The sequence below is a fragment of the Platichthys flesus genome, chromosome 22 (genome assembly GCF_949316205.1).
Source record: "Platichthys flesus chromosome 22, fPlaFle2.1, whole genome shotgun sequence".
Taxonomy (NCBI): domain Eukaryota; kingdom Metazoa; phylum Chordata; class Actinopteri; order Pleuronectiformes; family Pleuronectidae; genus Platichthys; species Platichthys flesus.
Window position 1 is genome coordinate 9,704,393 of NC_084966.1, and position 72,089 is coordinate 9,776,481.

Consider the following 72,089-nt stretch of genomic DNA (forward strand, 5'->3'; position numbering starts at 1 on the left):
ACAAGGCTGTGAAGTCACAGTGGTGAAATGATGGTGAGTAAACAGCGGGCAAAGAGATCACAAACTGTAAACAATGTGCGGTGATGCCGAAAACTCTGCCATTCCCAATGATGGTGTGTCACTTCGGCAAAGTGATTGCAGGCTTATTTGTTGTCAGACCAGGGAAGACTGAAACAAGGTCTCGGTCAGAGGAGTGTCCTCGATGCCTGAATAAAAACTACACAAATGTGACTCCTGGGAATTTGAAATGTGCCTAACCTAAGCCGTCTTACAAGATTTGCATCTTGCATTTTGTTCACTTGCTTGCTTTTGTCAGAACCCCCTGGGTTTTGTTCAGATTTTTGCACATATCGCACGTGAACTTTGCCCTTTCCGTCTCCAGATATCAGTACTTCTATCAGTCGATTGCCCGGGCAAAGTTTGAAGCAAGCCACACGGAAAGAAGCGAGGCATTCTTGGTGCAAGCTTCAGTTGAAGTGAATAGGAGATGGTGCGAATAGGCGCGGGCCACATCGGCCGTTATGAGCACGGACGTTGGGGAATAACAAAAGTTCGAAGGGGCGAAGATCCCAGTGAGGGACTGGCAGCTTGTGTTCATGCACCCAGTACACATGCATGCAAGCAAGGACAAATACACACACACAAACACACACACACACAATGTGACTGCCAGCTCACACTTGCACACAGGCAGCCCCAGACTCCACCCGCACTGGTTCAGTGATTGGCCTACTTAGAGGCAGGGCAGGCCACTGGCAGATTTGAATACAGGGAAACAGAAGGGGAGGGATGGACAGAGGGGAGGGGGAGGAGAGGCGGGGAGATGGAGAGGTCGAGAGAGAGAGAGAGAGAGAGAGAGAGAGAGAGGGGGGCGGTGCACTAGGTCGTCCCTTCTCTCTCTCTCTCTCTCTCTCTCTCTCTCTGCCGGGTCAGGGTGGAAAGGCTTACACAGGCAGGGGAGGAAACATGCCATGAGGTGATGACACAGCCATAGAGACGTGTATCCACATCCTCGCTGACTCCCAACTTTGCTGCTCACCGCCACAGAGGAGAGAGGGAGCCAAAGATAGCCTCCGTCCGCGCCCCCCCCCCGCCACCTCTCTCTATCACTCTTCCTCTCTTTTTCACTTTGTACGTGGATGATGGGATTTTAATCATGTGGAAGGTAAGAAGGGAGGATGAGGAGGGGGGGGGGGGAGGGGGGGATGTTTTTTTTTCCTGTTTCTCCTTCTTTTGCAGTTTACCCTAAAGTCTGCGAGCGTCTCTCCGGGGGATTCCCGTCTGCCTCCACCCTCCATCTCAACTCAGGAATTATTCACAGTGGTTGAAGAGAGGAGCGTTCGAGTTGAGTGCCAGCAGTACAGGAATGATAATGATAGAGCCGTGGCTTTCGGGGGACTCGGCCAATAAGTGTTGTGGAGTCATGTGTGTGATGGTTCGAGGGGGGGGGGGGGGGGGGGGGACTTCTGCAGGAGCAGTTGCTGAATTCACATTTAGACCAGGGGGGTTTTCAGGCTTTTAACAATCTGCTCTGTGTGATGATGAATGAGTCGTCTGATTCTGGCTGGTTTGAATCCGTCATGATTTGAGCCCTGAGCAACTTTTGATCAGCAGAAACTTTGTTCTGCTTTGCTTTGGTCTCTGACTGAAGCTGAATTTAAAGGAGAGATGGATTCAGTGTTAATTATGACATCATTTACCTGAAAAAAAGCACATGCAATTGTGTGTGTGTGTGTGTTTATGTGTTAGTGGGTGGCTATGGCTGTGCTGCGTGTGAAAGTCTGTTTTGTGTGACCCAATTTTCCAAAAGCCACTGTGTTTGTGCGTTTTTTGAGGTCGCTTCAAGCCCAAGACACATGAAGACAGGAGACAGTGCCTTGAGGGATGCTTAAAATGTGTGCGTATGTGTGTGTGTGTGTGTGTCTGTGAGTGTGCAGTTGAGTGCTGGGAGCGAGCGTGAGTGGTTTTAAAGGTCTCGGATGTTTGGTCATTTTTGCACTTAGGAGGACGGACATTTGACAGCCTGAGTTAAACAGCTGGGGGGGGGGGGGGGGGACACATTTTGCCACATGCCACTTTTTTAACAACATTTTCTATGTGTTATAGTTACACATGCTATGCAGCCCTCTACATCTTCTGTCAGTGTCTGGTTTTAACAGCCTTCCAGGAGGTCAGAGGGTAAATCAAATTTCACGGCGTCTCCCGTGGGATCGGGCACGTCCAGGACGCCTCGTTGCATGCTTGTGCAAGTGTGCGTGCGTCTCGTGTGTGCTGAGGCATATGTGTGTGTGTGTGTGTGTGTGTGTGACAGCTGGCTGCCACAGGCTCAGCGCTACACTGCTGATCCCTCTCACCTGCTCCGGGTCACAGGGATGGAGGAAACCCAGGTTCAGCGTTTGATCTGCGAGACAATGGGGAAGTGGAGGGAGGGAGGGAGGGAGGTCACTGTAACTGCACATTACAGTGTGAGTTTAATGAATGAGTGTAACTTTGAATTTAATGGAAGTATCCTTTAGATTGTACTTCTCAAATGCACTTTTTTTTTTATGTAAAGTGTGTATTCATGTATCGTTTTGTGCAGTTGCACACTGGCAGTTTGCATCATCCCGCATTTGTTTTGACATGTGCAGACGAGGAAGTACAAAAAAAGGCTTTGTCTGATTGGCTGTCACGGTGTCGACCGATATAGCAACAATAGTATTGTCGCCTTTTCGTTTCCTGTCCCCCCCCCCCGCAAACACACACGTATGTTTGTCAGGGCCTTGAGCTTGAGAAAAGCATATCCCCCCCCGCCTCTAACCTGAAGATCGACTGTGGGAACCTTGCAGACACGAGGCAGCATTGTCTTTTTTTCTTTTCCTGTGCCGTTTGTGTAGTCTTGGCAGTAGGAGGTAAACAAAAAAGGTGCCCTCTTGATTTTTTAATAAAGAATCAGAGCGGTGGAAGGGCTGATGCTTTTAGATCACGAGGGGACGATTTCAGGAAAAACATTGCTGCCTGTTGCTGATAAGCACCGAACGGGGAGGTGTAACACACGAGACTCTTATCTCTCTCTAATTGGTTAATTTGATCTTCAAAAGCGTCAGCATCCGCCCACTTCAGAGGCTTCAGGGGCAAACTACTAATTGCTGTCTAAACATCCTCCCACAGGGCCGGACCAGATTTTGTTCTCCTTTCCACTAACGTACACCCCTTATTTCCACTCCACTCCGGTTCATTTGGTTCGGCCCGGTGCGTCCTTTTAATCAACCGGCGAGGAAGATGAGAGAGCGACGTTGCCATGGGAACTTCAGAAATGGTGACAATGAGCACAGTGGGCTCGGCGAGACTTGGCAGCGTGTGCAGGCCTGTTGAGAGGATAAGTGGTTCCTCAAACTTTTTTTTTTCTTTCCCTTTTTCTTTTAAAGTTGCCGGAAGCGTCGAGATTACTTTACAGATCTCGAGCGAGGTACGGCCCGAGGGTTTTTTGCATTTGAGCGGTGAACGTAACACCGGCTTCTCGCACAATTTGTTTCATTTGAGTGCGAAAGAGCGACGGTAAGGAGTTTGCTTTGTGCGTCATATTTCATGCACTAGGGCTTTCTCACTTACCACTTGCTGAAATCACATTTTGCTCTGCAGGGGCGTGCGAATAAAAACCGTCAATAAAAGTCACAGAGCTCAAGCTCCTTCCCTTTGAGAACTTGATAAAATATGACCTTTTACAGTTGCGGCGGGTCTCTGAGAGTGCTTCCCCTCGAAGGTGTCAGCCACTGCTTGGTTTGAGTTACTCTCCTGCCTGAGATTGTTAGTCTGAAGAAATGCCGCGGTCATCCGACACGCACCCAGGGCTTTTTGGTTAATCCGCTGCAGGCCGACGGATGTACAGTCGGGGTCACTTCATTTCTGGAGTCTCGCGAAAGCTCGGCAGTAGGTTTCATGCCCTCCCCTCTCGTGTAAACACAGATCACGTGAGGGCCTCACCTTGCCCCCGTAATGTCGCCGTCCCTGCTCCGAAAATGTGCACGATCCCCGTGGAAGTGTAAACACATTCCCGTGCTGTCCATGTGTTAGGCATTATGACACACAGTGTCCTCTGTGATGCCGGGGAAGCGGGGTCATACCAGGCATGTTCGGGTTAAACCGGGGTCACACAGCAAAAGAAGTAGAAACAGGTTTTTCTCGACAGGGTGCACTCGCATAACTTCAAGCCCCACTGCTCTCCTCCCACACCTCCGCTCAACCAGCTCTTTAAAGTGGAAAACATCAGATCACAGATGCCATGATAGTCAAGCGCCTTGGAGGAAAACCGCTCTTTAATGGCCAAGCTCACAATTTTACGGGAAACATTAATGCGATATTTGGAAATCACTGAGGATGGATGGTGGCGTTATCTAAATTTGTGGGGCCGTTGAAAGTGATTAGAGCGCCACATGAACGCTCCATCATCCTAATGATGTGACGCCACCGACTGGGATTAACTGGAGACATTCTGGTGAGGGATGGACCACAAGTGGGATTTCACCAGGAAGCAAAGCCAGAAAAGTGAAGTGCATCATGTTACTTTGAGTGTCTGTTGCAGGACAGTGATCTCAATCAGTCTGGGGAGTCAATCACCCCACAGCAAGCCGTAAGGGACAGTTTGGAAAAGGGGGGAGGATATTTTTTCAGGAAAGGTTTTGAGTTTCTTTCCTTCCACATCCTTACTTTGTATTTTACTCTAAGCTTTCCTTGGCAATATTTTTAATACATCAAAGAATAACTTCAAGTTTGGCCTTGACTCATTAAAAGTATATATATATAAAAATATATCTACAAGTGTATATTTCTACTTATATATTGAACCTTAAATTGACTTCCACATTCTATCTGAAGAGTGGAAAATACTATTTTGATAACCCTAAGGAGGGTTTCCCCCCTTGTTTTGCTCCTGCACCGCTAACCACCTTGACGTCACTGTGTGTTAAGTGTGTTGCACTGTGTGTCAGTGTGTGTGTGTTTGTGTGTGGTGGTGTGACATTCACCCCGTCGCAATATGTCCTCGACGACACCAGGCTTGTTGTTTTTATGCCCTATAAACTCCAGCCCCCTAAACATCACATCTAATTCAAATGCGTCAATGGGCCTGATCTGGGTCACCCAAGCAAGATCCCAGACGGAGCCCACAACACACACACACACACACACACACACACACACACACACACACACAGACAACGACAACCCGCAATCGCAAATGTCACCCTTTATCATTATCACTAATAGCCTCGGCATCCAGGACTACAACCAGCCAATCCTGTTAGGTGTGACTGACCGCTTTCTGAACATGAAAGACTGTGATTGGTCACGGCCAGTGTGGCAGGAAGCGGATTAGGGATCAACATGGCAGGGTGTCTGGAATCAGACAAAGGCAGTATGTGTGTGTGTGTGTGTGTGTGTGTGTGTGTGTGGGTGGGTGAGTGGGTGGGTGAGTGGGTGGGTGTCAGAAAGAGAGTGTGTGTGTGTGTGTGTGTGTCAACAGTTAGTGTTGTTAACTTATTAACGACCCAGAGAGTGCAGCTTTACCCTGGACAGGGTGAGGAGGAGGAAGATGGGGAGGTGGTAGGGAAGAGGAAACAAGAGGAAGAAGAGGAGGAGGAGGATAAGGGAAGGACGTGAAGAGATGAGAAATTTGGAAACCTAAAGCTCCTTGAATTGAATTTAACATCTAAAGCTCTCAGCTTCTTTGTCACTCAGCTCTAGGTTTGGGCATCAGCATCCCCACCCAAGTATCTTGTTCTGTCCTGATTGGACGCACAGCTCCTGCACCTTCACTCCAGCATATTGTGGACTATATGAGATGAATATCCTCCAGCACAAGCACTGCAAGATGTATCATGTGCTTCCTACAAGCAGTGGCCAATACAAATATTTTGCCTGGAAGTGCTGTGATGCTGTCGGGGAAACGTCAGCACTCCTCAAGCATGGCTGCAGCTACACACACTATGAGCCGGGCGGACATATTCTTTCTGTTAAAATCAATGTGAAGGGGGAAATATGTGGCGACCTTGGCACGGAGGGCGCGACCCTGAAAAGACGACGCGAGGTCGAGGGTTAATCTGTCATTGCGCACTATCCGCGAAAAGCAGATTATGTTTTTTTGTGAATGGCAAATCTCATAAGCATCTTTCAGAATTCTGCGACAGATTTGAGTAAAGACGGTTGTCGGGACGTTTTGATGTTGAGGAAACAGGGGAGTTTAAAAAAGTATCTGCACACACACACACACACACACACAGCGGTAGAGAGTGGGGTTCCATAATTCATGAAAAAATGTCAATAATTTATTTCGTTTTTTTTCATGAAAAATGTGAATAATTGAGCGCAGGTTCTTACTCTGCACGTCCCTATTGTGAAAGCCGGAGATGTGTGTGAGCAGGTTTAATCATGTGATCACTAATGATGCCTGATGTAACCGCAAATAGCTGCCAAATTAAAGCGGTAAAAATGTACAAATTTAACTTCGCGAGCTGCCGCGAGGAATTACCTGTGATGTCGGATCTGCTACAGCTGTCGTTATATTTCAGATACGGTTTTGAAGACACATTTTTTTGCACCAATGCCGTTTGTTCTCCGGCAAAACGTGTCGTCACAAAAGGGCCGACAGGCAGACAGTTGTCGTATTTACCCTCGGTTTGCAGTTGCTTTCTTTCAGCGCATGTGAGTTAAGCGAGGAATTGGAACAGCACGATCATCCAGTGAGACACACTCACACACAGAGGATGATGATTACGTGAGCGAGGTCAATCGGGATGACCTACTTCTCGGTTCTGCCCCGTGGACTGCCACAGCCGCTCACATCACCCACACAAATGTGTTTTTTCTCTTTTTTTTTTTTTTTTTTAGCAGTGGAGAGTGGTTGGGGGGGTTAAATAGCTTGTTTTTCCGGCTTTCTAGAATTATTGTTGTGTGACTTCATGTCGTGTCATGTGCTGGGAAGGGAATCTGGAAAGCCAATGCCCCCCCCCCCTTCAGAGAAGCACAACTTTTTCAGCTCAATTTGCGACGCTGAAATATTAATTTCGACGAAAAACGGAAATTAAATAAAAATTCCCCCCTAAGCAAAAATTGGAGGAGGACATTAGAATATGAGACTGAGTAGACCCACAATTATTCACAATTATCCACAGAACAGCAGCATAAAGTGCAGCTCTGTGGATTTTTGCCGCACTCACACTTTATTCCCCCATTTCATAAAAAGTATCTCATGTTATTTTTTTTCGGTGCTCTTGTTGAATGAGTTATAGAAAATGGATGGAAAGAGCTCCCTATGAAAATTTTAACAGCTTAAACTGTGAGTGGGAAAAAAAGGCAACAACCTCCATGGACCCGACGTTGATAAAAGATTTAGAAGTGGAGCGACAGACTAATGGGGGTGTGGGGGGGGGGGGGGGGGGGGGAGTCGCCCATAAAACAAACAGGAAGATAGATAAAAAGTCAGACGGGGAAAATGTCATTCGTTGGTCGTTCTCATGGACTTAGGAGCCATTGCACATCCTTCAAATCCTCAAAAGCGACGTTGGATATTGTGCTGACGCAACTCTTACAAAAAAAAAAACGTTCAGTTGAAAAGGTTATTTTGTTGACATTCACGGATCAGAGACCATCCGGGGAAGTTGTTCTCCCGAAACAAAAAGCACCAGGCATCCGAGAGCCACATCAGGGCAATGGCATTTGTAACCATCAAAATAGAGATGCAGCATTTGACCCCCTGCTTCAGTCCGAGGCAGAGAAATAAGAACTGCCAGGGATAGAAAGAGAGGTAGGGGATGCGCACACACCTGAATATATTGCTGCCGTGTGTTGGAAATGTCACAGGGACTCCATGATGCAAAGTTGAGAGGGTTACAAGCTGTCAGACGGACTTGTTGCTTTATTTTCTGCTTATAATAATGGTTGTTAACATAACTGAGGCGCAATATTTGATAACACGTATTTTAAATAACAATAAATAAAAGTCAACCGAATATATGGACCTTCAATTAGGAAAATAAACACTATCTCCTGATGCAAATCTTATCTGCTTTGTTTATTTCCGTAAAATAAATTAGTTAATATCGGAATACAAGCGGGTACCATTGCAAACGCTTATATCGGACGATTTTATTGGTCGGCAGATAAAAAGGTGGGGCTTAGACCATCATGTATTTCTTCTAAATCACTTTTTTTTATAGATTTCTGTGAAGTGTTCTTGCACTTGATGCACGTGTACTCTGTATTCTTGTCAATCCAAGTTTCATACACATGGCAGCATTTCTTTTTGTTGCTACTGGCCGCGACTTAGAATGATTGAAATTTCTTTCTGCTTCCCGAACTGCTCTATCGCTATTGTAATCAAAGCAGCCAAACCTGGAAACAATCTGGACGTGTTCCAGAGATGCTGTTGCATTCCCACAGGGATTCTGTGGATTCCCCTTTGGATCTGATAACTCCAGCAAGGATAAGAACCCAATGGGTGTGGTCCATCTCCTTCAACCTATCTCCAAAAACAAGCTGCCCCTTCAAATTAGCATCCGGGATGAACAGTTCAAACTGCCATCCCTGTTCACCACGGTTGCCTCCTATCCGATTGGCAGCCTTCCAGGGTGGACATTCCAAAGGACCATTCAGTTTTCTGGATTATTTAACATCCGTATTTCTCCACATGCTCCCTGCTGCGGGGCGGGGCCTGTGGCCGGCAGCCGGCATTACAGGCCTCTTATTCAGAAAACTCATCCTCTTCTCCTCTTCCCAACCTCTCTCTCTTCAAAAAAGGGTTACAGTAAACAATGGCTGCAGGAATCTGTTTTTATGATTTAACTTTATGGTTAAAAAAACAAGAAGCATAACCTTTTGCTCACATGCAGGAGTTGCATGGAAATGAGAGGAGGAAGAACCCAGTGCAGGATTCCTCCACTCGTCACTCAGCGTTGTGTTGCCCCCCACTGAGGAATAGCGGTACTGACGCATGCAGGAGACGAGCCTCTCGCACACGGTGGCAGCTCCGACAGCCATGATGCTCAGCGACGGTGGGAAAATAAACAACTCTGCTTGGATTTTTATCAATTCCCCCCCCCCCCCCCCCCCCCCCCCCGAGCTTCCTCCCCCAGTCTGCAGCGGTCCCTCTCTTCTAACCCCCCCTCCCCCTCAGAGACACTTCCCTCTGTCACCTACAGTGTGCTGGGAGGCATTTCACCCAGTCTCACCTGCCATTCTGGATTTGTGGGACCATGTGGATTTAGTGTCTGTGTGGGGTGTCCTCTCCTGGATGTGGTGGAGTTATTCTCTTTATTGTTTAGGGGGCTGTCAGGTTTTCCCCCCTCCCTCTCCCGTCAGGCAGGAACCTGTCACAGCTCCGTCCCCGTCAAAACTCCCCCAGCATCGTCAGCAACTTTGTCTTTCTCTTCTTTCTCAGCTCAGGTAAAATGCTGTCGGCTGCTCATGGACTGCAGAGGAAAACAAGGTTGTACATTAAAGCAGCACTGTGTGGCTTTTACGGAGCAACAGCGCACTCTGCAGCCGCATGTAATTAATTATGTTGCGCTCGGAGTGATTCATTGGTTTTTCTTGTGGAGAAGAACACAAGGCCCTGAAACTGAATGGTGGATAGTACCCATGATTCCAGGCTTCTTGGGCCCGGACTAACCCCTGCTGTAGCAAATCCACCATCCTCTGATTCAAATTCTTCATATTTTAAGATTTTTCCACGCTTAATACCGGAGACAAATGCTGGTGTTTGATGACTTTTGAGTCTTTCCTACCGAACTACATTTCAGCATTACTCCTGAACTTGATTCCTGTTATTGAAGCTGCGTCATTTACACAATAGAGCAAGAGCAGACGTTCAGGGTGAAGAGGGCCGATGAAGCTGCTATTCTCAAGGTTAAAAAGTCACATACATAGTGTTGCTTTAAAAGTTTATACTTCATGTTGGGCCACACAAATCTAAAGCTTAAGTCCTAATGCCGGAAAGAAACACTGCAAGTTATCTTTAAGTTTTTGTGTTGTGCAAAAGGATTGTTCTGCCACTACTCCAATTTTAACAATAGAATCATAATTTGACAAAACTGATCTGTGCACCTTTTTAAATGACTTTAGCTTTGATTATTGATCTTTTCGGCTTTAAACACTGTGTCGGTGGTTCCCCTGCGTCTCTATATCATCATTATCTGACATGTTGACCCATGCAAAACAAGCATTTGCCTTGAGGTTACGGCGCATGCAGTCAAATATTTGTGGATTAAAGGATCATTTATAGACATATGAAGGATTATGATGCCAACACACAGACACACACATATGGAAATCTCCTTACTCTCTGGTCTTTCCCTCTTTTGCAAAAGCTTTTGAAACGTGATGGTTTCACTGTGGAGCTGCTATCGTTGCTCGTCCTGACCAGCGGGCCAAAAGTAACATGACATCCCGTTCCCCCGACACCCCTCCCAGGCTTTACTGGAACTGTCAACAAGCTTCGGTCTTCACCGGCTAAACATCTCTGGAAATACAAGCACCTGAGGGAGGCTCTGTGGTGATGACTATGTCTCTGGGAATGCAGGGGACTCACAAGTGTGAATGTGTGTGTGTGTGTGTCTCTCTAAAGATTTGTTTACAGCCACTCTTTAACACACCCATGTGATTAATTTGAAGCCGCTGAATCACCTCCATCTCATTTCGGTATTTATCCTCTCTCTTTCTCTCTCTCCAGTTTCTCCTCATGTGTGTTTCATTTCCCTCTCTGATATTGAAATAAGAGATACTATTTAACTCGCATCATTTTTATTTAGGTCATCAAAAACTCCTCTGCGCTTGCAAATCAATGTTATCTGCCTCCAAATATCACAGGCGATACACAAGGTGCCCGGGCTGCAGGGAGCTCAGGCGGGGCACAGTTTATCTGCAGCCGTTTTCTTATTTTGAATCCAGCGATGAAAGGAAGCCATGCATAAAGACGGTTGGAGAAGGAGTGGGAGGGGTTTTCTGTTTAGCGATGCACTCCGATGCAGCCGAGGCCTCAAAGCTCAGTAAACAGTGACATCTGCTGAAAACACTGCTGCCTCGGATAGAAGCATTTCTTTTTCCTCTTTGCCATTTTCTGAAACTGAATTAATTGGAGGATTATCTGTAGTTTTGATTTCCATGTCTGGCTGATAATGTTCAAATAGCTCAAGAGAGAAAAAACTGTACTTTCTTTGTTGCTTTGCCATCAATTCGCGCAAATTCCCCAAAACTTGATTTGTGTGTTGTGTTATCTTGAACAGCTTTGTGCTCGTCTTATCTGCATTTTTCTCTTTGCTTACCCGTTTACTTCATCTTAAACTGATTGTATTTCCTTAAAGCCTTTGTTTGGGTTTCATCTAATCTTCAAAGAAAGAAATCAAAATTCACTGAGTGTGAGAGATTAAAAGTGAACTTTTGAACAAACTTTGCTCTAGGATATTTATTTGAGTATAATAACAATCTTTTTTTTTTTTTTTAGAAGCTGCTAAATATAGTATGCCGATACAAGCAGACAAAAGTCAGGGGGCTATTTGTAAAAAGCCGAACATAATTTAAACTTAATCCACCACTCCACGCAGGTGACTGCCCCGCTTTAACTCAGCGACACGCTAACAGCACACGGGGTCAGATGGAAACCAAGAGTCAGAAGCAGTTAATGGACACGTGCACCTTCCACCCGACTGAGTACAGCTGTGGCTGCAGCTGTCCACGGCACGCGAGCGCTCGGGGGATTAAACCAAAAGTCTCAGTTGTGTTCAAACGACGGCAATTTCATCCATCATGACACAGCTGCAGTGCTGCCTTATTCTGATTATGTTGTAAACACTGAATGACTAGGCAGACGGACTGATGATGATGATGATGATGATGATGTTGCCTTCATACTTTGTGGATCATGAACATTAATATCAGGGTTTGGCCCCTATGCATTGTGTGGGACAATGACGTCTACCGATTTATTATTTCATCATTTCACGGAAGATCTGCATCAATGTTGTCGTCTTCATCCTGCTGTTTTATTTTGACAAGGCCAATAAAAAGAGTTACCTCTGTGTGTCACATTCAGCTTTGTGTGCAGACAATTTAAGTACCACATGCATGTCGGGACAGTATCTAGTCACTTGTTGTTTTTAAAGGTCTTAATGTCTTGTGATAAATCGTGCTGAGCTTCAGGTAATCTGTTTGACTCGTCTTTGAAAATATCACTTTCTCCCATTTTTCAGTTTTCATGCAGACGTAGAAAATCCAGCACTTAACACTGCAAGTCCACCCAGTGGCCTGCTCCATTAAGATATAAGCCCTCCCAAGAAAGCAGTGAGAAGTAAGCCGTTTCACACCATTTAATCACAAATCCCCTCTGCTTTCTTCCCCCCCTCTCTTTCTCCTCTTTTCCTCTCTTCTATCCCTCTGTGTCGGGCCTGCAGACGGCTGAGCGGCCCTTCTGGATTTCGCTGACGCTGCGTCCGGTCCCGCCTGGCCTCCTGTGAGCAGGATGGACACTCTGGAGTCAGAGCTGACCTGTCCAATCTGCTTGGAGCTTTTTGAAGACCCACTTCTGCTCCCCTGCGCCCACAGCCTCTGCTTCGGCTGCGCCCATCGCATCCTCGTCTCCCACTGCGCCACCAACGAATCCGTTCAGAGCATCGGCGCCTTCCAGTGCCCTACCTGCAGATATGTTATTTCTCTGAGTCCTGAGCGTGGATTGGAAGGCCTCAAGAGAAACGTCACCCTGCAGAACATTATCGATCGAGTTCAGCGGGCCTCATCCTCAGCCGGGCTGCCTCTGCCGCTGCCACTGCCCGCGCCCCTCAGCGGGCCCAACTCTCCCAGCGAGGAGGGAAGCAACCGGTTGGCACTGGTCCCAGTCAGCGCCGCCATGTCCAGCCCGGGCACCCCTCCCGAGCCGGTCCAGTGTCAGTTCTGCGAGCAGGACCCCCCGCAGGACGCCGTGAAGACGTGCGTGACGTGTGAGGTGTCGTACTGCGAGGAATGCCTCCGGGCGACGCACCCCAACAAGAAGCCGTTCACGGGCCACCGGCTCATCGAGCCAATGCCGGACTCCCACCTCAGAGGGCTCCAGTGTCTGGAGCACGACGAGGAGAAGGTGAACATGTACTGTGTCACCGACGACCAGCTCATCTGCTCGCTGTGCAAGCTGGTCGGGCGGCACCGGGACCACCAGGTGGCAGCACTCAGTGACCGCTACGAAAAACTCAAGGTGAGCGCGGCAGTCCTGTTTTATTATTTCCTCATTTGGCCTTGGAATCTGTAAACACACTTCCTCCTATTAACACCGAGACGGATTCAGTGTGAGGCCAGATAAGGTGTCCGGGACTCAACCCAATCTTTATCTTACACGCGCCGAATAATGAATTTTAAACTTTAATTTTGTTCCGCTCTGCAGTGTGTGATAGTTCCCCTATTATCCCCACCCAGGTATCTCACTCAATTATCAAGCGAGATTTGTATCATCTCACGCCGACTTATTATCTCTCCTGAATAATTAAGCAATTAGCCTAATCACTCCGCCATGCCCGTGTGCCGGGAGGGTATTCGGAGGAGGCATGTGCTCACGGTGAATATGGGGAGTGTCATTAGTGACGAGGCATGGCGTCTTCAATGAGGTTGAAGGTTAACGAGAGGCAATTGCCTGCCGGGTGGAGGTGGGCTTAATTGAGCGTGGCTATGAGAATATGCTGGTAATGGCTTTAGAGGCAGTAAAGTGTGTGCGTGTGTGTGTGTGTGTGTATGTGTGTGTGTGTGTTACCCTAGAGCGTGAGGGGATGAAAATAATACCTGAAATGTCCACAGGATGCTGCTAACTATCTAATAATCAGCCCTTTTTCACAACCACTCTAACTTATATGTCTTACATTAAAGTTGAGGAAAGAAACACAGTGTGTATTTAACAAACATTCTAAAAATAACACTTTGATCTTGATAGTAAAAAAATGTAAAATATTACATTTTAAATTGCCTTTTTTTAAACATTTTTTAAAAGATATACTAATACCAATAACTTCTTCATATTTATTCCCTGTAGATATTATTCATATTCAATTCATATGTTTACACTGCAAATTTACGATCATCAATGTCAATTTTTATTGTGGGACTAATAAAGTATTATCTTATCTTATCATAAACAGTTTCAGTCAGAGGGTTAAACCCATTGACAAGTAAATTGACCGAAATGTTCCAATGTTTGAAATAATTTGAACAGTGAGAGAAATTGAATATTCAATTTATTTGATTATCAATTCATTGTTTCAACAATTTTCAGGCAAAAAATAAGGTACTTGTCTTATTTTATTCTAGCTTCTGAATAGTGTGGACTTTCTGCTATACTCCCTGTAAATGGAAAATATCTTTTGGACTGTCGGTTGCACATAAAAATATTTGTCCAGCTAATTTGTTTAGGTGCAACTCGACCGTTTGGTCAAGGAAATATGAAATGTGCTGATTGTCTCACACGTGAGTTTCACGTTACAGATATTCTCACAGAGCGTGATGTGTTGTTTACGCATGTGTTGTTTACTCGCTAAATGAAATGCCACGGCGCTATCCCGATGAGAAACAAATGCTCGTCACACGTGTTCAAGTGTGAAAGAGTTAGTGATACGTCCTCAGAGAAGGAGTGATACAATGGAAGAAACGGAATCAGACGTACGGATACGGAAAGTCCAAAAAAAAAAAAAAAGGTCCTGATTCTGTTGTTACTAGAACATAATTGCTGTGTGTTACGTGGAGCCAGCAGCTGTATCATATTCTACCACAGTAATTATTGGTTTTGTTTTACATTCAACTGAGCCAAAATGTGTGATTAAAACCCTCATTTTCCACTGTTTTCTTTCTTTCTCCAAAGAATTAGAAAAAGACATCTTCTCACACATGGGTCATTATCCCCCTGGGGGTCATCTCAAATCTAGATCTAGACACTAATGCACTGTCCCGTCAATTGCTACATGCCCTCTGCTGGTTGGTTTATTTCCTCCGGCTTTAGATTGATGGGTCTCGACGTCCTTCCTCTTCCCAGCTGCTTCGTGTCTTTAAACCGCCTCACCGTGCCTGTTTCAGCACATTTAAGCAGAGATGAATAATTGGCAAGGAAAGTTACAGGTCGGCGCATCGTCTAATTATCACGTCTCTGTTTCTAATTATCGAGCTTATCTCCTGAACCTCCCTCTCCCTCCATTCATCCGCAGAGACTATCGCAGGATAGGGCGGGTCAGCATTTATCATACAGGCTAATTATAGAGCTAACTAAGCAGGAACAGATTTACACCTTGTGTGTCATCACATATATTACATGTGTCTGCATACAAAATGTGAGACGCTCTTTCACTGCACATGCTAGATATCCTTGTATGTGCATTACTCATGCAGCACATGTGTCCCCCCCCCCCCAAGAAACCTCCTTGAGGGTAGCATGAGAGGCTGAACATGTGAAGCCCAGGTGATGCTAGCGTGTGCTTTCCACTCGTTAAACTCCAGTCTGTAGGTTTGAATTGAAATCGGGCGCCTGAGGATTTTGTGCACACGCAGCTGAACATAAAGAAGCCGGAAGGAAATATGTGATTATTCTGCAATATTGAAAAAAGTTAGAGATGCAAAGAAAATATCACCTTTCTTCCCCTCTGGCAACTTTGGTATTCTTTGAACCTTGACTGACTCACACTACAGGAAAATGTCAAAATTCACAGCAAGCTATCAGGCGTGTTGATATTGTTCTCTTCGTATGTGATAAAAAAAAAACCTGAAAAACTCAATGTCTTCAGGGTCAAAAGATGCTCGGGGGAAAAAACAGAAACCAGAATGAATGAACCATGTGCTGCTCTTTGACCTAAGTCACAATACTCTGAGGGTATTTAGAGCAGATGGGTAAACAAAGCTCATATGACTGCTTCATTAACCTTTCTACCACACACATACACACACACATGCATGTGCTCTATCCATACACTAATCTGAAGAAAGAAACTGCGGGTTCATACCCCACTAGCCCCGGTGACCCTCACAGCCCCACAGTACAGCACTACACAGGAAAGGAACATATGCAGCATGTGACTTTATGATATTTAAAAAGGAAATGTCAAGACTACATACGGCGCTCTTTAAAGATTTGGCACGGTAATCTCAGCCAGCATTTGTTTTCGGATATAAAGCTGACTTTAAATTAAACATCTATAAGATTTCACTTCACTCCACTAAATTATTACCAGTTTTCTATTCGCTCTTTTCTGTACCTTCAGTTACAGGGAAGCTTTAGCAGTTCTCTGCCCCGGGCTGAATTCTGTTTCTGAGTTAGCCGAGTTCTGTACACGTCAGTTCGCTCAATTTTAATTCATTTCAGGAAATACACATTTTCCTTTTCTTTTTTTTTAGTCAGCTTCGTGCCACACATTGATTAAACGCACGCAGTAAAAACACACGCTGCAAACAACTCTTGACAACAGTCATGTTTAATTATGATTATGCAACACAAGCCCCGTGTTCACAATGAATGTAGTTTTATAGCCGTTGGACAAAGAACAAATGTGTCCGTTTTAATTGAAATAATCCACCAGTTTAAACGATTGTACAAAATGTCACTTTTTTTTCTGAATTAAGATCTTAAATGGAGGATTTTGTGACATTTTTTGACTTGTTATTTAAACAGGGAAGGAGACAAATTGAGGTCGCGATCTGAGCTAATTACCACGGGAAAGAACCCCACTGCCATGCAATATTCATGCACAACAACACATTATCATTTTTTATTCATGGGGACAGAAAACTTTACGGGAACTTAACAGAGGAGGAGCTGCTAAAGGCACGGAAGCCTCAGTGTCAGGTCAAACTAGGCGTTGAATTTGAAATACTTAACATATTACTAAGATTTGATGGTTGACAGTCTATTGGTCATATTTTCCACATCATTTCATACATCTCACTTGTTTGGCTTTGCGCTGCTAGCATTGGAGATATCCCCACTTGGCCCAGGAGGGAGAAAAAAAACGGAAAAGAAGAAGAATATGAGATGATTAGAATAGTTTTCTTTATTTTTCAGTGGCAGTGGTGGTGAGTCTGATAAGAGCCATGGAGGTTATTGTGAGAACGCCCATCCTTTTTCAGAAATAAAGTTACCCCCCCGTCACAGGAAATTGACGGCGAGGGCGGCTGGAAATGGCTTTTTAAAGTCCTTGGCTCTGGGTCTGAGGAGAAAGAACCTTGACGATAAAAGATGGGAGCCACCGAGTGAGTGTGTGTGAGTGTGTGTGTGTGTGTGTGTCAGCTTCGGTTTCACCCACAGGGGTTTGTCATGTTTATGCAGTAGTCCATTTGCTTTATCAACTGTCCTTTGGTGTTGAAACAACATTCTTTTTGGGTTGTTAAGCACCGACGTGTGCGATAAAACATGACCAGACACCAACCGTCACCTTTGATTCACAGCCTCGCAGATAAGCACAATATTTACCTTTGATCTCCTCTGGCAGCCTCGTTCATCACTTATATTATAAAAAACACAGACTCAGACTCAGAATTGTTTTATTTGCCAAGTATATTTACAAATACAGAAAATTACCTTGGTAGGGTAAAGGTTAGATGTTCTGGACACAGGATCGATTCCAATTTCCAATATCAAAGGACTCAAGATCAAAGGTCACTGATGTTTGGGAGCCAGTCAAGTCATGTACAAAAGGTTTTTTGTCGTTAAAGATTTTCAATGTCAAAATATTGATTCTATTGTTGACAGCAAACCTAAATCCTGGACTCCAGATTTCTGGAGGCTAGCCGTGCTCCTATATACGCAAGCCACAAACCATTACGAAAAACAAACTGGAGGTTATGTCTTTAACTTTACTGTATGAACTGAGGTGAACCATCCCTTTCATGGATATATTGGTTTTTACAAGGTGATGAGGATCCCCTGAATGCACTGTCGGTCTTGGTTTCTCTGAAGCTAAACCACCGTCTATGGTCCTCTGAAAAGAAAACAACCGAGCCCGTCTCAAAAGAAAACTCTCTCTCTCTGTAAATGAAAGCCATTACTTTAGAATTTACAGTGCTCTTTGCAGCAGCGTCTACTCTCTTGCAGTCTGGACTGAGCGTTCCCTTTGCTCGAGGCCTCCGTTGTCTCTCCAACACAATCACACACCCTCCATCCTCTCGAAACCCCCCCCCCCCCCCCCCCCCCGGTGCAGTGTCCCTCCCCCGTTGTGTTATCGCTTCTCTCTCCCTCCGCTGTGCTTTGCCTTTGACTCCTTGTTTCTGCAGCAGTCCTCTGATTGTGTTTTCAGACCCACACAAACATCGTTTCCAATTTAACCGAGGGGGGGGAACAACTCTGTGTTGAGCAAAGCCACACCGGCGCCGTCCATCAAATACATACCGCCCGACGCAACGATGACTCAGCATTGAGACACAAACACAACGGCGTGGATGATTGTGGGCACACTGTAAAGCGCAGTAAACAAATAAACGATGAATCCTCTCTTTGTGTGTCTCACTGTTGCGGCTTTAATTTATATCTTGCTGCTCGGCTGTGCACCTTTGTTCTCTCGCACAGGATTCTGACCTCAGCTGTGGGACTAAGGTTTCACTCTCACAGACACACACGCACACTCACACCTGTGCACATATAGGCAACGAGGTAAGGAACGGAGTGCAATTCTGTCGGTTGAGCGACAATTCCTGTGAGCACAATCCTGCTTAGTGTCGCGGCACATCTTGAAAAGAAGCAGCTCGTCTGAAGTTCAGCTGGCTACCTATGTGTGTGTGAGTTTGTGCGTGTGTGTGTGTGTGTGTGTGTGTGTGTGAGATATCCCCTATCTTATTAGCACTACTTCGAGTTGATTTTATCCAGTCTAATATGCACATTAAGGTGGAAAATATCAACAAGGGGGGGAAAAAAAACGAACATGATTTTATATTCTGGGATATGGAGCCATGCAATTTTTATTTTTAAGCTGAAAAGACGGCGTCAGCCCATGAAACATTATGCAAAGTTGGGTTTCAAAGAGCGGATTCTTGTTGGGTGATCTAAGGAGACGCTGTGCGAGGATCTGAGTCTGCAGCAGCACAGCAGCCTCCCACTGATTAAGAGCAGACGCTGCGGAGGGAACCATCTTTCCTGTTGAAAGAAAAACACACACACAAACACACAGTCGAAAAACTGGCGTTGCCTCCTATTTTTAGAAGTGTGTTTACGTTTCAAGTGGCCTCACAACACTGCGGCTCTCTGAGGAGAGTTTTCTCTGTGGAGGTTTAATTCCCTTTTTTGGACATTTGATCAGAAAACAGCTCCCAAACTTAACTGAAACAAAGACACATGACTCATATTTCAGCCCTGCTACCCTCGCTTCTCCATTTTGTGTATGATACATTTTAGGATTTTATATCTCTAAAGACTCTTTAGCGTCAGTCACCAAATTACTCTGCTGCTCTCCCCTTAACATCCTTCAGATAAGAAGATGATGACTCATCCTGTCTTTAGGTTTAAGGCTTTACGTTGTAAACGCTGTGCATCTTATTACTTTATTCAATGACTCAACATTTTCAACTGTAGCTAATTTTATCTTCTTTATTTTATGTTGGATCACGGGGGGCTTGATTCAGCTAAACTCAGCTAACGGCCTCTCATGCAATATATGCGCAAGGCTGAATTGACCTTTGCCCTTTGAAACACTGCTCCTCATACACAGCAGAGTACACATCGGTGCAGTTTTTAAATAACTCAATTGTTATAATCTACACTCTTAACAGGAGGATTATAGTGCTTTTTTCTTTCTACTGTGGTAGCCACACTTTGAAAATAATTAAGTAATAAAAAACCACCATCAATACTGTAAGAGGGCAACTAAAACATAACATAACATTGGGGCCTGTTAATTGATATGTAATATAATAAACTGTCTTCTTACTCTTGTTGGGTTGTCACATAATATTGTGCTGTTATTTCAAATGTTCTTTTTTCCCGCATTTATTGTTTGTCTTCTTTATGTTATGTTAAATTTGATATGTAAAATACTTATCCACAGAATAAATAGTCAGTAAGGGTAGAGTAGTACAAAATACAAGAATTTGCTTATGTATCTTGTAAGGTTTGCATCCGTACAGCTCAACACCATCTGAATCCAGTGGCTGACTGCATCTGTAAAGACTCATCAAATCAAAAAGGGCTCAGCTCAGTCGGTCCAAAGCAGAGATTAACTGTACACATACACACAGTTAAAAAAAAAATCAAGCCTTGGGCTGGCATCAGGAGAGAGAGGGAGAGAGGGAGAGAGAGAGAGAGAGAGAGAGAGAGAGAGAGAGAGAGAGAGAGAGAGAGAGAGAGAGAGAGAACAAGGAGCTTTGACAGGTGATCATTCTGACAGCAGGTCAGATCCCATCCAGTGATACTCGCTGGCACCATGGGCTCAGTAGATATGGGTTAACCCCATGAATGCCCAAATCCTAACCCTAACCCCCCCCCCCCCCCCCCCATAACACACACAGAGACTGACAGCAGGTTTTTTTTTTTTTTAAATCCCTGACCCGATGTTCCCTTGTGTTTACATGTCGCAGTGTATTTATGAGCGTGTAGACATGTAAAGTTTCTGTGTTGGCATGCACGTGCAATTGCATATGTTGTATTACTCTTTGCATCTACGAATGCATGCATCGCGGTGCACACACACACACGTGACGCCGACATGCTGCTGTGATTCTTGTCCTCACCATCATCCTTTAAGAGGTTTAGTTTATTTTTATCTCTGCGGATGATAATACCATGACAGCATCATATTCCCACTCACTCCGAGCAGACCTTTATGCTGCTTTTGTGTGTCGTTGCCGTATTAAGGCCATCCATTAAGCCCCCCCCCCCCCCCCCAGTGCCACCACACACACACACAGAGGGGCACACATATCCCACCATCTCTGTCTGTGCTTTCTGTTGTTGGCTATTCACTATTCCTTCTGGGGTAACTCCTTGCCAATCTGCAGCACAACAACACAAACGTGGCGTTGTTTACCCTGCTGTGGCTAAAACGTGGTTGCAGGTTAAGCACCGTTAGCTTATTTAAAAGGATTTATCCAAATGCAACAAAAAAAAACAAGGCATGCACCTGTGTCCCAGCCAAAGTCCCGGCGTTCAGCGAGTCTGAGCTTAAAAATTCATCGGGAATGCGGTTTGGAGCGGGACAGTGGAGACGTCGTGCCTTCAGAGCGGCTTAAGCACGCTCGGTTTGGCAATAATATGATGGTCTTAGAAATAAAAGAGACAGCTTGTGCCCGGGCGGATGAAAGGGGGGGAAAAAAGAGGAGGAAAAGGGGGAGGGAAGGAGAAGGAAGACAGGGAGGAGGAGCGCTGTGGGACGGGGGCTGACGCGCTGTCACCTGTTTGCCGGTTCGTTAGCCCAGAGCACTGCTGCATGCTCTCGTAAGGGGGGGGGGGGGGGGGGGGAGCTTTTGATGCCTAATTTGCCGCTCGGCCGGGTTTGCGCATGGCTTGGTGCTCAGTGGAGTGGCTCTCCCAGTCACATCCTCTCCCAGTGTAGGCTTCTCCGGTCGGAGGCTCGGACGGGGCAAGGATGAGGAGGCAGCACAGGGATGAGGGGTATCACCCGCGCTCAGAGGTACGTGGACCCTAAACGCACCCCTTCCGAGAGCAGGGGGGGGGGATAACTTGCAAATAGTTGGGGGGGATGTTGCAGAAGAGGAGCTGGTCCTTTGATTCATCAGTGCAGTTTGACCTAAGGATAGTAAAACATTTTCCCTCTCGTTTTCCTATGCCTTTTTTTTTTAAAGTGTAGTTGTTCCACTTGTTTTACAACTTTCTTTGTGTTTCCTGATGCAGCACCTGAGGTTGTTTTACAATGTCTTTGCCTCGTGTTAGAAGATAAACCAAAGGGGAAAGATCTGATGGGTTTTTCTCTATCCACCTTTGATTTACCAGCTCTGGGATCCAGCTCTGTTTCTTTACATTCATTTCTTTTATTCACTTTGTTGTCTTGTGTCTTTTTTTTTTGTTTGTGATGCAGCAAGCGCTGGATTCCAACCTGACCAATTTGATCAAGAGGAACAACGAGCTGGAGTCACTAATGGGGAAACTGATCCAGACGTGTCAACATGTGGAGGTGAGTCCCAGTGGTCCTCTCAGGTCGCCACACACATTATTCCGGATCTTTGCATTTGATATAGTGATGTGATCGGTTCTTTGGGACGTTTGAAATGATGCTAAATAAGTTAAAAAAACACTGTTTCGCGTTTTTTTTTTATATTTGCTGTGTTTTTGAATGTGGTATTTGGTGTTTGATGAGTTAAGATTTATCAATTTCACATTCGCTAATGATTTAACCGCAGTCTCATCCGCGATATCACGTGTAGCATGACTCAGAGATTGAGATGGCCTAGCATGCTGCTATAGTTTAGCAGCTAAATGGGGCGGTATGAGAACACTGTTTAAAAACATATTGTATTTTACACCTGAGCAGTTAGCAATAATATGTAAAATGTCATTTAAGCGGTTTATTAAGTAAATATAACCTATTGAAATGTGCTCCTTGCATTCTTATGTTTTTTTATTATAATATTTAATATACAATATTATTCATGTATATTAAAAATTTGCTTTTTGACTTTTAGTTAAAGCTAATGATTTATAGATGTCACTTTACCATTTCCTTTGATAAAAAAATAACTAGACTATTATAGAACTATAAAATAACATAACATATTCTATAAATGCTTAAAATAATTATTTCCCTCAAATCCTATTTTCATGCCAAACATTTTATAATGATTAAGGGTACATTTTATATATATTATTACAGACTAACGTGAAAATGTGCAATTTGGAATCGGTTGATAATGACTATGCATTATCTCAGGATAATAAAGTTGTTTGTGTATTCTGTCGGCTATCTAAGGCAAATCTGCGCTGATCCTGCCTGTTCATGTTACTCTAGCTCACTAAGAAGCTTTAAATAAGGCAACGCCACGGGGTTAAAAGGCACTGACATCTTTGTTCAGAAATAATGGAGAACCTGCTCTCAGTCTGGCAAAACCTACACACGCTGCAGGGTAAAGAGGATTGGGATTTAGTGAGGAGATTCTTTGGGGGGCAAAGTGCATTTTGTGTTGTTTTTCTGTGAGCTACGGCGGGAGGGCAAATTCTAATGACGCAGACTTTTTCTTTCGATCATCACAAAGGAAAGAAATTGCAGAAACACTCTCCTCCAAAAAAAATCTGAGGTGAATAAATGATGCACATAAGGAGTGAAAAAGAAAAAAAGAAAAAGCATGACCTATTTTTCCGCCTAGTGCCTTATGGCTGCACGTACAGTACGGTTTCACAACACACTCCAAAGCCTTACACCGAGCAACTGTGATCACACGTTGTCTGTAGGTGAGGAAATATTGTACCAGGAGTCGATGGACGACTTTGAACTGAGCCAAAAATAAAGAAGTGACAGGGGCTAAAACGCAGAGTTAAATAAATAAGGGTCACTGAGGAGAAGCACTGCACAGGCAGCTTGGCGGGCTGTTGATGGAGCTTTCTGAATATTTCAAATCACACTGATCTATTCCAAAGCCACTCAGGAGATGGCTGCTGAGACTCCCGGATATCTTTGAGACTCTATGTGAGGTGTGTGTGTGTTAATGAAACTGAAAAAGTTGCAGAGACCACAATCACTGGCGCCACATCTAGTTCAATGCAATCTAATGATCCCGCCCTGCATGGCCTTAAAGCTAAATGCTAATGCTGCACTAATGTTGAGTTGGAGTGATGGGGAATACATGAGGCCTCTTGAGTTTGAGCTCACCGTTTTGTCGACGTGCGCGTGTCGGTGCATGTGTGTGTGATTCACCGTGTGTCCCAGTCGGGGCGCAATCTGTCACACTGATCATATGCTCCAGAAGGCTCTGCCCACAGCCACTAGATGCTCCAAATATTAACCTTAGCGTGCATGTGTGTGTACATGACAATATGTGTGAGTCTCTCTGTTGCCTTGTGGTCTCGGGGAAAACAGAGACATAACGTGTGGTGCTTCTCCCCGTTCTTCCCACTCCCAAGCAGGCCAGTGTCACCAGGTATTTTCGTTTAGGGGTAGCTTTTTTATTTTCACTTCAGGAGGGAGAGAAGGCCAACACAACAAACAAAAACAATCTCCCTACCTTCCTGCTACAAACCAAAAATGTTAACAAAAAGACAAAAGCTTACCCAACTCCTAAACCAGGAAACACAGGAGAAAAAAAGGTTAAAAGAAAATGGCTTCTCCCTCCTACAGGGCTACCACCCACAGTTTGCTACTTTCATACATTTACAACAAACTCAGACAGTGGATTGTTCTATATTACGCAACAACACAATACTTCAGCCAGACACTGGTCCCAGTTGGATGTGGGTGAATTGGTGGAGAGGAAGTCTGCAGTCAGTCAGTGCTTCAAGTAGGCTTCTCTCTACACTCTGGCCAATCCTGGAGCATTAATCAGGCGGCTCACGCCAATCAGCAGGTCCGACCTGCTATCAATCAGACACACACACACACACACACACACAAAGAAGACTGCTCACACTCTAGGAGGAGGAACAGAACAGTATAAAATATACACACCCAGGGTCACAACAATGTAAACAAAAAAAACTACTCAAAACACTAAGTATGCAATACAGATCCATTTGGATTTAACTGAAGTTGTCAGAAACACAATAAACACCACAGCAGATATTTGTATATATCTATATGTAGACGAATTGGCGAGATAATGCTCACATACATACACAGTATACACACTTTTCACAGAGAAAAAGTCAAGTTTTCCCCTTAGCTGCCGCAGCGATGAAGAAGATACCAATTAGCGGTGCCGAGGAGACAGATGCACATGCAGCCACCCTGCACAGCTCCGCTCACGTTCGGAGCTCAGCACGTCTCACATCAGCACCGAGATGTGATCCAGGTGGCAAATTGTTTCTGTTTGCGACGCCGTGCCAGCGAGAAAATCACATAAATGCCTGTTGAGGCAGGGACCTTGAGGATACCGAGGTAGTCCTCGTCAGCCTTTGCTTGGCTCGGTGGCGGAAAAGGCAAATGACTCCACATGATGTCATTATTAACACACCTGTCCGCGTGTGTGCGTGCGTGTCTTCAGTGCCCGCGGGTGATTAACTGCGCCGTGTTGTTGGTTTGGCAACACTCGCAGCAAGCTTCCCTTTTCATCGCTCCCCATGCTATCGCTTCGCCGCAGCAAGAAAACACTTCACGAGGTGCTGAAAGGGCCGCGAGGAAATGACCACAATGAGAAATTGCACATTATGTCCGAACCTACAGTCTTATAATTGGACTCGAACCACTTTTATGGCCTGCTGAGACTGTAAAGGATCCAGCAGCAAAGTGAATCAAGTAACTCAGCCCTGTGGAGCCCGATGCCATTTCTCTCCCGAAGACCCTGAGTGTAATCAACGACATCAACCGCAGTTTCCCAAACACCTTGCGGCTAAATTAAATCATTCATCATAAGCCAGACACAACTTGGGACAGCACAGCCACAGAGAGGAGAACATGTAAAGTTAGGACAAACCCTCGCCTTTGTGTATTGTAGTCTGTAAAGGCCACAGTTTGACTCATGTCCACATAGATGTAGTCGTGTTTAACTGTAAAGCTTTAATTTCCATGTCAATCTAGATGGAGACTTAAGGCCTATGTTTGCTTCTCCGTTTTGACGGGCACGGACCGATAGGACCGCCTTCTTTGCCGTGGAACGCCCTCTCCGGGCTCCACGGAGAGCTTTTCGTGCAGCTCAGATTTTTCTAACTACACGTCGGCATAGCGGAGAGCCTACAGATAGCCCTTTGCTGTGATTGGTCCGCTAACGTCCGCTAGCGACATTTCCGGACCTCAAACTTCCTGTTTCATTCCCTGTATCACAATGAACCCAAAACACAACTACGACTCTAGGATTAATGTGACAAATTGGTTAAGCCAGTGGCTGACGGTGGCTGATAAGAGCACTAACGGCATGTGTGTACGGTCACATACGGTTATAACGCCCTGTCATAACGGCGCTAGTGGGCTAGCCACCATGCTAACTGCGTTGGTAACAGCGCAAAAACCTGCTGTCATGAGTTTCATTCCACGGCTATCATGATGTTTGTCAAACACCGTCAGGTTAGAAGCAAATACTTGGTAGTAGTGAGTATCGGGAGTCCCTGCTGACTGTGTGTGGAAGCTGGGGGGAAAGCTAGCTGCTTCCGTGTAGCTTCAAGCGGTTGAATTAGCAATGCAGTTTGGAAACAAGACCGGGGAACCGCTGCAATATGAATTGTTTTTTCAACACAAACAGCTCATACAACCATAAATGAAAAAGAGTCCGTCCGATCCGTCCGTCCGTCAGCGCGTAACGGACTCGGAGAAGCATACTTTAGCCTTTAGTGTCTATGGGCGTTCAAAATGTGAAACTATTTTACATATCAGGTCTAAAAGGAATATTTCAATCGCTGCCATTTCCCAACTTTAAATTCCAACTACTTTCATTCAATTGTGGGGACTGGGAAGTGTGAGATTTTCTAGAGGCACTGCATACTACATACACCACACGCTCCAGAGACAGATATACTGCAATGCACATGGAGTGCCATGTCTGCCGCTGACAATCACACAGCCTCTTGCTTATTTAACTTGTCACTCAGCAATCAAGCCATCAGGGAGGAAAAATGGCTAAATATGCCTCATCTTGCCTCAAGTGTTTTTGCTGAAAATGACACCCTGTCCCCCTGGGTCAGCGTGATGAGGAGCCCGGTGAGCGTGTACCCCTCCATCTTCATTTCTCTAATACTGTTTGGTGAATTGGTTCTCAGGTGAACGCTTCGCGCCAGGAGGGCAAGCTCATCGAGGAGTGCGACCTCCTGATTGACATCATTCAGCAAAGGAGGCAGATTATCGGGAGCAAGATCAAGGAGGGGAAGGTGAGGCTATAGTTACACAGGTCAAATACTCTTGGGTTTTTCTTGCCTAATTCTTGGAAAACAGTTGCCCCTTTTCAAAGCTAAACATGGAGTCACTTGCCATTTTGTTCTTCCAGCACAAACTGAGTTATGTAATATGTAGAGGAATCCTTGACCATTAAAAACAATGGTTTCATCCTATCCAACCAAAAAATCCTAGAAATGCAATCAGGTCAACATCTCTATTCCTAGCAACTGCAACCAAAGTTGGTAGATCCGAATAATCCAAAGGTTTGGATTCCTACAGTTGATCGACTACTAATGGTTTCACCTTCCATCGCTTGGTAAACACTCTTCAAGCTAACACCAGAGCTCAGTCTCTGTCGGTGCCTCATCACAGCCACGTCTCGGCTGCCTCAAATGCAAACCTTTGAACACATTCCAAACAGACGGTGGAAACAGACAGACTGGCCAAGAGTAGATCCCAGAGCATATGGACAGGATGTGTTTACTTGTTCTTTAAACCCAGATGATTTTTTTTTTTAAACGTGCCTATTGAGACTTGGAACACACAAGGGTTTTCTTTGTAGGATTGTGCAAGGATGAACACATATCTTTTTTTTTAGCTAACAGATTTATACTAATTGCTTTTTTAGGGAAGCGCTAGATTATTATCAAACGCATTTAAAATGCCTTGATTTTTTTTCTCCAGAGACCAGGTTTCCCTGCTTAGTCTGCCTTATATCCTTTTTTGAAATGTGGTGATGACTGTGTGTTTCAGTGGGTTTATAGTGAGATTACAGTGTTTTGGTTCTTTACAAGCCAAACTGATGATGAAATGTCCTTTGACCTCAATCCAGGCGCTGGCCTCAATCTGTCGGGTGAAATCGCGGCTCAAGGGAGTGGGAGGGAAACTGAGTGGTGAACAAAAGGGGAAATGGAAAATAAAACTAGTGGACATGGGAGAAGCTTGATCATGTCGATGTTCACGTTTCTTGTTGATTAGAAATCATCTTTCTCCTGAAGCTCAACTGTATAAATCAGTAAGCCGGGAACTTTTCCGGCTCATTTACTGTACCTTCAGTTTCAAGCTGCAGCTTTAAGCCCTTGTAAACTTGGGCTAAGCATGACGGACGTGTCCATGCCCTTTTCCCCGCGATTTAATTTCTCAGATGTTCATAGCAATTAAGAGAACATGAGGAAATACATGACCACCAGCATCAATCAACTCCAAACCTGACCTTTTCGTGTGTAAGTGACTTGCAAATGGTAACATTCATCTCCCTGCGCACGTGAAACCTCATATTTTTGGGTCATTCTCTTTCGTCAGTTTCGATTATGTTCTCATCCTTAACGAGCTGCAGCACCTTGACCCGGATGAGGGCATTTTCACGCCCTTTTGGTTTGATGATTTTATCTGTCCTGCAGCGGTGCTGTTCTCAGGCTTCTCTTCTTCTCTTCAGACACAGCGGCTTCGGAAGCTCGCCCAGCAGATCACAAACTGCAAGCAGTGCATCGAGAGGTCCTCGGCGCTGATCACGCAGGCCGACCAGACGCTGAAGGAGACCGACCACGCTCGCTTCCTGCAGACTGCCAAGAGCATCAACGAGAGGTCAGAGGTCACATTCATGCTTTCGTAGTTGTTTAGCTTCGGTCCAATTTGAGCAGGAGGTAAAGCAAATGTACACAATTTGATGAAAGACAAGTAGGGCGTTGATTTCATTTTGTATTGAGCTTCTAATTATTTCAATCCCTGTTTAAGCTGGCTGACTAATTGATTTGGCAATTTCCAACAAGAACCCAGTGTCCATATGTGCCATCTCAGGAGAAACAGAGACTGATATAAAAGCAAATCCTTGAGTCTCTTAAACAAAAAAGGGTTTCAATCAGAATTTTGTCTTCAGAGACGCACTAATTAGGGGAAGACGCTATTCAGATTTGAAACTCAGTCTTTGGTTTATGTAAAAAGTTCTGCAAAGTTACAAAACCTAAAGGCCAATCAGAGCAGACTGGGCTTCATTCAGAGAAGGTAATTACAGAGACAAGAGCTAGAACCAAGCCGTTCAGACAGACACAGTAATAATCCAAATTCAATTTATGAATATATGCTTCATATTTATTCCTGGCAAGTTTGTTTTCAGCCGTTGCAGTAATAGAGGAACCCTGTTTGATATGCCTGTTCAATTTTGCTTGATGACGATCTAGGGTCTCCATGGCCACAGCGTCCACCCAAGTGCTGATCCCGGAGATTCACCTCACGGACACATTCGACACCGTCGCCCTGGACTTCACCAGAGAGAAGAAGCTTCTGGAGAATCTGGATTACCTCACGGGTAAAGAAAAAAAACAAATCTTCCCATTCTGTGAGACACTCAAGTTTAACGTCCAAATTAGCCCCGAGGCTACTTTTCCACGTCACATTATCAAAAAATCACTGTGTGAATCACGCTGGGGACACAAAACCAAGGCATCACGCGTGGTGGACTTGAAGCTCTGTGAAAGTGGTTGGCTCGTATTTACTCTGTGAGACGCATGAGGGCTTTGGCTCGAGGGCCTTTTCACAAAGTGAATCAGAGTGAATCACTCCACTCCGCGCAGCCACTCTTGACAGAAGGCTCGGGAGAAGGAGCGAGTGACAGACACAGAGCGAGGGAGGAAGTGGCTTTAAAATCAATTTAAGCTGCGCCTTTGTATCTTTGTTTTGTTACCTCTCTCCATTCTCATTCTACAAGAGGCTCCACGGCCTGAATACTGAAAGGGATTTATTTTGTTTATCTTTCCATAGAATAAAGAACTGCTCATGAATCAATAAACAAGCGTAACAGAGCCAACTTAGGAACTCTGCTTACGTAAGACCCCACATTAGTTCTGCTAAAAGGATTGTGATATTTATTCGTCCATGCACTTGAACTATATTTTATTATTTCCTTGCTGCATTACTGTTAATGCTCAACCTACCACTCTAGTGAAAAGAACATCTTCAATCCTGTGTGTAATGAAGCCTATACCCACAATGTTTCAGCCCAGTGAACACATGAGGTTAAGTGGGGCTACTGTTTGTTAAACTTGGAGCGTGGTATCATATTAGTATAGCACTAATGTAATATGCAAGCTGTGTACAAACACAACATATGACATTAGCGCCTGAGATGGTGTTGGATGATTGGATTTTTCTCTTTTCCCCACACGCAGCTCCCAACGCTCCGTGCATTCGAGAGGAGCTGTGCACGGCTTCCTACGACACCATCACCGTCCACTGGACGTCTGACGATGAATTCACAGTGGTGTCCTATGAGCTCCAGTATGCCATCTTCACGGGACAGTCCAACATCGCCAGTAAGTAATGAGGCAGCCAGGGAATTCAGCAATCAACGTCGCAGTATAGTGCTAAAAGCCATCTTCAGGGCCTGAGCGGCAATAAAGCTAATGGGGTCATATCATGCTGGGAATTCGTGGGCACTTTAAAATCTACAATTAAAAACTAACTGGTGGTGGGTCGCTGTGATTCAGTGACTTTTCAAAGTAAAGCAACACACGGGGCCTGTTTTTTGGGGGCATGATTCAACAATTGACCAAATAACCCTAATTAAAATGTGAACACAGGGACATGATGGTTATATTAAATATCAATATGATTTGATGGATTTACTTAAAATACTTCAATGGGACATTATCATCGTCATAACTCTGCTCTGAAATCATACAAAAACGTAGAACTGCAGATCTAGTATGCAGATTCTTCTTCCCTAGGGCCGTAACCCTAAGCACACTCGACCAATCATCAGTCTCACCTGTATATCATGACACCCCGTTTTTATAATATCAAACATGGAAGTAAGAAACCAATTTAAAATAGCATGTCCCATCCACTAACATGGAGGAAGCAGGCTCTACAACGTATGTTGCAGGCAGCCACTAGGTGGCGATTGAAACGTTTTGTTACAAAACATAAAAAAACAAATCCATATTTGCAACTATAAAGTAAATGTCAATAACTACAGGATTAAATAATGCTAATTAATCGAGCACAAGAGGCCTGATTGGTTCATCACTGTTGCGAGCCCATGAACTTAAACTTCTTTAAATAGAATCTTGGATCTGGCCCTGGCCATGGTCCCACAAGATGCATACAAACACCTCCAGTGCATTTGTAACACACAAACTTACAGACTGCTTTACAGCCCTGACATCTGCACTATGCAATCCCGCCGCCTCTCCGGTGCCCACTAGTTCCCCTTCGGCAGCTCAGCGTTTGAAGCGCTTATCTGAAAAGCTGCGATACGGCGGTGGAAGTGGAAACCTCCTGAAGTGAACCCCGCCGCGTTTATGCTACTATCAGCCTCAGATGTTGTCTTCAAACGACTGTAGCTTGTGAAGAATGAACGCAGGGATTTGACAATAGTGGAGCGGAGAATCAACGTAGAGCACTCAGCACAAGAAGATGAGACGCTCAGAGGACGTACAGATGTCTGTACATGCAAGACGTTTAAGGTTTTTCAGTGGCACCGACAAAGTGAGACTTCGTGGCAGGAGATGACAGCCGAGGATGAGTCAGCATCGCAGACACACACTTTGCGCCACGATGTCTATTCAACAGCAATAGACATACTGTATAGGCTGACACACACACACACACACACACACACACACACACGCACACACACACACACACACACACACACACACACACACACACACACACACAGACCCAGAAAACCGTTGAGCACACTCGAGTGAGCAGCAACTACAAGAAAGAAAATGGGGTCAGGACATCTGAAGACGAGCTCCCCTGCTCTCTTTCAATCAAACTGCGATTTCTCCGTCTTTCTCGTCTCTTCTTCCCCCCCCCCCCCGCTTCAAATAGATATATACCCCGCAGCAAAAAAATCCTCCTTCCTTTCTTTCTTTCTTTCTTTTTTCCTTCCTTTCTTTCTCCTTTTTTCGACTTAATCTGCCACGGGACTCCTTCACCTTTTGTCACTGCCTTTTTTCATTACTTTACAGTTCAAAGCACGCTCGGAGGGCGACAGCTATTAAACTAATGTGACACTTTATTCCCCCCCCCCCCCTTTTCTCTCCCCTCTTGCCTATACACACACTTTTCCCCCCTGTCTCCTTCTGTTCACCGACAATGCTGTGATTTTTCCTTCCCTGCTGATTTCACATCCGATAATGTCAGAGGTGTCGCTGTCGGGCGTCTTGCGTCATGTGCCAGAAAACATTCCCCCCCCAAGGCCCACTTCGGATGAATCAGGGAACCAGTCCTGTAATGTTAATGTAATAACAACAGCAACACTGCAACAGTATTAATTCCTGTGCGGAATTGTCCAGTGCAGAGCTGGGATTCCCTGAGGGAAACGTGTGTCAAGACGATAGCCAACCAACTTGCTTCCTTATCTGCTATTTTGGTTTGATACATCTGGAAGTACAAGCATGCATAAAAAGGTTCATTCTAATTAATGTGTTATTTTAAGCGTCTGAAAATGGACATCCCTAATTCTGCCCCTGACTGGCTGTGGGAGACTGTTGTTGGCATGGCCCTGTTTAAATGAATCAAATGAAATAAAATAAATGGAGAGCTACAGCATCTATTCTATTTGTACCGGAAAAGCCAAGTCATTTATTCTAGTTTATAAACTTACAGAACCATTTGACCTAGTAGAGTTTATTGATATGAAGCATTTGAAGATACTCAGAAATAAAGCAAAGATACCAATGTAGGACCAAAGGGTTGAGTCAAGAATTGAACCAGTAGTCACTTCCTCTCATCCTGAAGCCTTCATTAGGTTCTGTGATCAGTCCTGGAGTAAATTTGGCCATTATTGGGGCTGCATGGAGAAAAAAATAACATTTAGTTGTTTTTTACTTGTTCCTGATTCCAAAGAAAGGAGAGGTAGAGATGGGAATAAATAAAAGTGTCCAGGTTCATATAAAGGTCATATTGCCTTTATCACATAATAAAATCTTTTTTATCGATCATAACATCCAAAAACTGTTGAAACTGCTCAGCCCCTCGATAATCTGCCCGAAAGGCAAGAAGATGGACGATGCATCCATCAACAAAATGCCTTCTTTTTAGCTGATCTTGTCAAATCTGATTAGTTTCATTATTTACCGTTCAAGTACAGGAATGAAGTGTATCTTTCAGTGCCAGGGGATAAAACACACACAGAGGACTCACACCTTCAGAGTTGAGAGGGCGCGATGTGTGAATGGTTTCCTCGTGTGGCCTTTTCACACCTGCTCTCCCGGCTCACACCCAACCAGCCATTTGATTCACTGTCCTGTCACACAGCTCCCCCTCCCTCACTCCTCCCTATGGAAAACTTTGTTTTTCTACTTTGTACGAGTTGTTTTCTTGCACACAACCTGAGCTGATCATTTTCTTTATCTTCAATCCCTCCCTTCTGCGTGTCTCTCTGTTCGTCTCACCTTCTCCCCCCCTACCCCCAACCTCCCAGGTCTCTGCAACTCCCTGGAGAGCTGGATGATTGTTCCCAACATCAAGCAGAACCACTACACGGTGCACGGCCTGCAGAGCGGCACCAAGTACATCTTTGTTGTCAAGGCCATTAACCAGGCGGGAAGCAGAAGCAGTGAACCAGGGACTCTGAAGACCAACAGTAAGCGGCTGATGATGACACTTCATGCAGGATCAAGCTTTACAAGGAAAATCCATAAATAAACATTCACGCAGCCCCAGTTGTGTTTCTTATGTCGCCTGCTCCACTGGAAATAGATCAATCAGTGTATATGAAATTTAATTAACCGAAAATAAATTGTCTGCTCCGTAAGGAACGTTGCCCGTTATAGATCTCGATGCACTGCCACTACAAAAATCAATATTTCATTTCCCTCCCTCTCCTCTCCCAGGCCAGCCTTTCAAGCTGGACCCCAAGTCTGCTCACAAGAAGCTGAAGGTGTCCCACGATAACCTGACGGTGGAGCGGGACGAGACCACGTCCAAGAAGGGCCACAACCAGGACCGCTTCTCCAGCCAGAGCAGCTATGGCGTGGTGGGGAACACCTATATTGACAGCGGGCGCCACTATTGGGAGGCTCTCATCGGAGGAAGCACATGGTGAGCATCATAACTTAGTGTTTAAATAAAGTTTTAAAACCGTGTCCATTGCAGCATCTCGAGGGATAACGGTACAACCCACTCCTCCCCAGGTACGCGGTGGGCATAGCCTACAAATCCGCCCCCAAGCACGAGTGGATCGGCAAGAACTCCTCCTCCTGGGTGCTCTGCCGCTGCAACAACTCCTGGGTGGTGCGCCACAACAGCAAGGAGCTGGCCATCGAGCCCTCGCCCCACCTGCGGCGCGTCGGCGTCCTGCTGGACTACGACGCCGGCTACGTCACCTTCTACGACGCCGTGGGCTCCCAGCACCTGCACACGTTCCACGTCACCTTCGTCCAGCCCGTGTGCCCCGTGTTCAACGTGTGGAACAAGTGTTTGACCATCCTCACCGGGCTACCCATTCCCGACCACCTGGAGGGAGTGGATCCCGACAACTGAAGGCTGTAGATGGACGATTGGAAGTAAATCAGCATTAATTGGCCTCATTATCCTAAAGCTGCACTGGGCAAGATTTAGAGGATTACTCCCGCTCCCATTGAGAACAGAAGTGTCCATTCCGCTTCGATTGACTACGATCTGCTGCATTTTAGCAAATTAAATCCCACTAGTGTGCGGCTTGGCACCCTCGAGGGCGGTGGCAAAAGTACATGAGTCAGATAATGACGTCAGTCTCAATCAGAAATAATCCCGACACTTGCCACTGGTTGTGCAAAGTTAACTAGTGCAGCGTTACAGTGCAAAGACAAGAAGAAGAAGACACAACTCTCGGGGCGTTATTTCACCTTACCCCTCAAAAGTGGTTTTCAATTGTTTACTATGATTTCTAACTGAGAATAAGAGGCTGGTTCATGTTGTATTGACTCAAAAAAGACTTGATGGCAATAAGCTGGAGTCAGTCCACAGGAAACAGGACATATGGACCTTGGTAGTACTCTATGGCACTTTTGGGCTGCTATGGGCGTATTTGTACCATGCATGGCAACGAGGGAAAAAAAGCCACAAATCGATTTCTATTATTGCTTTTTTTTGTTATTTTACACCCTTTTCTCAGAGATAGCACTTTGAAAAATCCCTTAAAGTATTCACACCAGGAACATGCACAGTGTAACGCAATCACATTCCTTCTTTATTCTATCATGGCTGCTAAAAAGAGCAGAATAGTGTATATTTTGTAAAACGCATAGACTTTTCCCCCTTAACTCCCCCTTCCCATTCAAATAAAAAGGAACCAAAGCAGCCGTTGCTGCCTGTGCAGGTGTCTTTGCAGAGAATTCTACTTCTAATAAATGCTGAATTATTTTTAGAGATGTTACAGAGAGGAAATAGTATTATGCTAATATTGAAACGGATGATTCCTTTAAATGTAGACCTTGTTTTTGCACATTGTTCATACTTTATTCATGGTTTCATTCATATTGGGTGCAATTTACATGCGTTCATATTGGGAAAAAATGTTGTGTTCTGTTTGATTTATTGTGGAAATGTCTATTTTGTTTTCAAGCATCATGATTTTATGTGATGCATAGTATGTGAGTTTAAAGTTGTAAAGGCCCAGGTTATTACCGGAGATCAGGGGTAAAATGTACAATTTCACCTTTGACAACACTCCAGAACCAGGACTTTGCTTTTAATAAAGAGTGTCTTCCCATTTCATCTTAACTAATAATACCGCTTACCTGTCATAGTCACACTGAGGTATTACATCATCAAATCCACATGCAGCACATTGTTTAAAAGGTATTAAAAGTTCAGATACTCTATAAAACACAACTTGTTCACTTCATCAAAACAACACTTGGAGCTCTCTTTTGACGTAATGCAGAATGATAACAGGAGGAAGATGCACTCACTCTTAATTTTGAATCATTGGCTGGATCTTTCATGTCCTGTCCTGAATTTCCTGCCATTCCAAAATGGACGACATGAGGTTCAGCCACTGATGATCTTTAGGCCAAGATCCTTCAAATGAAAACGCCCAAAGGGAAATTCTCAATTTTAAGTTATATAAGTATGTTTTGTTCTATATATTATAATGTAGTATTATAGAAAAATTAAGCTCCTCAGTGTAAATACAATTATATGGTTGTATTTCCCAATGTTGCTGAGTGATGAGTAATAATATGGAGGACAAATCTCATTCTTTAATTCTGTGTTTCCTTGGCAATAAATTCAAACGTTACGTTTCCTTGTATCTGGTATGAATATATAGTGCTTAATTTAATGTTTCCATTATGACCATGGTGTTATATGTTCCGTCTCTGTGGACATCTCTGTGGAAAACAGGATATAAGTGCTTGCATCACTGTCGTCTGACATACTGTAAGTCTGAGAAGGTAAAAAATAAACGTTCCTTTTCACAGTCTGTCTTTATTTTCTCCTCGTAAAGCAATGTAGCGATGTGACACTATCAAGAGCTGTTTTCATACAGAAGGATGCAGTGAAATACCATTTTGAAGAAAGTTTAGAATATGGCATTTCAATCTGCGTGAATTCACGGCTGCCCTTTCGGGTACTCTTGCAAATAGTAGGTATGAGTCTAGATGTTCTTCTTCTCATGCACTCACAGTTAGCCCCTGTCATAGCAAACATTTCAATATTAGAAAGTAGTTCACAAGTTTTCTTCTATGTGAATGTTGTGAAAAACCTACAGATAAATATCCTCCAACTCACTTGAATCATTAATAATGGAATTACAATTTTTAACTTGAATAATTGTACAGTCTTACTAAATCTGAAATGTTTTTATATTTTATGTTGAAACTTTAAAACAGATTAATTTATTGACATAATTAGGTAAAGATTAGCCTATAACTTGCTTATTTATTATATTAGAGATATAAATTAAAAAAAAAAAATAATGTTCATGTAAAGCCTGATGAGTATATTATAATATATAGACTTTGTTAGTAAAGTGTGACTTATATATAAATATTAATTTTTGCTTTTTAAATATGTAACATAAATTCAAAATGAAAATATGTATTAATTTATAACAGAGATGGTAAAAAAAACGTTGCTCGTCCTGAGGCTACCTCCAAGTACTTTCAATGTTAGATTATAATTGGATTAAAACATCCTCAATCAGCATTGTGACTGAAAGAAGGACAGACGCCATTGATGACAATACAACCCCACCCGCCACCAGGGCTGAAACTATTCTCTTGCCTGATATTTAGTGATGCCCAAACTCCTCACAAAAACACTTTGCCTTGATGTTTGGATTGGCAGATACTCGAATTAGGCAGATTTATCTCACACAGTGGATTCGAATCATCTTTGCTACACAATAAGTGAATAATTTGATCATCCTTTACACAACCAAATTATTGGAAACTTCAGCTACAATAAGAACAGACGCTGCATCAAAAGCACTGGGCAGCGTTTGAAATGTCTTCCCCTGTGATAAATCATCGAGGCAGATTCCCGTCGCCACACTCTAAGTTTAAACCCGGACTTGTGGACTTCACTTGAGTTTGCGGATGTCTTGTGGAAGAGGAAGTAGTTGAGTTTATCACGTGGACTTCCTGCAGACATCAGGGGCTCTTCCTGGTTAGTCCGTGAGCAATTGTTCGGTGACGCCAGGTTTCAGCGGGGGTGCGCGGCTGACTGTAGCATCAGCCGAAGGTGTCGTGAGCCGACAAAAATTAGTTTACCCAGCGCTCCAGTGAACAAACAATGAAAAGGGCACAAAAACAATTTACAGGTCGTTGTCTGCAAATAATGGGGATACGCTTGTTTGTCCAGTAATTCATCCGGTAATACAGAGGATGTGTTGAAGATTGGCTCGACTCCTCTCTGTCGTGGTCAAGTACTAGTTTCACTTAACTTTAACCTCAAAGTGGCGACAAAAAGGAAGTGAACTACCAAACTGCACACACTCATGTATCAGTCCCTTCAATATGCCTGAATTTTTCACCAGGGTCCGTGAAATATTTTCTGGATAATTGGTGGAAAGTAAAACTAAAATTCACTGATCTGCCAAAATATTTTATGGGTTCTTTCAGAATCAGAATCAGAATGTATTTTTCTGTTTTTTCTCAGCCCAAATCCCATCCCTCTACAAAGTTGCGTGCAAATCCTTCGGGAAGTTTTTTCCGTAATCATGCAACCAACCAACCAATAAGCAAACACAGAGAGGCTGAAGTCACACTATGTCAATTCGCCACCTGCTCTCAAGCGAAATGTCTGAACAACGAAAAGCTTGACTCACCAGTGTCAGACACTTCAAAAGAAACCTAGACTTTTACTGAAAAACAGCGCCCCCCCCCAGCCACGTGTGTTGAATGAAAATTGCTCTGTGTCTGAAAGATATTTAGTGGCTTACGAATATAGCAAAGTATTAGCTGCTGGTTGACAGTGAATAATGTCTGCATAACATAGATGCATGCACAACTAACAACTCCAGCAGAATCACAGATGCAAATATGTTTTTAAAGAATTCCCCATCTGTTCTCTGTGAAAACTGTCTTGACGATATTCAAAGTTCAGTAACTCCAAACAGAAGTCAGCTTTTTCACTTTATTAAGACCTTAACTACAATAAGTGTTTAATTGTGCGTGGGACTCCAGACGCAGCTAAGCAATCTGTGGATGACATCAATAGTCTCGTTGCAAACTAAATGTTTAAATCACCAGACACGATATGAGGACATCTCTGCCTCTGTGCATAGTAATAATATTACTAAAAACATTAGTTTTTACCAGATCCTGAAAAGATTCATTCCTTGTTAGTGTTTTGCCGTGAGATTTTTTCAGCGACCAATTCTGAAGCTACTCCTTTCGATTTTTTTAAGAAATAAAATCTACTTGGACAGAAATTCTGACCTTCCCCTCCGACTTAACACAATTTGAGCCAAGTTCAGCAGATAAATGTGCTCACTGACCCTCTTGTGTTCTCGAACAAGACTTTGTGTGACATTTCAAACAATCAATACAGTAACTTTTTCGTCTCTTGGGATTTTGGCCGCAGCTGAAATGTGGCACAGAGGTTGAGGAGCAACTATTTTATTAACCTTTATCAAATGAGGGATTCGCTGAGCACATGCTGTGACGTAGAGCCCCGTCCACACTCGAGGACTGGTGTGAAAAAGTCGGGCAGATTAAACAGCTCAGGCCATTTTTTTCGCCTCAAGGGCACCTCGAATATATTAAGAGTCAAAAACTGTTAGCCATTCAGCTCTTCCCCCCTTGGGATTTGTACCACTGACCTCCCTTCACATGACCACTTCACTCTGCTTTAGGCGAACACTGTCCCACTTTTGTGCAGATCATCGGGCCAGAGTTGGTGTCATTGTGTTGCTGCTTTTGCTCCAACCACTGCATCTGCACGGGCAGACTCGCGGCTCTGCAGTCCCAAGAGGGTTTTTTACAGCCGAGGCACAGCAGAGAGGGAGAGGGAGAAAAGGAGCGAGAGTGAGAGAGAGAGAGAGAGAGAGAGAGAGAGAGAGAGAGAGAGAGAGAGAAAGAGAGAGAGAGAGACTCACGCCGACTGAGCTCTCCTGAGGGAACTGTGCATTTACTCTATAGGCTCAGAGAATCCGCCTGTATGCTGTGTGTGTGTGTGTGGTCAGCACCCGCATGTATCTACTTGCTGGTGGAAATTTAACAATTCATGCAAACACACAATGTCCGTGCTTGGGCATGAGCAGAGAGGCAACAATAGCAACTCCCTCAGGGGGGAGATCTGGAAAAATAGGACAGAATCTGGTACAGAAGCACAGTAACAGCAGATGTGAAACTCTAAAGCTGAGCTGTTGTGTTACTGGATCTAAGTCAGCTTTGTACACGTAAAACACCAGCTACTCCTCTTCGGCCCAAGAAACAAATGGGAATCATAAGGATGTATAAGGAAGAACAGATTTCTTACCTGCAGAAAATGTATTTAGGCCAACACATAACATATTAGCGGTTGATTTTCAAACTGCATATTTGGGTTTGGCTAAGCACAAGCTGTTTTCGCTGTGCTGTCCATGCAGGGGCAATTCAATCCTGCAAATGTCCAGGAGGTGTCACTGTTAAGGTTCAAGAAAAATCAACATGCAAGCCCCTTGTCTCATGTCCAACTTGGTCCATTTAGCACATGTCAGATCCCATCGTCTCACATAGCTTTATTTATTTACAAGCAAAAGTACATGAAAGCAATGTAGGTTGTTTGTGTACAGTATGTATCTCTGCAAAGCTCCCGTGAGTGATTCCATTATCTAATAAATCCGCTGTTGTTCACAATCATTACACTATCAGAATCCATAGATATGAGAAAAATGCTTAGGAAAAGTCATGAGGCTCAACCGCAGTCATGATATTCCATGTGTTTTGCAGAGATCAGATCAATACGTAATCAGGGGTATGTTGATCATTTTCTGTATTCCTAAAGGGGGATCAGTTACCAGACCGAATTGCAGGCGTTTGTGTTTACCTCAACATTGTGTCAGCAAGAATAAAATCTTATCAGAGGATGAATCTTATTGTGAAAGAGTCAAAAACACTGTCAGGGATACAAAAACAGAGCAGCACGTCTTTGGGGTCAGTGCATCTTGTTGTTGTTGCAGGAACAGGTCAAGGACACAAGAAGGCTGTAAACAAAGTACCTGCCTCATACCTGAAGAATAAAGCAGATATGACAGCTCCCACAGAAAGAGCCAGGTGGATGTCAAAAAAGCACATCTGTACAAATTCATAAAGTGCTTTTTCTTTTCTTTTCGTTTAGACAAATGTCACCATTTGCACATATTTTTCAGGTCTCATCCTCGACTCTCTTCCTTTTGTTTGGTGATATTCTCAGAACACAGAAAATGGGTCCAGTGCAAATAGCAAGTGTGTGGCTGAGTCATCGCTATCATCATAACTGTCTCTGAAAAGTGAAGAACTTCATTACGCTCAGGTCTAACAAGGTCTCTCTCCCTTATTGTGTTATATTTTAGCAGCAACACGATGATTGCCCTTCAGAAACAAAAAAAAAAAAAAAAACAGACAGTGAGAAAGGCAAAGTGATGTGACTCACGCATTGCAGGTACTGCTCTACAGAATTCAGACCACCTGCGGAGATGCTGCTCTGTGGTTTGTGCCGTTCATCCAAGGGGGACCCTGTAATTAACATTAATCATTACATAGCAAATAGCCACTATTTGGGTTAACTCAATACCACAAAAATAATTGCACAGTGATTGTGAAATTTTGAGTAACATGTCGCTCATTCGCATCAGAGGGACAGGTAGCTACAGAACAGAGCTCTCCATGGGGCTTCAATTGTTTCCAGAACAGTGAATGAAAGATTACATCGTCTGAGAAAGGACACTGGAAGTAGGCATGCTAAATGGGCTGCAGCACTCCCTGTTGGCAAGGCATTTCTGTTCACCTCTGAGTTTTTTTTATAAATCAATGGATTCCCTTTCACAAATTGACAGGACTGATACATGATTTGGGTGTGTGTAATATGGGGCGGATCCAAAAAAAAATCCAGATGAAGCCTCTCTGCGTGTGATTTTACGCAACCCCGTCTCTGACTGCCTGACAGCCTCCCTGCCACTGAAGACAGTCAACCATCCCCCTCGACACACTGTGTCCAAACAGTTCCAACCACTCAAGCTTCTTGACAACCACCACAACGGCAGAGCTTCCTGCCAGCTAGAACTTGGCCGATGTCTGCGAAGGCTTCGCTGTTGGCGCTCGTCCTGGCTGCTTCGGGGTTTAGTATGGCCTTCTTCGATTGGTTCAAATTTGTCTGGGAGGAAAGTGCAAGGGTAGCTAGGACTAACCCAGGTTGAGTACCTCGGGGGGCCTCAAAGCTAACTGGCAGAGCAAACCTACTGATGACCTCTGGAAAAACATCCAAGAAGGCCCAGAGTGTGTGGTCTGGCTTTAAACAGCTAAAGGGGACAGCCCACTTTTTTAGCCTGCAATTAGCCTTTTTACAGTCCTTGCTAATTGCAGGCCAGCTGCTTGGGGATTTGGGGGTAGCAGGTATTCCAGTGCTGCCTGTTCATCCTGGCTTTCAGCACCACTAGGCCTTGTTACCAATTAACGCAACTCGGACAACAGTTTCCTGTCTCCCTTTCAAGCATGCGACTAACGACTTAATAGCCACAGTACCAACTCTGCGGCTGACTCCCCACTCACTTCAGCTTTGGTCTCATTCCCAAGTGCACCATCCCCTGAAAGGAGTGCAGACTGATCTATGGCCGCTAATGAGTCAGGCTTATCAGGAATCCATTCACCTCTTGCTACCTCTGGAATAATGCTCAGACGTACCCATGCTTGCCAAAAACACCTATTTTGACTCGTTTTGGTATTTGGAGCGCCTTCTTTCTTCTTTGTTGCATTTGATCTTAATCAGAGACTCAAGTATGCTCTAGCCTTGCATTCAAACGAGGCACCAAAGGCCTTTGTGATGAACAATTTCACTTATTGATCAGACAAGGCCTGTGGCCCAATTAAGGCCGTAGAAGGGAACAATCCCTTTGGTAATGAAATGTTTTTTTAAGGGGGGGGGGGGGGGGGGGGGGGGGGGCCTTATAAGAAAGTAGGAAATTAAACTCCAAGTCCTTGATCTATAAAATGTATCATTAAAAAAAAGTAAAAAGTAAGCTCAAGTTTTTTGATAATTGACCTTAGTCTCTTCAACTGTATTTAATCTCTATGTGTAATCTGTGTCGTCCTTACTTCCTGTGTCCCTTCATCTTCATTATTTTGTGGTAATCCATTTCTTCAGGAGGCTTTTCTGGGTTTCTCCTCCTAAAAGTCACCCACACGCTGCATTTGTTCCCACCTTCTCAATCCCTCACTCAATCCCTCCCCGATAGTCTGGCAACTTTATCCAGACAGCCACTCAAGAATCCAATTAGTTTGCACCTCTCAATCATAAAATCTTCAGTCAGGTTGAAACAAACTTGGACAGACATGCCTTTACTGCCTCGCCGCCTAATTAAGAGATGATAATTTATTGCACTCCAAATGGGCGAAGGCTTTTGTGGACTCAAGTAATTGGAAAAAATATATATAAGGAAGACAAGAGAGAGGAGCAACCAAGCGACGGGAAACGATAAAGGCATGAATGAAAGGGAAGAAGACTCGGACAGGGTGTTAGCTAGGTGTTTGATCCCTTTCTGCCCATTTCCCTTCTGACTCGGTCCAAAGTAAGAGTTGGACATTTTTATCTGACGGCATTCAACTCAGGTTGTCTAAGGACTCCGGTGTGTTTCATCTCAGTTTTTTTTTAATTCAAGGTAGTGTTGATTGTATGAGTAACACATCGCCTTTCATTTTTGTGCGGAAAGTACTAGAGGGTCTGACCCGGGAAGGTCGAAAAACTAACAAAGCTGTATTTCCTTGTGTGGATTTGTCCTCTTGCACATTTCTACTTGTCAGAAAGAAGAAATGAGTTTCAAATGTTTGGCGTCACATCATTCCTGTGACGTGAGAAGATTTAGTTTCGGTCCTCGGTGTACGATTAATATTTCAAGTAACACTTAACTAGCATTAAGAATAGATTAAGATACAATTGCATAACGCCCACCAAGTGGCTGGTCTGACACGCCCCCTTACAAAGCCGGTTAAAGGGATGGTGAAGGCTCATATTTACCACGCAAACTGTTTAATCTCAACAGTGTGTCAATTGGCCAATCAGGGCAGCCGGTGCTTGGGGCGCTGAAAAGAGGAGCTGATGCAAAGGACATCATAAGGAAAGTGAACATTAGAGCATGGAAACCTTATCAACTAATAACCCAAATCAAAATGATTAACCTGAATATGAGCAGATTGTCTTTGTCCTTATTAGAAATATTCAACTTTTAAGTAAGGTATCTATAGGGCTCATTTGAAAAGCAGTGAAACAAACATATCCCATGTTGCAACAAGTTAGCTTCCATTTGAATTTACCCTGAAGACGTCATTATTAAAGGGTTATATTGTCAGACTTAAAAAGTCCACCTCTGAGCCAGAGAGGACGTTTTGCTGCAGGTTGAGCAGCACTACAAGCGAAAAGAGAAACTCCACCCTGTGTGTAAAATCCCCTTTGAGTGTATGAAGCAGGAATGGAAGTGGCCAGTGGACAGACCTCGCAGGAACCGAAATTAAACTCCTCTGCGAGTGTGCATGAAGGAGAGAAGATGAGGACGAGAAGGATGATGTGAGAAGGGGGAAATCGTGGATGTGTCTGAAGGAGAGTGGAGGAGGGTAAGGTGAGAGGCAGATGCACGTTTACAAAAGTGTGCATGAGAGTGTGTGTGTGTGTGTGTGTGTGTGTGCTCATGGCAGTGTTTGTTCTTGCCTACATGCATTTAAGAGCGGATATGACAGGCCTGTCTGTTGTCTCCCCAGAATAATTGCTTATGGATTACCTAGAGCAAGTCCCACTGGAGATACTTAGGAATGACACTCCCAGGTGACTCCTTGAATCATGTTCATATCCGGTCTGAGCAAGAGTTAATTTTGTTTTGCTTGATGTGTGTGTGTGTGTGTGTGTGTGTGTGTGTGTGTGTGCGTGTGTCTTCGTACTCATCCTTGTTTGTGTGTGTGCATGTCTGCTTTTGTGTGTGTGTTTTGCAGATCCGAGGGGATACGTTGTCTCTTTCATCTTTCTGACTCATATATTCCCACGTCATCAACTATTCATCACACACAGACACACACAAACACACACCCGGAGGTTGTCACAGGTCGCGTATGGTTACATGACGTAGACTCACATTCATTTCCTGCACAGTGGCCTCCTTTGAGTGACACAGTCAAAAGTGCTGCAACCCCAAAGGTAGTCTAAGACAGACATGTGATATTTCAGAACTGTTGTGAAAGGTCCCAGTAAACCACAGGCAAACTCTTTCTTTAGGCAACTTATCCCCTTTAGGCCATTTCTGCATTCACCCATTACTTTTAGCGAAGGGCGCACAATTAATTATCTATGATGCAATCTCATTAAGGTTCAATAAAAATGCAATTTAGGGTATGGATATTAGCATATCATTCCAAGGATATGCTAATATCCTTAGAAAAAAGCTCTTAAAACATTCAAAACCAAAGTGTGCTATTATGATTGGTAATTCTGATGTTGCAAATTCATAATTAAACAGTTCACACGATCAACAATTGCTCCTTGGGATGTTATTTGATGCATATTGTAGAGGTCATCCTCCTGATCCACCCCACATGTTGGCAGTCTTGACAAAATGGTATAAAAAAAAACTTGGTATCAAAGTGGAAAGTGGAGGTCCTGCTACGCTAACATTTATTGATTTGATAGTGAAATACGTCCTGAAGAACCTTCCTCATAATTGACTAGACTTAGAAAAAAAAATGTCCCTGAACTGCAAGGTGAGATGGGGGAGTGGATGACAATGTGTAATTCTTCAGCGAGGCTGTATTAAACGCCCCACCTCATTTACTTGAATGCACCTCGAAGAGGAATCCAAGGCTTTCCCGGCCCACTAGTAACCATTACAAGTCAGAGAGAAAGGAGGAGGATACTGTAACAAATGGGGGGTGATACATGCTCTGCAGCAAATGTTATTCTTGTCACATAAAAGCCGAGGCAGAAACACCTTCATGGGGATATACAATTGTTCTAAAAAACCTTTACAAAATTGACGCATCGGTCAAAATAGACGAGGAAATCCAATGCAAGCTGCACGTATTATCTCCTTACTTTTTAAACCCTGTTATTAGAAATGAAACCATGAAATCAAAGCTGATAAGGAAGCAACGGACAGTGCTCTGGCATCATTATGGTGGATGCCTTTCGACCTGAGCAGGCTATTCTAGGTATCTGATAGACGTTTTAGTCCCATCGGTAATTTACAATTACATACCTCTGTGGATACAGAATGTGCTGAACCCTAGCGGGCCTGCAGTAGATGAGGGGTGACAGAAGTCAGAGCTCCTTGTATTTTTCACAGACACAGAATCGCACTGTGGCTGCAGCTGCAGTTTGGCCTTTGATTATGTTGCATGTGAAACTTCTTCCTTTTGAGAATTACTGCAAACCTGCATTTCCGTTTACTCCAACATCTTTCCATAAGAATATTTGAAATATAATATAATCATGTCTATTTCCCAATTTGCCAGGGACCGTATGGACACAGCATCGATTGTCACTTGTGAGAAGAAAAAAAATATGTTTGCAAATATAAAAGAAGACAAATATGGGTCAGTTGGTGGAGCGGTGTGGGTGCAGTTCACACGGTCTGCCAGCAGAGAGCGATAAAGACACTATAATGTGCCGCTGCCAGACTGCAGCCTCGGGGAAAAAGCTGTAAACTACCCTCCTACCCTCTGGAACACCATGGAGGAGCTGAAACCAAGAGTGTGTGTATGTTTCTCACCGTGTGTATGCGTGCGTGTGTCTATCTGTCATAGTACAAAGCTGCAACCCTCTCCAGCGCACTGAGAGCTGGAAGCTGCTGCCTGACATTCGCAGACAATGGCCACGCGAGACAATGCAAACAAGAAGCCCGGGATCATTTCCCTGTCCCTAAGTGAAACAGCTTCTCTCCACCCGCCCCCCTTCTCTTGCTCCAACATAAGACATCGCCTAAGGTGTGGATTTATGTAATCGTGCGGATCCCTTTTTTCCAACCATCTTTCTAGATCAAATCATCACTCATAGAAAAAATAAAAAAATCCTCTATATCTCAGCTCTGTAACATGTTTGAGCGAGGCGAGTGCTGGCGGGAGAGCAAATATCGGTCCTAGGAAAGCTCTGCCATTACTCCAGGTTGATTTGAAGCTGACGGCGTTCTCTGCGGCGCCGCGTTACTGTCCTCGGGGAGTCGCTTGAGTCAACCAGGGGGAGGGCGTAAACATTCTGGCAACACCTTGAATAGCAATGCTCCCTGGGCCTCGGCAAACAGGTTGTGACCGTGTGTACGTGGCCGCATCAGAGAGCTCAGTGGAACTCGAGATTGAACAAGATAAGACATCCTCTAGTTGATCGGTGAGTTCAAACGATTTCTCACAGCCGCTATTAGATTTGCTGTATCACTGCAGTGCACATGACACGGCAGAATTTGGACCCAGGCATTGACTAATCGTGTATGTGCATTAAAACAAACACAGAGCTTTAAGGCACGACCGCCGCCCAATACGCCCACAGTGTCTGAATGTCATCTCCACTACTTACAGAAAGCGTTTTTTAATATGGTCTTTCAACAAAATAACTCCTACACATACACTTACACATCTTTAAATAGTCACGGTTAACAGATATAAGAGTGTCCCTGCTATAATGCAATAGCAATACTATAATTGCTCAAACACAGCCGTGTTTACTGTCATGTTTACTGTAATGTTTACCACCGTTACTGCAATGCCTGCTGGTCTTGTGCCATGTTTACAGCAATAAACGGATACAAATATTTATAGATATTTCTCTAAACGGACGTGCACCAGAATGTTCTCACTGTGTTAGTTGATTGTGTATTTGAAAACTTAGATATTTTATTTTCTTGTGCCTTTAACTTAAAAAAATGATTGGATTCTCTGCTTTTACGTTTGTGTTACGGATTTAGAAAAGGTAGCCTTTTTATTTTCCTCGCGATTGAGTTCAGATCTCGGGTTCAAAGAAAATATTCGGTGTAGCTGCGTTTCGCAAACAACTCTGTCAACAACAATTGCTGTTGACGGAACTAAACTTAATATGCAATCAACATCAAATGATCCCATGGATGAATAGCAGTGCTCCGGCCTCTATTAGCAGGGTCATGACCAACAAAAAGCAACATATCTCCGTTTGCCATTTCCCAAACAACGTAAAAAAAAGCCCATTCACGGATATCTACCTTGAATGTGAACTGCAGCTCATTCCCTATTTGTACCTGTCCACGGGAAATTAAAATGCTAAACTCAGATAGAGGTTCCCTCTGTGTACAGTGAGCACGCCTGCCGAGCCTCAGAGAACTCTACTACGGGACGGGCGCTTTGGAAGTAATGCCGACTGAAGGCACATTTCAAGTCTGGTGAGTCACTGTGTTTTGAAGCAGAAGCGATGCCCTTATATGCCTTGCTCTGTGCGGCGATGGAATTACTGCCCGGACGGATTGTAGCTCGGGGCGTAAAGCCCGCAGCGCTGTGGAAGTGCATTTCAAGGTGGCGATTTGGGGATTTGAAGAGCATCTGAGGCTGAGCAGTGAAGGGAATAGTCATCTGTGTAATGATGGTAATATTATTAGTGGGGGGGTGGGGATGGGGCTAAATTGTAGCGGGACAGACTGGAAGTGAAAGTCAAGTCGGAGACTCCGTGTCGATTGTGAAGTGAAGCAGCACGCGGGAGTCAAACAGATGTAATTCCAGGGCAATCTGGGAACTTTACTTTAAAATTAGCCGGCGGTTTATTTCACAGGTGCTTCTCAAATTAGTTAAATATAATTTGCGACTTCTAATTGTTTTCATGGTTATCATCGTGATGATTTGTGATTTTCTTCCACATTTCCGACTGAGATGGCTCCTCCGTGGAGTGCACGCCTCCACCGAGGCCCAGCAGTCCACTTAAAGTCTGCACCAAGTGCCTCATGCTGGATTCCAAAACTGCTGAAGACACGTCAACTGTTCATTCCTCCACTGAATCCACACGATCTCAGGTTTCTACATCGATTTGTTACCGTACAGCCGGCTGACATGAATCCTACAACCCAACGACACCACATTTGAATCCACTGCATCCAAATCTATCTGGATCTGCTCCAAATTGGACCCACACACACACACAAGTCCTCTAAAATATGCAGTATTTTCATCAAGATGCATGAATTATTCCCTGGGAAATCAAAATCTAATATTTAATGGGCTCTTTTTTAGCCCATATGCCCGATTTCCATCCGACAACTTTTGTTGAAATCTGTCCGGTGGCTTTTGCTTAATCCTGCTGACAACCGACCAACCAACAAACATAACCTCCTCTGCGAAGTAAATACGTGTATGCAGGATTTAGGCTAAAGGAAGTGGAAAGTTCATAGAGACAAGGGTGGCTGCATACGTGTTGCTCTGTCAGCATGTATGGAGATCTGTCTCCTGCAGATGCTGGAGCTCTGGGTGAGACACTTCAAAGAGCTCTGAGAACTCGGCAGGCTGAGAGTGAAACCGGGGGGGGGAATCAGCTCCTCGACTCCGATCAGCCCGGTGGATGGAGAGGCGGCAGAGCCTGTGTATTCCACTCTGCAGTGCCAAAACGACAGAGGGATTTCAGCCACTCCTGGATACCTCACGGCCGGTGGAACCTTCCAGAGTGTTTGACCTGCTGAACACTCATAAGCAGAGAATATGACAAATCAAGGGAAAGAAAAAGAGGAGCTTTCCTGCCTACACCATGGCCTACATTTGGGTTTATTCAACTCCCCTCTTGCTTCAGTGGCTTTGATGAGAGGCAGCTAGCCTCTGCTCTCGGTTATTCTCAAAACACACACTGCTGTGAGCTTGGAAGCCTCAGAACTTAAGTTTTGGAATTCACTCCATACTGGGGTAGATCACTTACCCTGCTTTCTATATCTCCCCTGATATGTTTGGTTTTTTTCCCCCTTTAAAACTTGACTTGAAAAACAAAAAAAAAAATTGTTACCCCCTGAGGTAAGATGGAGCCTCAGGGAGGAAAAAAGGAATTAAATTTGAGATTTTTTAAATAAAGTTATAATTTTAAGATCCGATTATGATTTTGGATCCACACTGATTTTTTTCTTGTGCTCAAAATAACACATATTTTTCTCTTTGAATTACAAATTTATTGTTATGATATAATTACTTTATTCTTGAAAGTTTTGCAACTTTATATTAAAAATCTCTGAGTTTGCTTTTTTCCCCCTGTACAATCACAAGGATTGAACTGCAAGAATATCATTTTGGGGGCAGCATTATATCAAACCACTATGAATTTTAAATTGCAAATGATTTGATACCAAAGATAGGTGCTGAATTGAAAAAGCTGTGTTTGTAAAAGTTTCTCATCAGCTGCCATAGTTAGTAAAATGATTCTTGTGTCTCATCACAGGGGAACAAGCACCGCTCCATACCCTTTGATGCCACCGCGGACCTTAAAATGAACACAAGCCATGCAGATTCAGATTGGACGTCCAATTTCTCCTCGGCTCAAAGTGGAGCAGGTGGATAATCACCGACGTCCTCCAAAAAGCCAGCTTTCATTCTCTCTAATGATCAAATCTATGTGAAAGCCATTAGCCCGCTATTCTGCTGGAGCTCCATCAAAACCCCTGTCAGGGCCACCAGAATATAATGATTTCAATTACTGTGGTTAGATTTGTTGAGCAGTGTAACAACACTGGCTCTGTGTGTGTGTGTGTGTGTGTGTGGGTGGATTAAGGACAGGTTGTGTGTTCCTGTACTGTCTTATATTGACACAACTAACTGGTGCGCTAGCATGTAAGAGATATATGAAGGTTGCAGCCGTTAATATTCCAATATCGAATGGAAATCTAGCGCTGGTGCTCTTCTTGTGTTAATGAGATCTACTGTGTCTGATCACCGAGTGGGAACACGGGAGTTTCGTGGAGTTGTCGAGAAAAATCTGCACTCACAAACACTTGGGACACATATAAATAAATGCAAATCATATTCATATTCTAGTTAGGTGTGTGCCAGCATTTAAGGTACAGACTTTATTGTCCTCGTTGCAGTTCTTTGAGAAAGACTAATCACTCCTCAACATCTATCAGCTCCAACAGGATCGGCTTAGTAAACCCTCGCCCTTTGCTCAGAAGTAAACAGAGACGCCAGGAAGACCAGAAGCCGGAAGACACTCAACACCAGCATGGTAAATCTGCCAACTCGCTTTTAGCCGGTTTGCTTCACACACACACACACCTACGCACGACTATGAATGCTTGACCCCCCCCTGTGAGGGCTACGTGTGCACCTACGCTGTGGCTTCTACGTAGGAGCTTGAATCAGCCCTAAGGGTCGTGGAGCCAGACACAAACGGCAGGATACCGAGAGGTTGCCAGCGAATCGCAGAGCTGACATCTGACAAGCTTCCACACTCACATTTACACATGATTGCAAGTCCCAAAGTGCAACAGGACAAGGGTTGCAAAGGGGCGGACACTTTCCGGTAAATATACGGAAACTTTCCAGAAACTTTCCATGGAATTTTGGGAATTTTGAAAAAAGAAATATATATATATATATATGCAAATTAAACGCTGAGCAAAAAAAACATCATTCAAAACTCTATTTTAAAAGAAGTATGGAATGCAGCACACGCTGTACGTTGAATTTCAACCCTCCACTGTGCATTTCTCCATCACATGCACAGATATTTCCCAGCATCCTTCACACTACAGCAGGGCTATTGAGGCCTGCTGTAGTGTGCAGGACTAGTCAGGTAAGTGTCTATGATATTACTGGGGGAAATATATATGCATGCTGATTGAGGATTGTTCATCTGTTCATCTAGCCTCTTTCTATTCATTTATCCATCAATTGTAAAATATTTTTAAAGACGATTCCAATTGGCCAACTATTTATATCTCTGGCATTGCTTTAGTGTTTTTTTACAAGCTTTTTTCTCATCTTATTCTTCAGAACAATGCCACGTGCACTATCTCATGTGTGGAGACATTTCACCCCAGCCAATGTAGAAGGAAAGGCTGTGTACATTTGCAAATACTGTGCAAAGACCTATGTTAAGACGTTTATATTTATGTCTCTATATGACAAGGTAGATACAGTTAGTATAAATTACCCACAAAATGTCCAGTCTATTCCCGTATATTCCCGTTAATTCCCATGGAAAGTTTCCAACTTTGAATATTCCCGGAATTTTGCAACCCTAAACAGTACTAACCACTACTCCACCACAACAAATCCAATATTATGCTCATTCCAGGTGGGAATCGTCACCCGCAAACAAAAACGCCTGTATTTTTCATATTTGTGTTTATAATTTGTAATCTCAGTCATTGTGAGGGATCCGATTTTTGTTCTTCTAAGAAATAAGTGAAGAAAGAATCAAACTGAAACAGCAGCTTCTGTTGTTCCCACTTCGCAGCACTTGGCGATTGGCACAAGGGGAGTAAATTCAAACAGGATCTGTTCCAATCGAGACTTTGCAGTGTTATTTTCAATCAGACTCCCCTAATGCAGTTGCCGGGCCTTCACTCTTCTCCTGACCTCTTCCACACCTCCAGCTCTCCATCCCCCTCATCCCACTCTCAACCCCAGCTTGCCTCCAAGGGATCAATTGTGCAACAAATTCAATGAATTCTTTGGCAGCGCCTGTATTTCCTCGGAGAGCACCGGTTGCTCCCAAGCTTTGAGGGAAACGGCGGCGGGAAAAAGGAAAGCTAGGGCGAAAGGAGTGAGCGCAAAAGAGAGAGGTAGCGATAGAGAGACGGGAGGAGGGAGCAAAGGGGCACCTGTGAGGCGGCTGCATATTTAGCGCTGGGCTTTGACGAGACTTGGCAAAGAGAGGTGCTGCGCGGTGGCGTCTAAATGAAAGGCGCCAGACGGAAATGAAAGGGGGCAAAGGATAAGATCGGGAAATACAATAAGCAGCTGTCTTGTAAACACGCCTGGATGCCAGAAACAGATAATAAAAAGAACCGGCTGATGAAGCAGTACTTTTATTTTGCTTGACAGAGGGGTGTGACCAGGTCATTATCTTTTGGGAAAGATTTAGGAAGTGTTTTCGGGCATCGTGCTGACGCCAACACTATTTGTTTGAGGAGCTAAACAGCTCTTTGTTGATTTGCAGTATTTCCTCCCGTCCTCTACCACCACCTCCTCCGTCTCCTTCCATGACCTCAGAAACTTGAGTACTTGTTATTCAGTGATGAACTAAAACTTCCCTCTAAGCCATAAATACACACACAAACACACACACACAAATACAAGTACAGGCTGATTACATTTAAAATGCACATGTGTAGAATATGTAAGTAGAGATCTTTGCATATTGATTCTATTCATACATTCTGTTAAAGGCCATCCTAACAGTTAATTGGCTTTTGTTGGCCTTATACATTATGTATCTTCTCCATTAAAGAACAAAAGAATAGATGGTGTTTCAAAAAATATGCCTCCAAATATATATCAGTGGTTCAAGGGGTAATTATACACGCTTGTGTGTATGTGTGCGCTCTTCCTTTGAAATTACGACATGTGTGAACTTTTTTTTCCCCCAATGGGGGACTACCCAAAATGACAGGGGCACAGTAGCTGGTCGCCAAGTGTACCAAAGCATGTTCCAGCGCACTAATGAGTTGAGAGATCGCCGTAACGCGTTCACACAAAAGTAAAGAGTCACAGAGACCAAGTGCACGACTTCAGAAGATTGCTCTAATTGCATTTAGTTGGAGCATTGTGTGAAGGCTGCAGGGCCTATTAAATCCATATGGGTGCAAAGTGATGAAGTTGGATATTTGTTTTCTGGCTGAACTAAGCAGTCAGGAGGTGCTTGCTGTGCATAGAGCAGCAGATGAATAGAGCTGTATCTTATCTCCCTTCATGCCAAGACGTCTCGTTGCACAGGTCCTCCGTCACACCAGACAAGATCAGGCAGTTACTGATAGGCCGCAATGTGGTTGCAGTCCTGGATGGCCAGTTCTGAATTTGATTCAAACAGCATAGCATTGCCAGTGTTGTGTTGAAAAGCTGAGACAGACCAGTGTAATTGTTTTAATATTTTTTAAACATGGCTATGGGGGTGGCAGGGTCAGTTGGTACAGACTTGATTGTGGATGTAAATTAATCATAATCAAGGAGTGTAAGTGCTGCAAAGATACAGCCAAATTCAACCCTTCGTTTTCTGTATTTGTCTGATCATTGGGGATTATAATGACTTTCTATTTGTTCTTTAGATTATTTGTGTCTCAAACATTTGACTTCAAGTCCCCCTCCTGTGAAAAGTAAGTGTTTAAAATTGTTAAAATCTCCCTATTGTACCTATTATATGATGAAATACATTGTGAGTTAAATAAGCATTACCATGGCTGAGAAAAAAACATCGATTCAGCCCGCCCGGGTTTGTGATGTCACAGACCTAAGAGACCAACCCTGTCATATTGTGAGTAGAAAGGCTCCTCAGCTGTAGGTGGCGCTGTGATGGCACGGAAACGGGGTCACCCTAGCATATACAGGTATATAAGCCATCTTAAGGCCATGAGGGGATTTTGTTCATGACCAACCTATTTGGTTCATGACCAACCTATTTAATATGTCATTTTGAAGAATAAAGAGGCATTTTAGGGGCTGTAATAAGCTGCTGGAGAGGGACTTTAAATCCTAAGATTGTTTAAGTCTTCCTATTTTCTTTGCTGTTCGAGTCAAATGCTCAAGGGCCCCATGAAGAAAGCTGCATTCTGATGACTTGGATGAAAAGCGAAAGTGATATCAACTGTTACAGTTTGGTGAGCTCTGTTGCTCAAGGGGTGTAAACACAACACCTTACTAAGTGTAAGTATATACATGGAGTGTATTTTATTCTAAGATCAAAACAATCTAAATTCTAAGCGGGCGCATCGCTGTCGAGGGAACAAGGGAATGACTTTTGAAAGCACCGAGCTAAGCGAGGGAACAAATTAGAATACTGAGAACGGCAAAGAGCAGTTTAGCGCACAAATTTGTAATTTTAGTGGGAAAAAAATGGTTTATCCGTCCCTCTTGATCTTTTACAGGACATGAGTTCTTGAGGCAGACAAAAACCGAGGGAATATTTCTCAGTGTACAATTTGCTGCTTTGTCTGGCGGCATAAAAGACGAGTCTCGCCTTTCAACAGAGTGCTGCGCAGATGGTTCTTTCTGCACATGGACAGACACTTTATGGGAGTTTTGAAAGGTTAGGAGCTCTGAGCATGAACCGGCGGAGTTGATTAAAGAACATTTACAGGTATATATTTTATGCAGTAATAATAACAGCTCTGAAGTCTGTTCATCTAGCCTCTTTCTATTCATTTATCCATCAATTGTAAAATATTTTTAAAGACGATTCCAATTGTTTGGCCATCTATTTATATCTCTGACATTGCTTTAGTGTTTTTTTTACAAGCTTTTTTCTCATCTTATTCTACAGAACAATGTAACACGAAGGGACATATTTAAAAGGCCAGTTCAACCAAACCATTAGAGGTGGATTTCCAAGTGGCAATGTTGTATTTCTGTACATCAAGTACACCATTTCAAACCCATTGAATAATTAGAAGAACGAGAATGGTCTTTGGATGCTGCAAACTGATATGTTGACAAGGATGAACCAACAAGGTTTCCAGGAAAAGGAGAAAGTTTTGACTTTTCACAGACGTTGCCTGAACAAAACAATTCCCATATGGATTTAAAGTAGGATGACGCAAAAGGTTAAAAGAGTTACTAGAAAGGTGCTGAGAGAGTGAATCCCTCCATCAAGGCTAACCCCTGCCTCGCTGAGTTTAAAAAAGTGTTTTTCTAGATCTACCTGTTAAGCATGATCCACTCCAACTTGGTTGGGTAGTTTTTGTGTAACCCTATGCAAAACAAAAGTTGATAAACCTCAGGTTCAATTCAAATTACACAAATCCTATAAATACAATTAGATCCAAACGAAATCTATGAATGCCTGATGTGCTCTTTCGTAAATAACTTTTTTCTATCGCCCTTCTTTGGTTCCACTAAGTCCTCTATAGAAACGTATAGCAAGATGAAAGATAGAACTCTGCCTGATTATTACACCATCAAAGGTCCTGTCTATTGTAGCCCTTGGGTTTATGCAGGAAAGATGCTGATTACACGCATGAGCGGAGGGTTGTACAATAGCGTGTACTGTATCTTATTAATTTTTGAAAAGAACAGCATGCTATGCGCTGCAAGGAGATAGTTACCAAAACACCCTGCCTAGATCTAGAGCGCATGGATATCCCGCTCCATGGGGCGTTTCTTTGAAAACGGAAGGGTTCTTTTGTCTATAGAGAATGTGCAACTGTGCATGTTGTATATAAACTGATAAATAAATATTCTATGTGAATCTCCCCGGCAGGAAAAAACAGTTAAAGCAGCTGATCAAAAGGGAGACTACCAGCAAACGCATGGAAATGCTGCAGCGCACGCAGAGATGTTAGAGAATTCATTTACGTGACCTGTAGCAAGGAGCCCCCCCCTCACCCCACTGACCCCACCAAACACCCCACCCACCCACATCAGCAGCCAATCCACCCCCCACCTCCAAGCAGCAAGAGCTGTTACTGAATCTTCTCAATGCAAACATGCACCTCACACTTGTAGTATTTTCTCATATTCCGGTTAGATAGATAGATAGATAGATAGATAGATCGATAGATCGATAGATCGATCGATAGATCGATAGATCGATAGATCGATAGATCGATAGATCGATAGATAGATAGATAGATAGATAGATAGATAGATAGATACTTTATTAATCCCGTGGGAAATTCAGAGTTTGTGGATAGTTTGCAGTTCTATCCACTGTGTGCCTTATGACTACACACTGGGTTGTACCGTGTACTATGTGTTATATGTTGTCTACTTATATGTTCTGTGTACTGTTTTGTTTACACCGGGGATCGGAGAAAAAAAACAGCGTTTCAATCCCGTCTACGTCCTGTACATATGGCAGAATTGACAATAAAGATTAATTTATTTTCGACAAATCAGAAAAGCAGACATTGGAGCTGTGCGTCAACGGAGGGAACTATTTCTGTAAACGCTGACAGAACGCTGAAGCCACGTGGTGGTGGTGACAAATGAAGCAGCCCACGCTCAGCTGGAGAGCTCAACGCAATGCATGCACCTCATCGTACACCCCAGGCAACCGCATTCATTGCAGATTTAATGGTGTGTTTAATTAGCTTTTAATCATATTTTTATTTCAGCCTCTTCTGTGGAGTAAACCTGGATTTCTGCATGAGTTCCTTTGCTCGTCGTTTCCGATGACATCCCTCGGCCTCGCAGGTGAAGCCAACCTTTCGTTTCGATGACTCACCTGAAGACTCTGACAAAAGGGTGCGTGCGCTACATTCATCAGGTGAGAAATCAAGTCACTGAGCCGGAACCACTTGAGAAACTATAAACAAGGCCGCTCTCCACCGGCCGCACTTCCTGCCAACCATCTGCTTTGTGTGACAGGGTCCTAAACTGTGAGTAGGTGCCAGACCACTGTGCATTTTTAATTTGCTTTGTCTCCAGGATGTATAATACGGGCAAGGTGTCGAAATGAGATAAACGTCACGCTCCGGAGGTAATTACAAATTCTCTACCCAAGTCTAGGTCATTTCTCCAAAGTCTCATATAACAGTAAAAAAACGAAATAAATAAATAAAGCATCTTTTCTTCTTTCTTTTTTATAAACTGAAGCTTAGCCTGTCCTTTGTGAGAGTGGTTGTTAACTCCCCAAAGTCACTTTCCCTGTCTGTCTTAAGAACGGAGTTAGCACAATTGTTTCCGCCTCATTTCCCGGGCAACCTCTGAAACCGACTCCTGTGTCAGGCCAACCTGTGCTGACAACCCCCTGCTGGAGTGCACACACACGAGCACACAGACACACACACACACACACACACTCAGTAGCCGCGTGAAGTCTGAAATTCAGCGTGATGTCTTGGATCTTCTCCCCCCCGCCCTTCCCCTCTTCTCAAACCTTGATTGACTAGCTTCTGCTCACAGCCTGCCAAACCTCTAGGGTCATTTGCGCCCCGCGGGAGGAAGAAAAAGAGATGGCGAAAAGAGACAGATCAGAAAAAAAGAGCTCCAATAAGGGGAATGAATAGCGGAGGTGAAAGAAAAGAGGAGCCTGGTCTCATCTTTAGCTGTCAGAAGCCTCTGCTTTGTGAAGCTGAAAGCCTCGTCTCTCTTCCCTCCCTTCTCCTACAGATTTTTGATTTATTTTAGAAAGCTCCCTCTGGGATTTTGTTGTTAATTTATTTCAGCAGAGTAAAGTTGGACTTGGGCCGAAAATACCACAACAGTTCGTCAACCTTGGAGCCACGGGGCCACACAGGGAGACGCTTTATATGGAGATAACTGTGGGAGAGTTCAAGGATGGATATGTGGCATATGTTTGATGTGCAAATGGTTAAATTATCATTAAATCGCGTTTGGAGATGTCTTAGGTCAACTTGTGGGACTTTAACAAGTTTATTGAACTAAACTTTACTGGGATCTCTTGGTCTTTTTAAATATGTTCAGTCATGTTCAAGTCCAGGATTTGGCAGAACATTCAGAAGGCGTCCCTGAAGTCACTGGTATCCTTTACGCAGATCGAGGTAACTGTCGTGGTAGTGTGGGAAGTTTGTCGCCGGCAAGATTACTTACAAGACCCATCATATGCCCATTTTACCACAGTTGATATGGTTCCTTGGAGTCTTAATGAAATGTCTCTAACATGTTTTGGTCAAAATACCACAAGGATAATTTAAAACAGCCTTCCTCAGATTGACCAGTTTTGAGCGCCCTGCCCCCCTGATAGTTGGGGGCGGTCCAAGGCCATGTAGACTCCCTACATGGGCATGGTTGGAACATGCTGTATTTTTCGGTCGTAATCTCATTCGACGCCATCTAGCGTATCGTTTCTGACATAGAGGAACCACAACAGTTTTTGGGACGGTAGACATGCCAGATACCCAAATTAACGTGTAGAAGCACTACAAAAGTGACATTTTCATCACATGTCACCTTTAAGTTTAAGTTAACGTCACTTAAGCTGCTATTTTAAAGGTAAAAGTGCTTTGACATGATTTAAGGGTTAGACTTAAACTACAGAATACCGTAAAAGGATTTACGACGTTCTTTCAGAAGCTGCTCCACAAGTTGGAGGTGAGTTATTTGTGCCTTTTACTTAAAAGCTACTTCTAGTGGCCATTGTGCCACAAGGTCCCGATTGATGGAGACACAGGGAGGGATTTCCTTCTCGCAGATTATTCCTGCAGACACATGGATTATAATAAGGACACAGTTGTATTCTTCACCTCCCCAGTTTCGAACATTTGTCTCCTATACTGAGAGCATCACTCCAGCAAATCTCCTGGAACGATGCCTTGGCATGGTTTTGATCTGTCAGCACATTGCTGCAGATGTAATAGACACTGTTGAAATAAGGGTGCACCCTTCTGGCATCATGTCCAATTAATTGTGTTGAACAGCAGTCAAAATCTACAGACATTTGCTGATTAAGGAAACTGGATGAGGTACATCTGTGGAGCCAAGTTCAGATCAGAGTGAAAAAACGCATGGCTCTAGATGTATTTTACAGTGAAATGGGGAACAGTTTAAAGGAAATGTAATCACTCAGATCTCTCAATATTTATTTTGATGTCACGAGTACAAGCGAAAGAACTCTAAGAAACATATTGGTAACAGCTGAGCAGCTGGTGGATTATGCTAGGGCTCTGTGAGAAAACAAGGTTCAGGGGCACGTTCAGCCTCAAAACGTTTTGGACCATTTTGACAGTTTCGAGAATGAACGGTACTCTTGCTCAAAACGACGCGCGACAGTGCAACAGACTTAGGGTATGGAAGTGAGACTTAAAGGGGACATATTATGCCCATTTTACCACAGTTGATATGGTTCCTTGGGGTCTTAATGAAATGTCTGTAACATATTTTGGTTAAAATACCACAAGGATCATTTGAAACAGCACCTTTTTACCCTGTCTAAAACAGCCCTCCTCAGACTGACCTGTTTTGAGTGCCCCGCCCCCCTCAGCCCGGTGAGCCTGGCTGCGAGAGCCCCAGCTCCCCAGCGCAGCCCCGCAGTGGGAGCAGTGGGAGCAGTGGGAGCAGTGGGGGCTCGAACTGGCGCAGCAGCAGCATCTTTCCACACTGTTGAGTCAATGTTTTCGGCTCCCCGGCTAGTGTAGCTTACCGGGCCGTTGGAGCCCGGCTAGCGTTAGCTCGCTCGTCTAAGGCCATGTAGTGAGACTCCCTACATGGGCATGGTGTGACATTGATGTTTATTTCGGTCGTAATCCCATTCGACGCACTCTAGTGTATCGTTTCTAAAATAGAGGAACCACAACAAATCGTGGGTTGTTTTTTTTTTTCCATAGTTTTTGGGACGGTAGACATGCCAGATACCCAAATTAACGTGTAGAAGCAATACAAAAATATAATTTTCATAATATGTCCCATTAAGTTCTCTGCAGCTGTTGCTCTGTTTTTGCCTCAGTTGAATACGATTGAAGCAGCGTTTAAAGAGGGCAGAAGCAGACACTGTAACATCAAGTGTTATTTGATGTATCAAGCACGTATTTAAACCCATTGTCATGTACCTCAGAGAACTCTTCCACAAAAAAAGTTCCTTCTCCTCTGCTATTTGCTTGCACCACTTGTGTATCAGGTTTATATTTCAATAAACGTTTTGCTATGAATATATATATGGAAATGGTGGGAAGCATTAAAGGATATCTGGTGGAGAGTTTTCGGAATTGGCTTTAGTAAACAGAAAGAAAGTCTGCAGCTGAAGTGGGAGATGAGGACACGTATAACTCAGCTATTTCCCAGCGTGTTCGATTCAAATTAAGCCACCAGAGATGTTTTCTGGCTGTTCAAAGTAGTGCTCATTTCCATTTTGTTTGCACTGTCATGTCACAGCTGCTCGACCAGACTGAGATAGAAAAATATGATGCATTAGATTAGTGGTGCTTTTGGTGATGTTACAAGACAATATATCTGTCAGCAGGAGGAGAAAATGCAGAATGCAGCCGCAAGTGAATTATGTGTCATTTCATGCATTTTGCTGAACACTCCCTCTGGTAGCAGTGAACCAAAATGTGTTCAGTACAGAAAAGAAGTGTGTGTTGCTAATCCAAATGTTGATATTGTGAAAAAATAATATCTTCAAGCATTAATTGTGATGTAAGACCACTTTTTTTAAAAGGAGCATCAAGTAATCTCATGTTTACTTTTACATCAGCTCTCGGTTTCATCTCCTCTCCGCCTACTTATCATTCCATGCCGGTGTCCTGCTGACTGTTCACGCTTTGAACAGAGAAAAAACAAAAGTGAATCAAACAAACGCAGCCAGTGGAGAGAGCGGCGCACGGTGAAGCTCTGCCTCCACGAGTCCTGTGTTTCTCTCCAGGTGCTCAGCTGGTGCACGCCGATGTTGACACACAAAAGCAGATTGGGCCCTCGTCTCACTTGGCTTATTAATGCGGACAACTTCCCCGGGATTTCAAGTGTATTTATTATTCTTTATAATACGCACTCGCACTACTCCCACGCTAATATTCATAAACAGAGCCTCGCTTGGATCTCTTTTTGAACGAGCCGAGTGTACTTTTAAGTCGTCGCGCGTGTTGAAACTTTGCCCGGGCTTCACGCTCATTTGCCGTTTCTCATTTGGTTCAAACCCTGAGACCGGCCTATCGGAATAACACAGTAGCTCCATTAAACCTGCAAAAAACTAACACGGTGCGCACATTTGCTGGATTAAGTGTATTCTCTCTTGCTTCATAGGTGTTTTACAATGTACTCTCTTCCTCGCTGAATGAATTTGAATTTGGCAACCCCAGAGTCAAATAGGAATACGCGGCTGAAAGGAGCGGAGACATGATAGCGGAGGCGGGCGGCATCTTCTCGGCTGCTTAAAATGTAACATGAATTCTCATTAGGGTCGGAAGGGGCTGTTGCAGATGGAGTAATCCTTGGCAGGCGCGGGAGCAAGCGCACTAATATTTCCGAAAGCATTAATACGTCAAACACATTTGGGGATGTGTAGAAATGAGTGTGCTATGGGAAGTAGGGCACCCGCAGAGGGAAGACGACACAGCACCGACGTGAGAGACACACACACACACACACACACACACACACACACACACACACACACACACACACACCCGCAGCTGAATCACCAAGGTGCGATTCGTTAATGCAAATTCAGGCCCAATCACACCCACGCTGACTTTGTTTAGGAGAGGAAGGGGCACACGGGGAGAGAGGTGAAGGGAGGAGAGGGGAAATCAGTGGATTGTTGAAAGATGGAGAAAGCGAGAGATCTTATTTAGACAACTGTTGCCGTGCCATAGGGAAGAAGACAGGGTATACAGACAAGGGGGAAGAGGCTGAGTAAGAATGATGTTTATGTAGATACACGTTGGTGAAGGACCCAACTTGAATTATAGCCCTGCAGTTGTAGGCCACAGCCTCCCAGTGCAGATTCAATTCACCATGACTTTGACCACTGGAAAGTATTGGGTGAACTTTGAGTCAAAATTTGAGGAAAAGATTTAAAGACAAGCTTCAGATTACAAATTCAAGAGGCAAAACACGTTTTGGGAGGCCATCTTGACCTTTGACCTTGACTGCCCAAGTGAACATGTATGCCAATTTTAAAGGGAGTCCCTGGAGGTGTATGTTTCCAGCACGGAGATGACAGGATATACGGGCAAGGCAGACGGCTGAATCAAAATGATATTAAAGAATTTGAGGGAAGCAAATATGCCGCACTCACTGCTGACGAATAACAAAAAAAACATGTCCTCTTTAGGATTTAATAACACAAAAGGATTCTTCTACAATGTGATAAAAAAAAAAAAAAAATGCAGGTATTTCATTTGTGCTGAAAAGCCTCTTATATTCCCGGGATATCTGATGAACAATGGTTCCTGTAATGAAAGTATCTGTGGGCTCCTTTGTTCCCGGTGCATTTCTGACCTTTGAAAATACACAGCCAGCGCTTGCTTTATGGCACCAGCCCAGGTACTGAGCTCTGTAGCCGTGGGGGGAAATCCTAATCAGCCAGTTGGGACTGGGAAAGGGACAGTTTACAGTGGCTCTGCCTGAGCTATTGTAGCCTCTAGCTAGCAGATAAGTCTATATTTAGATGTTTAATATGATTGGAAACATTGATATAGTGCTCTCAGTGGCCGCTGCTGCTGCTGCTCCCAGGGCCGGCAGCTCATGGAAATGTACTGTAGCTACAGGATGTAGTCTGCAGGACATAAAGTTGATAGAACCTGAAGTCTGAAAGGAGATTTATTACGTTGGTGTGTGTGTGTGTGTGTGTGTGTGTGTGTGTGTGTGTGTGTGTGTGTGTGTGGTGGCCTGTGGACAGCCATAGTCTGGTTATACTCCCTAGGCATTTATATTTCATAAAGGTTCGTGAAGTCTTTCATTTGAGAGACAAAAAACAAGGTTGATGTTAGAAGATGATGATGCTGTGGTTCATTATTTCAAACACTCTTTTTGATTTGTTTGAACAGGGATCGTTCACCATAATGTTACATTCATAAGATTAGATTAAACTTTATTGTCACAAGTACAAGTACTAATACAACGAAATGCAGTTTAGAAGCTAACCAGATGTGTAAAAAAAAGGCAGTAAAGTGCAGAGTATTGTGCGTATTTAAAGTGAAATGTAAATAAATAGATATGTACAGTCATAAATATATATGGAATGGTACAGTATTAACAGGTATTGTATGATATAAGAAGTATGAGCAGTAAGAAATATACATGGAATAGTAAGTATTAACAGGTATTGTATGATATAAGAACTATGAGCAGAAAGAAATATATATGTATAGTACAGTATTAACAGGTATTGTATGATATAAAAACTATGAGCAGTAAGAAATATACATGGAATAGTACAGTATTAACAGGTATTGTATGATATAAGAACTATGAGCAGAAAGAAATATATATGTATAGTACAGTATTGACAGTTATTGTAAGATATAAGAACTATAAGCAGAAAGAAATATATATGTATAGTACAGTATTGACAGTTATTGTAAGATATAAGAACTATGAGCAGAAAGAAATATACATGGAATAGTACAGTATTAACAGGTATTGTATGATATAAGAACTATTAGCAGTAATAAATATACATGGAATAGTACAGTATTAACAGGTATTGTAAGATATAAGAACTATGAGCAGAAAGAAATATATATGGAATAGTACAGTATTAACAGGTATTGTAAGATATAAGAACTATGAACAGAAAGAAATATATATGGAATAGTACAGTATTAACAGGTATTGTATGATATAAGAACTATGAGCAAGATAAATATATACAAATATATAAATATGAATAAACTATAGGCGGGATTATGCAGTAGTTAAAAAAGTAACAGTGTAGCTACATTCATCCTGCTCTACCTGCCTTTGTCTGCTCCGCTATAGCCGTCTGATATTACTCAAGGTCAGATTATTGCATATAAGGATTTATAGAATTTATACTGTCTGAAAAGGATATGTGTGTCTTAGATGAAAACTTTTTATGAACAACTTAAGTAATCCTGGCTTCTGTTGGTCAAGCTGCAAAATCCTGGATCCCACATTAAATAATGCAACTCAGAGGCATGTTTGACTTGACTTTGACCATTAAATCCGGCTGAGAGGCCCTTTGAGATCAAGCTACCAAGTCATAAGCAGGGTATCAGAAATCTACTGTCCAGTTCTTTTTTGTGTGAATATAATATCAATATCAATGTGTTCATTCAAACTTTTATCTAGCTTGTAGGCAGCGACCAGGAGAAGCACACTTAATTGTGTTGCGTTTTGTTCAATACAATTACAATCAAGGGTTTTCTATTCTATTCTATTCTCATTTATATGTTTGGCTACTTGCAGTATATGCACAAAATATTTACTTTAAAACAGAAAAAGCCCTCTCAACCCTATATTCAAGGGATTCGTGAATTTAAAGCTCAAATAGATTTAAATAAGAAATCTCAATTATGCTCTATACCCACTTAAGTTGCAATATATGCTACATTACTTGCTTCTGTAGATTGCACATATAGACTATGCACAAAAACAAATTGTGGCATGATCATCAAAGCTGAGTGTATTCTGGTCGACTGCTCTTCACTTGTAGCATCTGCGATATTTCAAATGCAACCTATTAGAAGAGGCTTTGCTTTGCAGCCTGACATGTGGATGTACACGGGCTTCTCAAGGCAGACGCTTCCAGACTGCGGCCAGCTCGGCTCAGAAGCTCTCCCCCGATTCCCATTTGCGCTAAAAGCTATTGATCGATAAGACGTAGCTCAGTGACCATCTGAAATGGCAAAGTTTAGGGTTCATCGCCTCCCACGTGCATCCCGACAGAAGGACGTGAGTGCACTTAACATGTGGGCATCAGACGCCGTTTGAAATGTATTTGAATGTGGTCTCGCATATCTGCATTACCTGATCAAAACGAGACATGTATCTGGTTGGATAGAGATGAAAAACACATTCTTCTTCACCCTTTTTTTCTCGACCTCTAAAATCTATATGCAATGTAATTGCACTCGGGCGCAGTCCTTCGCCGGGCAGTGTTAAACACACACTAGAAAAGTGCCTGCCATCTCCCTCTCTCTCTTTGTCTTCCCCCCCTTCCACTTTACCTTGCCCTCATAACCGTCCGTCCCTCTTTCACCATCCCACCTGCTTTTACCTCTTGTTCTCCAGCTCTGTATTTCCCCCCCCCCCCCCCCCCTTCGCTCTCTCTATCTCGTAGCCCGAGTCGTCTGCGGAATGCTAAGAGCCCTGAACACTGAGATGTCCCTGCAGAGGCCACTGTCCTGAGAGTGGAGGCTGAGCTCTGAATGCTAAATGGGCCACGGCGCCGCCATGTACGCGTCCTGTTCGACGCGCAACCTGTGCTCATGCTCACGGGGGGAAAGGGAAATAGCGGATGTGGAAACGGGGGGGGGGGGGGGGGGGGGTTTGGAAGACAGCGAGTGAAAGAATGAGAGTGAGTGGATCGGGGCATGTGGGGGGGGGGGGGGGGGGGGGGTGAGCTGAATAGGGTTACAAAAGAGGCTGGCAAATGAGGCACTGCCCCGGCCTCCCCTGTGAGTCATGGTAATGATGATGAGCGCGAGGAAGCCGACTGCGCTGTATCTAAAAAGAGAAACATGTTTTTAATCCTCCCTTCCCTTCGCTGTAAATCCTCCTGTAGCTGCATGGCCACATCAAATAGGTATGCATGCAATAGAATTATTCTAAAATAATGTTTGTATCAAAGATCAGAACGCGTCAATAAAGAAAACAATACTATTTCAATTTTCATTTAGTTTGGTCTCTGCGGAGAAATTAAAATCAAGATATTCACTTTAGACCTCAGTTTTATGTCTGCTCTGCTAGGAATTGGCTTTCACAACAGAATTGAGTACATCCAAGAAGGGATCATATTTATTATATTAACACTATATCTTTGAAAATTGACTCGCCTGTGTGAACGCGAGCAGAAGCTTTGTTTACGTGTAGGAAACAACTTGCCCCAGGCACCTGTAATTAAGTGATGATGGACAAGATGCCAGGACTGCAAACAACCACGTCACAGCAGGGCTCCAACAAAAGAGTTATTTTCATTCACAATTAATGGGGGGGATATTTTATCTGTTTATTTGGCAATAATATGTAAAAAAACTGTAAAAAAAAATAACATTTATACAACCACTATGATTCCACTAGTTATTTTAATTTCAGTATTTAACATAACTTAAGTTTGGGGATGACCGAGACACATTACCCAATATAAATACTTACATCTAGCATTCTTTTGTAAATTGTTTGGTTTCTTACTTGGCAATTTCTCAGAATTTACAGTTTTTTAGGCTGATTAAAAAATGTATATATACGTGTCTTAGATCAATGCTTTTTGTTAAAATGATATAACGTAATCCTGGCTTTATTTCCCTTTTGTGGGTCAAGCTTCAGAATCCTGCACCCTAAAGTAAATAATTGCATTTTTGACTTGCCTGTTGAGGGCAGTTCAAACAGGCAACTGCTGATTGGATTAAAAAATAAATATATATACCATGATTTGCTATGTACAGGATGTGATGAATATAAACTGCATCGGTCATTAACCTCTCAAAATGAGAAATGTGCTGTTGCAGACAACAGCCAACTGCACGAGAGACACTCTCATCCTCTTTCCGTCACTGGGATACGAACCAGAGCCAGAGTTTAAAAGGCAAATGAACAGAACAGCAGCTGACACAGCAGGATGCGTGCAACCTTGATCAGACAGCAAACCCGAGAGGTGGAAAAAAAGCTTGAAAAACAGGTGATGCGCTGGCCGGTGTGTCGACAGGCTTCGTCAGGTCTCTGTCAGATACACAAGACGGCTGCAGCTTACCTGGCGTGCATTGAGAAATCACTGAGAAGGCACAGACGTCCAAACACACTCGTGTCGAGTGAACTTCGGGATGAACAGGATGGGATGGCAAGATCCTTTTGTGGTGTTTTCTCATCCATGTGACATCACTGCCTTTATGCACGCAGAGCCGGGCCTTCAGCGGGTGACAAAAAATAAGTTGGTGTCAAAGAGACATATGTGTAAGATGCTCTTTAAAAGTAAAAAAAATAAACATGCATAGTCTGGGACCGGGGGATTGATGAAAAATGGCAGCAATGAGCTTTAAAAGAAGTTGGTGACAACTGCACCGCCCGTACACTGTATGAACAACCTCACTCGCACACACACACACACACACACACACACCGACTCCTGCACACCTGCAACAACACACACTTTATCGGGGCGCACGCATCCGCACCTAAATGAACAGCTGCTGTGTTAAGCATTATCTGAACACAATCAGGCCGCACTCACCAACAGCACAATTTGCATCTCTCTCTCTCTCTCTCTCTCTCTCTCTCTCTCTCTCTCTCTCTCTCTCTCTCTCTCTCTCTCTCTCTCTCTCTCTCTCTCTCTCTCTCTCTCTCTCTCTCTCTCTCTCTCTCTCTCTCGGCATTTCGCATTTGCTTGTCAGCACTTTAGTAAAAGGGCTTTTCACGCACAAACACAATAAAACCCCCGACAGGCGTCTCAGGTAGGTAGCAAGGCTGTAATCCTCTTTTCATCTAAGCACCTTTTTACTGTAGGTAAGGGGGGGGGGGGGTGACAGAAAGTGTCACCGGGAGTATTTGCATAGCGCATACACAAAAAGGCGAGGCTTGATTTAATTGGCCATCTTGTCTTCCTCGCGGAGATATGATGCTGCAGAAAAAAAGGAGACACAATGTTGTGTGATGTGCGCGAGAGGGAGAGAAACAACAGATTTCCAGCTTTGTGTGTGTGCGCTAGTGTGAGCGTGCATCCCCGAGTGTGTGTGTGTGTGTGTGGGGGGGAATCTCTGACAGGAACGAAAAAGGGGTTCTCAGAGTGAGGCGGGCCGAGCCGAGACAGGAACACACACTCTTTAGCCGAGAACACAGGCCTCATTTAGGTTAGCACGGGATTAGCCACGCCGAGCCGCACAACCCCAGGAATTAAAATGCAAATGAGGACAAGGAGTGGCACAAGAGGCGTGCAACAAGACGGGGATAGAATAGCACGGCGAAGAGGATGGATGCAATGTGTGCAGCGCCGCTATGATTTATGTTGCCGGCGTTTGTTTTTTTAATTGCGGCTGTTGCGGAGACGTCACGCTAGCTGGAGCAGATCGAAACATGTATTACTTTAATGGGACTTAAGATATGAGGCATTCAAATGTATTTCTCCTAATGTGAATGTAGAGGGAGTTAAAGGGGTTGCTGTAAACACAGGAGTGCAGAAGAAAGAGGACACGGACTGATGGTTCACCAAGCTGCAGTTTGAATGCTCAGTAAAAGCACTTCAGGTAGAAACGTGAAGCCGGACGAGAAGAAAGTGAAAATATAGAACTGTTGAGTCGAGTTGTTTTCCTTTACGACTTTGTTTACACAATGTGGCTTTGAACAGCTTCACAAATGATCATAAAGAGAAAGGAAGCAAATATAAAATATACTGCGTAGATAAAATTGACAACAGGAGGCTTTTAGTTTTCACAGCTGCAGATTTAGTGCGGGGGCGTGGCGATAGGGTTGGCAAAGCAGGCGATGGCCAATTAGTCCCCGAGCTCAGAGGAGGCCTCTCTTATTTTCATGGGGCCCTCTCAGTCCCTTGAGACGCCCCCTGAGCGCAGTATTGCAGTCCGTAACGTTAAAGAACCTTTTGGGTCTTCTGTCCGTAAACTGACATAATGGAGCAGTACCACCGGAAACCATGGGGAGGCAGAGTAGCCGATGGTTCAAAGAGATGATCTTAGGACACGAGGAAGACATTTCAACAACTGTTTGAACTATTTGAGACCACCCGCCACTTTTCACAACGTCCTCCACATACCGACAAACCGAAGCTATTGACTCCCGACTCTGGTGAATAAAGTTCTTGACAACCATGTTTGGGACAAAAGAGATGACAAACTTGTCACACCTTTGGGGTTTTTAAAGAAGTCAAACACGCAAACTTTCCGACCATTTTGTTGTTGGTTTTTTTGACCATGTCCATAGGAGAAAAACTTAATTTCTGTTTTGTCAACTAAATCCTTTTCCTGATTAAATCTCTTCTAAAATTTGTTTTTTTTTTAAAGGAGGCCCTCTATCACAGACCTGACATTGAGAAGGGTATGGAGTACTGAGGCAATTATAAATTTCCTCTGCTTGTATCTGCCCTCCAGCTAAAAACACATGGGCAAATTAATCATCTTAAAAATGGCCAAAACTAAAGGTTAGACATAATCTTTCATATCATTGTCCACATGCAGTCGAACACACACACACACATATACTTCTTGCTTCCCCTGTCTCCCCTCGTGTCCTCTGAGTGGACATAATGAAAGTTAATGAATAAATCCATAAGTTAAATTAAAAAAAATGGGGCTCCCTGTTCAGGCAGGAGAGGACATTTCACTGAATATGTGCATAGATCAATATGGCGAGAGCAGTAACTCTGGAAGGGTTCGAGGGTGCAAGAAAAAGGGAGGGCAAGCGAGTAGCGGTGAGGAAAGCTGGAAGAAGCCGGGATCTACCAAAATGACAGACTCCCAGCTGGGGGGGGGGATGTCATTTCTCATCACAGCTCTATAGAAATGGAAAATCCTTATTCTCCACCTTCCATTAAAAATGCAACAAGTGTTTTTTTTTAACTTAATATTTCCTCGATACACACACATCTATTTATCTCGCATTTTTTACTTTGTGTGTACTAAAGTGTCAAACTCAGAGGGCTTCTTACCACTACTTGTACTTTTACTCCATCCTGCATCTACACAGCCCCTTTGTCAGGGCTCTGCAGGATATGCACTATTAGAATATTAACCATTTTTAAGAAGAAAAATTACAAGAAGGCCCTTGTCAGCGTTTTCCTCATAGTTATTTGTCAAGCTGAAATTTGAACATTATTCTTTCACGGAGCCGTATTAAAGTATTTAATCTGGGAGATATTGATCAATGTCTTTGGTTTAGCCATGGAAATATATTCTAGCTACACATGATATAAGAAGGGGGGGGAAAAAAGAGAGAGAGTGAAAAACGACTGATGGATCAAAATCAATCATCCAAACGAGTTTCCTGGATTTTACATCAACTTGAGAGTCGAGAGTTGGAAGCCCACATGTGATCTGTATTCAATGCAGCCCTCGGATCGAAGCAGTCACTATCCCGGTGTAAGGAGCCGAGATTCACGACGGGTGTATTTGTCAGCCCCGGCCTAATCCATAGGCTTTCCTCAGAATGGGAGCTTGTCAGATAGACCCGGAGACGGCTCACTTGTCAAATTGCAGTCACACAATCAGGCCTTCGCAGACGTACACACACACAGACACACAGCAAGGGGTCACATACCCAATCAGGTACACATAAACACATATACACACACACACACACACGTAGCAGTGTGCTAGTTCGATATGGCGCTCAGAGAGTGATGACAGTATCAGGTCCTTGTGTGATTGAGGTGACGGAGGCAGAGACAGGATGGGGGCTGTCATCAGCTGTGAATGACAGGAAGCCGAGCAGGGGGGAGGTGTGTGTGTGTGTGTGTGTTCGGTGTGTGTGTGCGTGTGTAGGGGGGGATGACAGCTAAGTTCTTGGCATGCAGTCTATCCCTATGTCTGTCTGTCTGTTTGTCTCACCTTCTTCTGCGCTGTCTCTCTATCCATCCATCTCTTTCTTATGCCTGCCAGCTTGTTTCAACCTTTCCATTTTCTCCGTCCCGCCTGCCCAGCCCTCTCTTTCTCTCTCTCTCTCTCCCTCTCTCTCTCTCTCTCTCTCCATCCCTCAATTTCAAATACATGTATATTCCTCTGCTCTCTCACCGGATGACGGGTGGATGAATTTCGCCCTCTCTTCCTGCCCGTGTCAGACATTGCATCAAGAAAAACAATGGGAGGCCCATAAATAGGGTTTAGGGAACATGCACCCAATTTACTTTGACAGTGGGGGAAGTGTGTTTGTGTGGGTGCGTGTGGGTGCGTGTGGGTGTGTGTGGGTGCGTGCGTGTGCACGGGCGTAAGTCACTTTGACAGCTGCTGTAAATGAGGCAACGCTGCAGGTATTGACGGACACCGTCGGCCGTGGGCCCTCCACTCACTGAAAAAGATTGGTCATCATAAATCACAGGCGATATTAGGAAGTGGAGATGCAAAGACTTCCAATCGAAACTTATTATCTCAACAATGACCCGAAGCCTTGGTACCTGTTTGTGGATGCTTTAATACAAAACCCCTAAAATGTTCTTATCTTAAATCCCAGGTGATGAAGCAAAATCTGACTTGACCACAGTTTAAAAAAAAAAAGCATTAATAGATATTATCAAAGGGAAACAGCCGTGACCCTTGTTTAATGCCTTCTCGAGTAATTCTCAAAGATATGCGCGGGTGTCAGGATCACACCTTACCTGCTGTCTTAGGCATAAAAAGTCAAACTCAAATTCGCCAGCAGTAACACACATCAACACTCTGCATGCGTGTGGTCTCAGTTTGCCGGCAGGGCTGGTTATAGAACAGAAACTCAGTCTTGTCATATGGAACAGCACCTGAATAATTAAGTAAAAAAGCAAAGGCTGAATTGGACATTAAGTTTAAAACGGTGAATATCAGAGGATGTGACGTTTGCTGAATAAATCGTGGATAACTTGGGAGTTTAACACATGCTAGAAAGAAACAGATCTCATTGGTGGTTTTGTGAATACGTCAAGCAAAACAAACGTCACCAATGTGGGAATTGCATTTAAACAATTTGGGAACACAAGTCTGTGTCCCGTTTATTATGTAGCTCAAAACTAGCATAGTAAAATGGCGCTAAATTACCCAGCAAGCCTTGGGCTCAAGGTCCTCACGTTACCCAGCACACAATGGGTTCAACGTCATCACGCACATATATACGTAAAGGGACACGATCCCGGTACAGTCATACTTAACACATT

General features: G+C 43.8%; 1 protein-coding gene across 1 annotated transcript; it reads left to right on the forward strand.

Annotated features, from left to right (window-relative positions):
* The first annotated feature begins 987 nt into the window (after positions 1 to 987).
* On the forward strand, positions 988 to 36,348 carry LOC133933836 (E3 ubiquitin-protein ligase Midline-1-like). Its single transcript, XM_062381075.1, has 10 exons — positions 988 to 1,165; positions 12,420 to 13,213; positions 22,002 to 22,097; positions 26,819 to 26,926; positions 28,369 to 28,517; positions 29,111 to 29,238; positions 30,098 to 30,241; positions 33,367 to 33,528; positions 33,779 to 33,986; positions 34,079 to 36,348. Exons 2-10 carry the CDS (start codon positions 12,488 to 12,490, stop codon positions 34,425 to 34,427), a joined length of 2,070 nt encoding a protein of 689 aa, XP_062237059.1. The 5' UTR covers positions 988 to 1,165; positions 12,420 to 12,487; the 3' UTR covers positions 34,428 to 36,348.
* The last annotated feature ends 35,741 nt before the right edge of the window (positions 36,349 to 72,089 follow it).

Coding starts and splice junctions, on each gene's coding strand:
- LOC133933836 (XM_062381075.1), top strand. CDS start 12,488: ATGGACACTCTGGAGTCAGAGCTGACCTGTCCAATCTGCTTGGAGCTT. Junction 22,098..26,818: donor AGACGTGTCAACATGTGGAG/GTGAGTCCCAGT, acceptor ATTGGTTCTCAG/GTGAACGCTTCGCGCCAGGA. Junction 30,242..33,366: donor GGGACAGTCCAACATCGCCA/GTAAGTAATGAG, acceptor CCAACCTCCCAG/GTCTCTGCAACTCCCTGGAG.